Here is a 72089-nt window from a genome sequence, read left to right as displayed (position 1 = left end):
CATGTTCCAAATTATTATGCACAGCAGAGTTTTCAACCTTTTTTATTTAATTTTGAACAAAAAAATGGTCAATTGTGAAGTTATAAGTAAGATTGAGCGACTTTTACTTTTTTAGGGTCGAGTCGGGTTTCACGAAACCCGACTATCTCAAAAGTCGAGTCGAGTGAAATCGGCCGATTATCTCAAAAAGTCGGGGATCGACCGAAACACGAAACCTAATGCAAGTCAATGGGGAAGCATAGTCGGCAGTGAGTGGGGGCCAGGAAAACACCTACAGTGCCCATTTTAATGGCAAAAACATCCATTCTTGTTACCGAAGATTGTCAATCTTAATTTAAATTCTAATAATAGTTAGGCATTGGAAATTGGGGGTCATTTGGCTAAAGTTGTGGGGGGTAGGGCTGGTTCAAGTATTTAGTGGGCCCAGGAAATGTGGACCACGTCACGGCAGTGGAGTAGTGGAGCAGGGAGAGGTAAGCATTTCAACTTTGCAGGTGCTGTGATCCTGAGCAAGCAGGGGGGGGCCCACTCGTTGGCATTGGCACTGGCACAGGGCCCCTCAAAGTACGGCGGTGTGTTTGCACGGCGGGGGCGCCTCCCACCGGCAGCGACACTTTTGCGTACTATGAGGGGCCCTGTGCCAGTGACGTCGCCAACGAGTATACCCCCCACACCTGATGAAGGAAACTGCACTTTCATCTGCACCTTCCTCTTTGTCCCCGTGTAAGGTGATATGGTATGCGGGAAGGGGAACCTGACTTTCAGCAGGGTCACATTCTGGCTGCGTAGCGTGGACGGGGAATGTAGCGTTCTGGGTCAATGTACCAGCAGATTCATCTATCACTGGCTGGGCAATGGGCAGGATGAGGAGGAAACGCAGATATAGGCCCAAATAATAAAATGGGCTAAATGCATTTCAAAATTGGTAACAGGACTAACCAGGCGGCATTGCTTTGTTCAGTGGAGGACAACTGTAATGAGAGGCTGACACAGTGAGTAGGCCGAAATCAGTAAGTAGGCTAAATGCAGTTCAAAATTGGTAACAGTAGTAAACAGGCGGCACTGGTTTGTTCAGTGGAGAACAGCAAGGAGCGGCAGCCACCATTAGTAGGGCCAACAAAACAAGTAGGCCAAATGCATTGTTATATTAAAAACAATTTAACGAGAGCCTGAAGATTGAAGCTCAGGAAATGCAACCAGGAGAACAACTTGGAATGGCAGACACCATTTCTAGAACCCAACCCAACTTGTAGGCCTAATGCAGTGTTATATTAACAACTACTTAACGAGAGCCTGAAGATTGAAGCTAAGGAAAGGCAACCTGGAGAACACCTTGGAGCAGCAGACACCGTTTCTACAACCCAACCAAACTAGTAGCCCCACTGCAGTTGTTCAATTAAAAAACTCTTTAACGAGAGCCTGAAGATTGAAGCTCAGGAAATGCAACCTGGAGAACACCTTGGAGCTGCAGACACAGTTTGTAGACCCCAACCAAACTTGTTGCAGGGGTGCACAGGCAGCATTGGTGTGGTCAGCGGAGGACAATTTGAAGGATGGTCCAAAGACAGACTTAGTAGGCCTAAAATAAAATAATAGGCTCAATGCAGGTTCGATTATGTTGCAGGGGTGCACAGGCAGCATTGGTTTGGTCAGCTGAGGACAATTGGAAGGATGGACCGCAGACAGACTTAGTAGGCCTAAAATAAAAAAATAGGCTCAATGCAGGTTTGATTATGTTGCAGGGGTACACAGGCAGCATTGGTGTGGTCAGCGGAGGACAATTTGAAGGATGGGCCGCAGACATACTTAGTAGGCCTAAAATAACAAAATAGGCTCAATGCAGGTTCAATAATGTTGCAGGGGTACACAGGCAGCATTGGTGTGGTCAGCGGAGGACAATTTGAAGGATGGGCCGCAGACGGACTTAGTAGGCCTGAAATAAAAAAATAGGTTCAATGCAGGTTCGATTATGTTGCAGGGGTACACAGGCAGCATTGGTGTGGTCAGCGGAGGACAATTTGAAGGATGGGCCGCAGACAGACTAAGTAGGCCTAAAATAAAAAAATAGGCTCAATGCAGGTTTGATTATGTTGCAGGGGTACACAGGCAGCATTGGTGTGGTCAGCGGAGGACAATTTGAAGGATGGGCCGCAGACATACTTAGTAGGCCTAAAATAAAAGAATAGGCTCAATGCAGGTTCAATAATGTTGCAGGGGTGCACAGGCAGCATTGGTGTGGTCAGCTGAGGACAATTGGAAGGATGGGCCGCAGACAGACTTAGTAGGCCTGAAATAAAAAAATAGGTTCAATGCAGGTTCGATTATGTTGCAGGGGTACACAGGCAGTATTGGTGTGGTCAGCGGAGGACAATTTGAAGGATGGGCCGCAGACAGACTTAGTAGACCTAAAATAAAAAAATAGGCTCAATGCAGGTTTGATTATGTTGCAGGGGTACACAGGCAGCATTGGTGTGGTCAGCAGAGGACAATTTGAAGGATGGACTGCAGACAGACTTAGTAGGCCTAAAATAAAAAATAGGCTCAATGCAGGTTCAGCTGGTTGGTGTGGTCAGCTGAGGACAATTGGAAGAAGTGTCTGACACAGTTAGTACTCCAAAATAATAAATAGATGGTAATGTCTCGCAAAAAAAACAGAAAAAAAAAGGGTGGCATACTTTGGTTTGGTACAGGGGTGGGCTCCTTTGCTGACTTTCAGACATTGTTATTTAGCGCAAAGTATTTACTGGTGTAAATGTAGGACAGGGCCCCTGAATATTTTAACTAGCATCATACATGTCAACAATTTGGTATTGTCAGTGCCAGGCATTGAAGGATTTCACCGCATAGACTAAACAGTGGTGGAGCAGTGAGAGATAATTTTGCAAGTTGTAGAGCACTGTTTGAGCTGGGGGGGACACTCTTTCGTGGCCGGCGGTACTAGCCCAGGGCCCCTCATGTTACAATGGTGTGTCTGACGTTGGTTGCGCGCCACCACCGCCAGTAATATCAAAGAAGAGAAAAGATCATGTCCACAAAGATGGGAGCACCTCAAACAGATATCAAAAAATTATAAAGTTTTTATTGATAAATATAGCAACAATACATCACACAAAAACAAGGCTAAAAACATTTAAAAAATGCAATGTACACAAAACAACCGTACACAACAGTCATATCCTAATATGTGGAAAATGACTAACCACATCCCTAACCCCTCCCAAAAGCAGAGATATATATACACAGCGTAGTGGCCTATGACATGGTCATACGTTCATATACAATATAAACAATACAAAGAAAAAAAAGAGTATCTATATAGTACTCTCAAACCTCAACTGACAAAGTGCAGTGCATACATATATATAGACCTACTGATATCACAGTACCATATAGTCTTAGGAAAATTTAAGCCAAAAAAATTTAAGCCAAGGAAAAAATGATGACAGGCATGTAATAGTCCATGCCTGGGCGGCTGCTGAAAAAAGATTTATAACACAAATAGAGAAAACGCTAGACATGGTGATCCCATACGTGCCTAAATTCAGCATATACCTGCGCCTAAAAAGAGCCGCATACATGCGACAAATCAGGGTCATATGCAGACTAGATGAGGGAGAGAAACAGGAAAGGGAAAAAGGAGTGTGGGGTGCAAACCCACGCGTATCGCCGCAGCTATGGCGGCTTCCTCAGGGAAAGAAATAGCAGCACCACCACCGCCAGAGACACTTCATTGTACTATGAGGGACCCAGTGCCAGTGCTGTCGCCCAAAAGTGGGCACACCCACCTCTTCAGACAAATGGCACTCTCACGGGTGCTTACGCCAAGTGGCGACCACGGCCCCGTGCAAGGCATAATCCGCCATGTGGGCCAATGTTCCAGTTGTCAAATCACTGCTTGTGCTGGGTTGAGGAGCACTTTCGGGCCACTTGCAACGCCAGCAGTTTCTATTGTCCCTGAGAAGCTTCCTCATCCAAAAAATACTCATCCCCATCATCCTCCTCATCCTCCTCCTCCTCACCCGCCACCTCATCCAGTAGACTTCCAGGACCAGACAATGGCTGACTGTCATCAAGGCTTCCCCCTTCCTCGGCTGCAGACGCCTGCTCCATTATGTGCGTCAAACTTTGCATCAGCAGATGCATTAGGGGGATGCTCATGCTTATTATGGCGTTGTCTGCACTAACCAGCCGTGTGCATTCCTCAAAACACTGAAGGACTTGACACAGGTCTTGTAGCTTCGACCACTGCACACCTGACAACTCCATGTCTACCATCCAACTGCCTGCCTGTGTATGTGTATCCTCCCATAAATACATAACAGCACGCCTCTGTTCGCACAGTCTCTGAAGCATGTGTAGTGTGGAGTTCCACCTTGTTGCAACGTCGATGATTAGGCGATGCTGGGGAAGGTTCAAATATCGCTGATGGTTCTGCATACAGCTGGAATGTACGGGCGAATGGTGGATGTGCGAGCAAAGTCTGCGCACCTTGAGGAGCAGTTCGGGTAACCCCAGATAACATTTCAGGAAGCACTGCATCACCAGGTTTAAGGTGTGAGCCAGGCAAGAAATGTGTTTCAGTTGTGAAAGGGCTATGGCAGCCATAAAATTCCTTCCGTTATCACTCACTACCTTGCCTGCCTCAAGATGTAAAGTGCCCAGCCATGACTGAGTTTCTTGCTGCAAGAACTCGGACAGAACTTCCGCGGTGTGTCTGTTGTCGCCCAAACACTTCATTGCCAATATAGCCTGCTGACACTTGCCACTAGCTGTTCCATAATGGGACACCTCATGTGCAACAGTGGCAGCTGCGGATGGAGTGGTCGTGCGACTGCGGTCTGTGGACCAGCTCTCGCTTCTGCTGGAGGACGAGGAGGAGGAGGAGGGGGGGCGAACGCCTACAACCAACTGTTTCCTAGACCGTGAGCTAGGCAGAACTGTCCCACTATTGCTGTCCCCTGTGGACCCTGCATCCACCACATTAACCCAGTGTGCCGTGATGGAGACGTAACGCCCCTGGCCATGCCTACTGGTCAATGCATCTCTGTTGTCAGGTGCACCTTTCTACTCACAGATTGCCTGAGTGCATGGACAATGCGCTCTTTAACATGCTGGTGGAGGGCTGGGATGGCTTTTCTCAAAAAGAAGTGTCAACTGGGTCGCTCGTTGCGTGGTACAGCATAGTCCATCAGGGCTTTGAAAGCTCTGCTTTCAACTAACCGGTAGGGCTTCATCTCTAATGAGATTAGTCTAGCAATGTGGGCGTTCAAACCCTGTGTACGCGGATGAGAGGATGAGTACTTCCTTTTCCTAACGAAAGTCTCTTGTAGGGTGAGCTGGACTGGAGAGCTGCATATGGTGGAACTAGCGGGGGTGCCGGTGGACATGGCATACTGAGAGAGGGTTGGTGATGGTATTCTTGCTGTTGGCCTACATACAGTGTTTCCTACCAAGAACCTGGTGATTCCCTGACTGCTTTGGCCTTGCGACGAAACCTCCACATTTGCTGCAGGTGGTGTGGTAAATGGTGAGCTTACAGTGAGGGAAGGGATGTAGCATTGCTGACTAGCTTCATTGTGAGAGGGTGCTACAACGTTAAGGGACGTTTGGTAGTGAGTCCAGGCTTGCAAGTGCATGGTGGTTAAATGTCTACACATGCAACTTGTATTTAGATTTTTAACATTCTGACCTCTGCTGAAGGTCCTTGAGCATTTTTTACAGATGACTTTGCACTGATCATTTGGATCTTGGTTAAAAAAAATGCCAGACTGCACTCTTCCTACTATCGGATACCTTTTTAGGCATTGCACACTGAGCTACTTTAACCGGATGGCCACGCTGTCCTACAACTGGTTTTGGTTTTGCCACACGTTTTTGGCCAGATACGGGCCTGCCAGATGGAACCTGTTGTGATGTTGATGCCTGCTGCAGCTCCTCCTCCTCTGCTTCAGAGCTACTGCTGCCTGCACCCTGTTCCCCCAATGGCTGCCAATTGGGGTCAACAACTGGGTCATCTATGACCTCCTTTTCTATGTCCTGTGCACCTTCCTCTGTGTCACCGTGTAAGCCGGTGGTATAGCGTTCGTGACGGGGCTCCATAGTCTCATCAGGGTCAGATTGTGGATCAGTACACTGCGAGGGCAATGTTCTGATCTGAGTCAAAGGAACAGCATAATAATCTGGCTGTGGCTGTGCATCTGTGCACTCCATGTCCGATTCATCTTGCAATGGGCATGGCCTGTTAACAATATCCCTTTCTAACCCAGGAACGGTATGTGTAAAGAGCTCCATGGAGTAACCCGTTGTGTTGCCTGACGCATCCTTCTCTGTTGTTCTGGGTGAAAAACACAAGGAAGAGACTTGTCCCTGACCGGGAACATCCACTAACGACGCGCTGCTTTTACATTTACCAGTTTCAAAAGAGGAGGCAAAAGAGCTTGAGGCTGAGTCAGCAAGGTAAGCCAAAACTTGCTCTTGCTGCTCCGGCTTTAAAAGCGGTTTTCCTATTACCAGAAAAGGGAGCGTTCGAGGCCTTGTGTAGCCAGACGATGACGCTGGCTCAACAACTCGAGACTTAGGTGCTATATTGCTTTTCCCACGACCACCTGATACCCCACCACCACTACCATCATTAACAGCTGGCAATGACCACCCACGGCCACGACCTCTTCCACCAGACTTCCTCATTCTTTGAAAAATGTAACCAAACAAATGGTATTTGGTACTGTAAAACCAGTTACAAGGTGTACGCAAACTTGTGGTGAATTTAAATCTCCCTTTATAGGTGGGTGAGACTGCAGGGAAAATCAGGCCCACTGTATAACAGTACACAGCTTAAGTGGCAGACAGATATGCCACTAACAGGAATGACGCAGATGCACACACTGGCAATTAAAATCTCCCCCATTTTTTATATGGGAGACTAGTGAATAAATCAGGCCCACTGTAATACAGTAGATTTTCTGTGGCAGAAAATGAGTGACAGATACCACAGACAGGACTGGCACAGATGCAGATTTGCCAATTTAATCTCCCCTTTTTGATTTTTTCTGGCAGACTAGTGAATACATCTGGCCCACTGTTATACAGTATATTTTCTGTGGCAGAAAATTAGTGACAGATACCACAGACAGGAATGGCACAGATGCAGATTTGCCAATTTTAATCTCCCCCTTTTTTTATTTTTTTCTGGGAGACTAGTGAATAAATCAGGGCCACTGTATTAGAGTATATTTTCTGTGGCAGAAAATGACAGACAGATGCCACTGACAGGACTGGCACAGATGCAGATTTGTCAATCTTAATCTCCCCCTTTTTATTTTTTCTGAGAGACTAGTGAATAAATCAGGCCCACTGTAATACAGTATATTTTCTGTGGCAGAAAATGACAGACAGATGCCACTGACAGGACTGGCACAGATGCAGATTTGCCAATTTAATCTCCCCCTTTTTGATTTTTTCTGGCAGACTAGTGAATACATCCGGCCCACTGTTATACAGTATATTTTCTGTGGCAGAAAATTAGTGACAGATACCACAGACAGGAATGGCACAGATCCAGATTTGCCAATTTTAATCTCCACCTTTTTTATTTTTACTGGGAGACTAGTGAACAAATCAGGCCCATTGTAATACAGTATATTTTTTTGTGGCAGAAAATGAGTGACAGATACCACAGACAGGAGTGGCACAGATGCAGATTTGAAAATTTTACTCTCCCCCTTTTTTATTTTTTCTGGGAGACTAGTTAATATATCAGGGCCACTGTATTAGATTATATTTTCTGTGGCAGAAAATGACAGACAGATGCCACTGACAGGACTGGCACAGATGCAGATTTGTCAATCTTAATCTCCCCCTTTTTATTTTTTCTGAGAGACTAGTGAATAAATCAGGCCCACTGTAATACAGTATATTTTCTGTGGCAGAAAATGACAGACAGATGCCACTGACAGGACTGGCACAGATGAAGATTTGCCAATCTTAATCTCCCCCTTTTTTATTTTTTTCTGAGAGACTAGTGAATAAATCAGGCCCACTGTAATACAGTATATTTTCTGTCGCAGAAAATGAGTGACAGATACCACAGACAGGAGTGGCACAGATGCAGATTTGCCAATTTTAATCTCCCCCTTTTTTTGTTTTTTTCTGGGAGACTAGTGAATAAATCAGGGCCACTGTATTAGAGTATATTTTCTGTGGCAGAAAATGACAGACAGATGCCGCAGACAGGACTGCCACAGATGCAGATTTGCCAATCTTAATCTCCCCCTTTTTGATTTTTTCTGGGAGACTGGTAAATAAATCAGGCCCACTGTAATACAGTATATTTTCTGTGGCAGAAAATGAGTGACAGATACCACAGACAGGAGTGGCACAGATGCAGATTTGCCAATTTTAATCTCCCCCTTTTTTATTTTTTCTGGGTGACTAGTGAATAAATCAGGGCCACTGTATTAGAGTATATTTTCTGTGGCAGAACATGAAAGACACATGCCACAGACAGGACTGGCAGACATGCAGATTTGCCAATCTTAATCTCCCACTTTTTTATTTGTTATGGGAGAATAGTGAATGAATCAGGCCCACTGTAATACAGTATATTTTCTGTGGCAGAAAATGAGTGACAGATACCACAGATAGGACTGGCACAGATGCAGATTTGCCAATATTAATCTCCCCCTCTTTTTTTTTATATGGGAGACCAGTGAATAAATCAGGCCCACTATATTACAGTATAGTTTCTGTGGCAGAAAGTGGCTTGAAGATATATATATATATATATATATATATATATATATAAAAAAGGGACTGTACTACAATTACTATCTCCCTACAGTAATCTCAGAAAAGTATGGCAGGCAGCAATAAAAAGGACTGCTGCACACAAAAGTGTGGACAAACAAACAAGATAGCTGTGCAGAAAGGAAGGAGCAACAGGATTTGTGCTTTGAAAAAAGCAGTTGGTTTGCACAGCGGCGTACAAACAGCAATGCAGCTATCAGGGAGCCTTCTAGGGCAGCCCAGTAAGCTACAGAGCTGAGGAAGAAAAATCTAGCCTCCACTGTCCCTGCAAAGAAAAGGTGGTGTTGGACAGTGGAAAACGCTACAGCACAAGCGGTTTGGGGGTTAATATACCCTGCCTAACGCTATCCCTGCTTCTGACGAAGCGGCAGCAACCTCTCCCTATACTCAGCTCAGCAGCAGTAAGATGGCGGTCGGCGTGCATGCCCCTTTATAGCCCCTGTGACGCCGCAGAAAGCAAGCCAATAACTGCCATGCCCTTCTCTAAGATGGTGGGGACTAGGACCTATGTCATCACGCTGCCCACACTCTGCGTACACCTTCATTGGCTGAGAAATGGCGCTGAACGTGTCATATGAAACGCGACTTTGGCGTGAAGATTGCTTACCGCATGGCCAATCCCACACTGTGATCGGATCGGGTTTCATGAAACCCGAGTTTGCCAAAAGTCGGCGACTTATGAAAATGACCGATCCGTTTCGCTCAACCCTAGAATTAAAGCAAAGTGGAAGGGAAAAAATGAAATTAAGTTTTTTTGTGCAATTTTTCCTGAGTGTATCTATAACCCATATGTCCTGTAAAACTATGGTTTGGGCATATGGCAAGGCTCAGAAGGGTAGGCGCACCATTTGACTTTTGTAGTGCAAAACTGGATGGAATAAATAGCGTATGCCATGTCATTTGTAGAGCCCCTGATATGCCTAAACAGTGGAAACCCCCACAAGTGACAACATTTTGGAAACTACACCCCTCAAGGAATTTATATAGAGGTGTGGTGAGCACCTTTAACCCATGGTTGCTTCACAGAATTTGATAATGTTGAGCCATGAAAATGAAACTTTAGATTTTTCCACCAAAAATGTTGCTTTAGTCCCAAATTTTTAATTTTCTCAATGATAACAGGAGAAAATGGACCACCTAATTTGTTATTAATTTTCCCCTGAGTACACTGATATCCCATACGTGGTGGTAAATTACTATTTGGGCACAATGCTGAGCTCTGAAAGGAAAGAGCGACGTTTTTGAGTGCAGACTTTGATGGAATGGTCTGTGGGCGCTGTATTGAACCCTTCAATGAACTTATATAGTGTAGTGCAGCAGTAGCACACTTGTGCAGTGATGAGGCAGTGACCCACAAAAGTTCAAACACAAAACTACTTTAATGTGTTTCTTCACAGAATTAAATGTTCCTTTTCATACACACAAGTGCATATAATCTCAGTGCATATTATTAATGTTCACTTCACTGCACTACATACTCCACAGTATACTTCCATTTACAGTCAATAAATACGCTGACCTTCCCTTTGACCAGTAGCCATGGGCAACTGCACCGCCGTATCAATGTCTTTTACTCATAGCCTTACACAGTCCTTGATATCCTCTGGATTACAGCCAGGTATCATATCCACCTGTTTGCAGCCATTAAACACGCCAGTCCTCTTTCGGGCAGAGGACAGTCTAGCTTCGGTTCACCTACAGGCACAAGACAGTACACCACCGAGACCAGTTACCATGGATGGCAGCATTGGTGTGTAAGCTGCGGGTGCCAGGCCTCTTGGCTTCGCTCTGTCCTGTGTCTCTTCACACAGACAAACCTCTGCTCTCCACTCACTTACATCAACTGAATCTGGCCATAACACACCCATACCCTTTACTGGAGATCGTTTAACAAAGAAACCTGTGGCCATGGAAACCTGGGTCTGGAATGAAACTACCATCTTGCAGTCCGATTCACAACAGCTAACATAGAAAAAACTCAGAAAAAATACATACCACGAGATACGGCCTTCCCAAAACCCTGTCTGATGACAAATGCACACTTAGCAGGATGCAGCAGGCCTCCACTGATAAAGGCTAGGAGCGGCACAGGTGCAAACTACTTGATAAAAACAACCACCCCAACCAAACATTGCAGGGGTTGGCTGCCTAGCAGAAAAAATGCACATTGATATAACTCACATAGGACGCCAGTCACACTGATAGCACCTATCAGTGTGACTGGCGTCCTATGTGAGTTATATCAATGCACAGTGCACAGTGCACAGTGCACAGTGCACAGTGTCTGTATGCAACCTATTGATGACGCCCCTTGTATTAACAGGCGGGCTGCCCAGCACTATAAAATGCAGCACATGCAATAGGTTGCATACAGACACTGTGCACCGCACCTATCAGTGTGACTGGCGTCCTATGTGAGTTATATCAATGTGCATTTTTTCTGCTAGGCAGCCAACCCCTGCAATGTTTGGTTGGGGTGGTTGTTTTTATCAAGTAGTTTGCACCTGTGCCGCTCCAAGCCTTTATCAGTGGAGGCCTGCTGCATCCTGCTAAGTGTGCATTTGTCATCAGACAGGGTTTTGGGAAGGCCGTATCTCGTGGTATGTATTCAGTCCGATTCACAACACAACATCCCAGAGCATCTGCCTTCGACACTAGCATGTCCAAGATTAACACTTTTATTATTTCTAGTCTGCATTGCAGCCACTAGGGTTGAGCGAAACGGGTCGTTCATTTTCAAAAGTCGCCGACTTTTGGCAAAGTCGGGTTTCATGAAACCCGACCCCTGTGCGGGGTCGGCCATGCGGTACGCGACTTTCGCGCCAAAGTCGCGTTTCAATGACGCGAAAAGCGCCATTTCTCAGCCAATGAAGGTGAACGCAGAGTGTGGGGAGCGTGATGACATAGGTCCTGGTCCCCACCATCTTAGAGAACGGCATTGCAGTGATTGGCTTGCTGTCTGCGGCGTCACAGGGGCTATAAAGGGGCGTTCCCGCCGACCGCCATCTTACTGTTGCTGATCTGAGCTTAGGGAGAGGTTGCTGCCGCTTCGTCAGAAGCAGGGATAGCGTTAGGCAGGGTCCATTAACCCCCAAACCGCTTGTGCTGTAGCGATTTCCACTGTCCAACACCACCTTCGGTGTGCAGGGATAGTGGAAGCTACATTTTTTTTTCTCAGCGCTGTAGCTCATTGGGCTGCCCTAGAAGGCTCCCTGATAGCTGCATTGCTGTGTGTACGCCGCTGTGCAAACCAACTGCTTTTTTCAAAGCACAAATCCTCTTGTTCCTTACTTTCTGCACAGCTATCTTTTTTGTTTGTCCACACCTTTTATTTAATTTGTGCATCAGTCCACTCCTTATTGCTGCCTGCCATATCTGGCTGAGATTACTGCAGGGAGATAGTAATTGTAGGACAGTCCCTGTTTTTTTTTTTTTTGTGGGAGATTAAGATTGGCATTTCTGCTAGAGTGCCATCCCTGTGTGTGCCATCTCTCATTCAGTGGGCCATAGAAAGCCTATTTATTTTTTTGCTTGATTTGGGTTCTAAATTCTACCTGAAAAAATCACTAAATCAATCAGTGGGAGAAAAATATTGGCCTCTGGGCTTGTGTGCCACTCCTGACTCCTGTGTGTGCCATCTCTCACTCAGTGGGCCATAGAAAGCCTATTTATTTTTTTGCTTGATTTGGGTTCTAAATTCTACCTGAAAAAATCACTAAATCAATCAGTGGGAGATAAATATTGGCCTCTGGGCTTGTGTGCCACTCCTGACTCCTGTGTGTGCCATCTCTCACTCAGTGGGCCATAGAAAGCCTATTTTTTTTATTTGGTTTCTAAATTCTTCCTGAAAAAAATCATTTTATTTTATTTTGTTTCTAAAGTCTCCCTAAAAAAAAAAAAAAAATTAGTGGGAGATTAATATTGCCCTTTCTGCTTGTGTGCCAGTCTTGACTCCTGGGTGTGCCATCTCTCTCTCTCTCTCTCTCAAATAGTGGGCCATAGAAAGCCTATTTATTTTCTTGCTTGATTTGGGTTCTAAATTCTATCTGAAAAAATCACTAAATCAATCAGTGGGAGATAAATATTGGCCTCTGGGCTTGTGTGCCACTCCTGACTCCTGTGTGTGCCATCTCTCACTCAGTGGGCCATAGAAAGCCTATTTATTTTTTTGCTTGATTTGGGTTCTAAATTCTACCTGAAAAAATCACTAAATCAATCAGTGGGAGATAAATATTGGCCTCTGGGCTTGTGTGCCACTCCTGACTCCTGTGTGTGCCATCTCTCACTCAGTGGGCCATAGAAAGCCTATTTATTTTTTTGCTTGATTTGGGTTCTAAATTCTACCTGAAAAAATCACTAAATCAATCAGTGGGAGATAAATATTGGCCTCTGGGCTTGTGTGCCACTTCTGACTCCTGTGTGTGCCATCTCTCACTCAGTGGGCCATAGAAAGCCTATTTTTTTTATTTGGTTTCTAAATTCTCCCTGAAAAAAATCATTTTATTTTATTTGGTTTCTAAATTCTTCCTGAAAAAAATCATTTTATTTTATTTTGTTTCTAAAGTCTCCCTAAAAAAAAAAAAAAAAAAAATTAGTGGGAGATTAATATTGCCCTTTCTGCTTGTGTGCCAGTCTTGACTCCTGGGTGTGCCATCTCTCTCTCTCTCTCAAATAGTGGGCCATAGAAAGCCTATTTATTTTTTTGCTTGATTTGGGTTCTAAATTCTATCTGAAAAAATCACTAAATCAATCAGTGGGAGATAAATATTGGCCTCTGGGCTTGTGTGCCACTCCTGACTCCTGTGTGTGCCATCTCTCACTCAGTGGGCCATAGAAAGCCTATTTATTTTTTTGCTTGATTTGGGTTCTAAATTCTACCTGAAAAAATCACTAAATCAATCAGTGGGAGATAAATATTGGCCTCTGGGCATGTGTGCCACTTCTGACTCCTGTGTGTGCCATCTCTCACTCAGTGGGCCATAGAAAGCCTATTTTTTTTATTTGGTTTCTAAATTCTCCCTGAAAAAATCATTTTATTTTATTTGGTTTCTAAAGTCTCCCTGAAAAAAAAAATAAAAAATCAGTGGGAGATTAAAATTGCCCTTTCTGCTTGTGTGCCAGTCTTGACTCCTGGGTGTGCCATCTCTCTCTCTCTGTTATGAAAGGCAATTCAGTACCACAATGGACATAGCGGTCAGAGCACATACAGTGATCTGACAATAACCCAAAATCATAGAACGAGCTCTGAGACGTGGGAACTCTGCAGACCGCAATCCCTAATCCTCTCCAAACAACACTAGAGGCAGCCGTGGATTGCGCCTAACTCTGCCTATGCAACTCGGCACAGCCTGAGAAACTAACTAGCCTGAAGATAGAAAATAAGCCTACCTTGCCTCAGAGAAATACCCCAAAGGAAAAGGCAGCCCCCCACATATAATGACTGTGAGTTAAGATGAAAAGACAAATGTAGAGATGAAATAGATTCAGCAAAGTGAGGCCCGACTTTCTTAACAGAGCGAGGACAGAAAAGGTAACTTTGCGGTCTACACAAAACCCTAAAGAAAACCACGCAAAGGGGGCAAAAAGACCCTCCGTACCGAACTAACGGCACAGAGGTACACCCTTTACGTCCCAGAGCTTCCAGCAAAAAATTAGACAAGCTGGACAGAAAAAATAGCAAACAAATAGCAAAGAAGAACTTAGCTATGCAGAGCAGCAGGCCACAGGAATGATCCAGGGAAAAGCAAGTCCAACACTGGAACATTGACAGGAAGCCAGGATCAAAGCATTAGGTGGAGTTAAGTAGAGAAGCACCTAACGACCTCACCAGATCACCTGAGGGAGGAAACTCATAAGCCGCAGTACCACTTCCCTCCACCAACAGAAGCTCACAGAGAGAATCAGCCGAAGTACCACCAGTGACCACAGGAGGGAGCTCTGCCACAGAATTCACAACAGTACCCCCCCCTTGAGGAGGGGTCACCGAACCCTCACCAGAGCCCCCAGGCCGACCAGGATGAGCCACATGAAAGGCACGAACAAGATCGGGAGCATGGACATCAGAGGCAAAAACCCAGGAATTATCTTCCTGAGCATAACCCTTCCACTTAACCAGATACTGGAGTTTCCGTCTAGAAACACGAGAATCCAAAATCTTCTCCACAATATACTCCAATTCCCCCTCCACCAAAACCGGGGCAGGAGGATCAACAGATGGAACCATAGCTGCCACGTATCTCCGCAACAATGACCTATGGAATACGTTATGTATGGAAAAAGAATCTGGAAGGGTCAGACGAAAAGACACAGGATTAAGAACCTCAGAAATCCTATATGGACCAATGAAACGAGGTTTAAACTTAGGAGAGGAAACCTTCATAGGAATATGACGAGAAGATAACCAAACCAAATCCCCAACACGAAGTCGGGGACCCACACGGCGTCGGCGATTAGCGAAACGTTGAGCCTTCTCCTGGGACAAGGTCAAATTGTCCACTACATGAGTCCAAATCTGCTGCAACCTGTCCACCACAGTATCCACACCAGGACAGTCCGAAGACTCAACCTGTCCTGAAGAGAAACGAGGATGGAACCCAGAATTGCAGAAAAATGGCGAAACCAAGGTAGCCGAGCTGGCCCGATTATTAAGGGCGAACTCAGCCAAAGGCAAAAAGGACACCCAGTCATCCTGATCGGCAGAAACAAAGCATCTCAGATATGTTTCCAAGGTCTGATTGGTTCGTTCGGTCTGGCCATTAGTCTGAGGATGGAAAGCCGAGGAAGAAGACAAGTCAATGCCCATCCTACCACAAAAGGCTCGCCAAAACCTTGAAACAAACTGGGAACCTCTGTCAGAAACGATATTCTCTGGAATGCCATGTAAACGAACCACATGCTGGAAGAACTCTTCCCTCTCCTAGTGTATCCTCACCCACCCCCTGCAGACTGTGAGCCCTCGCGGGCAGGGTCCTCCCTCCTTATGTACTCGTGTGCCTTGTTATCTGCTCATGTTTAATGTAATTGTCCATATTTGCCCCGTATTCACATGTAAAGCGCCATGGAATAAATGGCGTTATAAAAATGTATAATAATAATAATAATAATAACAATGGCACCAAATCAGAGGAGGAAGGCAATTTAGACAAGGGTACCAAATGGACCATCTTAGAAAAGCGATCACAGACCACCCAAATGACTGACATCTTTTGAGAAACGGGAAGATCAGAAATAAAATCCATAGAGATATGTGTCCAAGGCCTCTTCGGGACCGGCAAGGGCAAAAGCAACCCACTGGCACGAGAACAGCAGGGCTTAGCCAGAGCACAAATCCCACAGGACTGCACAAAAGTACGCACATCCCGCGACAGAGACGGCCACCAAAAGGATCTAGCCACTAACTCTCTGGTACCAAAGATTCCAGGATGACCAGCCAACACCGAACAATGAACCTCAGAGATAACTTTATTGGTCCACTTATCAGGGACAAACAGTCTCTCCGCTGGACAACGATCAGGTTTATTAGCGTGAAATTTTTGCAGCACCCGCCGCAAATCAGGGGAGATGGCAGACACAATTACTCCTTCCTTGAGGATACCCGCCGGCTCAGACAAACCCGGAGAGTCGGGCACAAAACTCCTAGACAGAGCATCCGCCTTCACATTTTTAGAGCCCGGAAGGTACGAAATCACAAAGTCAAAACGGGCAAAAAACAGTGACCAACGAGCCTGTCTTGGATTCAACCGCTTAGCAGACTCAAGATAAGTCAAGTTCTTATGATCAGTCAATACCACCACGCGATGCTTAGCTCCTTCAAGCCAATGACGCCACTCCTCGAATGCCCACTTCATGGCCAGCAACTCTCGGTTGCCCACATCATAATTTCGCTCAGCAGGCGAAAACTTCCTGGAAAAAAAAGCGCATGGTTTCATCACTGAGCAATCAGAACCTCTCTGCGACAAAACAGCCCCTGCTCCAATCTCAGAAGCATCAACCTCGACCTGGAACGGAAGAGAAACATCTGGTTGACACAACACAGGGGCAGAAGAAAAACGACGCTTCAACTCTTGAAAAGCTTCCACAGCAGCAGAAGACCAATTGACCAAATCAGCACCCTTCTTGGTCAAATCGGTCAATGGTTTGGCAATACTAGAAAAATTGCAGATGAAGCGACGATAAAAATTAGCAAAGCCCAGGAACTTTTGCAGACTTTTCAGAGATGTCGGCTGAGTCCAATCATGGATGGCTTGGACCTTAACAGGGTCCATCTCGATAGTAGAAGGGGAAAAGATGAACCCCAAAAATGAAACCTTCTGCACACCAAAGAGACACTTTGATCCCTTCACAAACAAAGAATTAGCACGCAGGACCTGAAAAACTGTTCTGACCTGCTTCACATGAGACTCCCAATCATCCGAGAAGATCAAAATGTCATCCAAGTACACAATCAGGAATTTATCCAGGTACTCTCGGAAGATGTCATGCATAAAGGACTGAAACACCGATGGAGCATTGGCAAGTCCGAATGGCATCACCAGATACTCAAAATGACCCTCGGGCGTATTAAATGCAGTTTTCCGTTCATCTCCTCGCCTGATTCGCACCAGATTATACGCACCACGAAGATCTATCTTGGTGAACCAACTAGCCCCCTTAATCTGAGCAAACAAATCAGATAACAATGGCAAGGGGTACTGAAATTTAACCGTGATCTTATTTAGAAGGCGGTAATCTATACAAGGTCTCAGCAAACCATCCTTCTTGGCTACAAAAAAGAACCCTGCTCCTAATGGTGACGATGACGGGCGAATATGCCCCTTCTCCAGGGATTCCTTCACATAACTGCGCATAGCGGCGTGCTCAGGCACGGATAAATTAAACAGTCGACCTTTTGGGAATTTACTACCAGGAATCAAATTGATAGCACAATCACAATCCCTATGCGGAGGTAGGGCATCGGACTTGGGCTCATCAAATACATCCCGGTAATCAGACAAGAACTCTGGAACCTCAGAAGGGGTAGATGACGAAATTGACAGAAATGGAACATCACCATGTACCCCCTGACAACCCCAGCTGGACACCGACATGGATTTCCAATCTAATACTGGATTATGGGCTTGTAGCCATGGCAACCCCAACACGACCACATCATGCAGATTATGCAACACCAGAAAGCGAATAACCTCCTGATGTGCAGGAGCCATGCACATGGTCAGCTGGGTCCAGTATTGAGGCTTATTCTTGGCCAAAGGCGTGGCATCAATTCCTCTCAATGGAATTGGACACTGCAAGGGCTCTAAGAGAAACCCACAACGCTTAGCATACTTCAAGTCCATCAAATTCAGAGCAGCGCCTGAATCCACAAATGCCATGACAGAATACGATGACAAAGAGCAGATCAAGGTAACAGACAGAAGAAATTTTGACTGTACCGTACCAATGGTGGCAGACCTAGCGAACCGCTTAGTGCGCTTAGGACAATCAGAGATAACATGAGTGGAATCACCACAGTAGAAACACAGCCCATTCAGACGTCTGTGTTCTTGCCGTTCAACTCTGGTCAAAGTCCTATCGCACTGCATAGGCTCAGGTAATACCGCCAAATGGTGCACAGATTTACGCTCACGCAAGCGTCGACCAATCTGTATGGCCAAAGACATAGACTCATTCAAACCAGCAGGCATAGGAAATCCCACCATGACATCCTTAAGGGCTTCAGAGAGACCCTTTCTGAACATAGCTGCCAGCGCAGATTCATTCCATTGAGTGAGCACGGACCACTTTCTAAATTTCTGACAATATACCTCTATCTCATCCTGACCCTGACAAAGAGCCAGCAAATTTTTCTCTGCCTGATCCACTGAATTAGGTTCATCGTACAGCAATCCGAGCACCAGGAAAAACGCATCGATATTACTCAATGCAGGATCTCCTGGCGCAAGAGAAAATGCCCAGTCCTGAGGGTCGCCGCGCAAAAAAGAAATAACAATCAAAACCTGTTGAACTGGATCACCAGAGGAGCGAGGTTTCAAGGCCAGAAATAATTTACAATTATTTTTGAAACTCAGAAACTTAGTTCTATCTCCGAAAAACAAATCAGGAATAGGAATTCTTGGTTCTAACATAGATTTCTGATCAATAGTGTCTTGAATCTTTTGTACTCTTGCCGAGAGCTGATCCACAGATGAAGACAGACTTCTAATGTCCATCGCTACACCTGTGTACTGAACCACCCAAATGTCTAGGGGAAAAAAAAGGCAAAACACAGTGCAAAGAAAAAAAAATGGTCTCAGAACTTCTTTTTTCCCTCTATTGAGAATCATTAGTACTTTTGGCTTCCTGTACGGTTATGAAAGGCAATTCAGTACCACAATGGACATAGCGGTCAGAGCACATACAGTGATCTGACAATAACCCAAAATCATAGAACGAGCTCTGAGACGTGGGAACTCTGCAGACCGCAATCCCTAATCCTCTCCAAACAACACTAGAGACAGCCGTGGATTGCGCCTAACTCTGCCTATGCAACTCGGCACAGCCTGAGAAACTAACTAGCCTGAAGATAGAAAATAAGCCTACCTTGCCTCAGAGAAATACCCCAAAGGAAAAGGCAGCCCCCCACATATAATGACTGTGAGTTAAGATGAAAAGACAAATGTAGAGATGAAATAGATTCAGCAAAGTGAGGCCCGACTTTCTTAACAGAGCGAGGACAGAAAAGGTAACTTTGCGGTCTACACAAAACCCTAAAGAAAACCACGCAAAGGGGGCAAAAAGACCCTCCGTACCGAACTAACGGCACGGAGGTACACCCTTTGCGTCCCAGAGCTTCCAGCAAAAAATTAGACAAGCTGGACAGAAAAAATAGCAAACAAATAGCAAAGAAGAACTTAGCTATGCAGAGCAGCAGGCTACAGGAATGATCCAGGGAAAAGCAAGTCCAACACTGGAACATTGACAGGAAGCCAGGATCAAAGCATTAGGTGGAGTTAAGTAGAGAAGCACCTAACGACCTCACCAGATCACCTGAGGGTGGAAACTCAGAAGCCGCAGTACCACTTCCCTCCACCAACAGAAGCTCACAGAGAGAATCAGCCGAAGTACCACCCGTGACCACAGGAGGGAGCTCTGCCACAGAATTCATAACACTCTCTCTCAAATAGTGGGCCATAGAAAGCCAATTTATTTTTTTGCTTGATTTGGGTTCTAAATTCTACCTAAAAAAATCACTAAATCAATCAGTGGGAGAAAAATATTGGCCTCTGGGCTTGTGTGCCACTACTGACTCCTGTGTGTGCCATCTCACTCAGTGGGCCATATAAAGCCTATTTATTTTTTTGCTTGATTTGGGTTCTAAATTCTACCTGAAAAAATCACTAAATCAATCAGTGGGAGATAAATATTGGCCTCTGGGCTTGTGTGCCACTCCTGACTCCTGTGTGTGCCATCTCTCACTCAGTGGGCCATAGAAAGCCTATTTTTTTTTCTTATTTGGTTTCTAAATTCTCCCTGAAAAAAATTATTTTATTTTATTTGGTTTCTAAATTCTTCCTGAAAAAATCATTTTATTTTATTTTGTTTCTAAAGTCTCCCTGAAAAAAAAAAAAAATCAGTGGGAGATTAATATTGCCCTTTCTGCTTGTGTGCCAGTCTTGACTCCTGGGTGTGCCATCTCTCTCTCTCTCTCAAATAGTGGGCCATAGAAAGCCTATTTATTTTTTTGCTTGATTTGGGTTCTAAATTCTACCTGAATAAATCAATATATCAATCAGTGGGAGAAAAATATTGGCCTCTGGGCTTGTGTGCCACTCCTGACTCCTGTGTGTGCCATCTCTCACTCAGTGGGCCATAGAAAGCCTATTTATTTTTTTGCTTTATTTGGGTTCTAAATTCTACCTGAAAAAATCACAAAATCAATCAGTGGGAGATAAATATTGGCCTCTGGGCTTGTGTGCCACTCCTGACTCCTGTGTGTGCCATCTCTCACTCAGTGGGCCATAGAAAACCTATTTATTTTTTTTGCTTGATTTGGGTTCTAAATTCTACCTGAAAAAATCAATAAATCAATCAGTGGGAGAAAAATATTGGCCTCTAGGCTTGTGTGCCACTCCTGACTCCTCTGTGTGCCATCTCTCTCTCTCAAATAGTGGGCCATAGAAAGCCTATTTATTTTTTTGCTTGATTTGGGTTCTAAATTCTACCTGAAAAAAATCACTAAATCAATCAGTGGGAGAAAAATATTGGCCTCTGGGCTTGTGTGCCACTCCTGACTCCTGTGTGTGCCATCTCTCACTCAGTGGGCCATAGAAAGCCTATTTTTTTTTTAATTTGGTTTCTAAATTCTCCCTGAAAAAATCATTTTATTTTATTTGGTTTCTAAATTCTTCCTAAAAAAATCATTTTATTTTATTTTTTTTCTAAAGCCTCCCTGAAAAAAAAAATAAAAAAAAATGGGAGATTAATATTGACATTTGTGCTTGAGTGACAGTCCTGCGTGTGTGGCATCTCTGTGATTTAGTGCCACAGAAAACAGAGTGTGTAACATTGTGCCTGATTTTCCTTGCGGTCTCACCAACCTCTAAAGGGATATCGAAATCATACTGAAGTTATAGCTCACCGTGTAAGTTGTTTGACAGCAACAAATAAAGTTACTTTGGTTAAGTTTTTAAAACAATGAGGAAGTCTGGTGCAAGAGGTCGTGGCCGTGGGCGTTCATTGTCAGATGGTAATGATGGTAGTGGTAGTGGAGCATCAGGTGGTCGTGGGAAAAAAAATATTCCACCTAAGTCTGGAGCTGTGGAGCCAGGTTCGTCGTCTGGCTACACAAGGCCTCGAACGCTCTCTTTTCTGGGAGTAGGAAAACTGCTTTTAAAGCCGGAGCAGCAACAGCAAGTTTTGGCTTACCTTGCAGACTCAGCCTCTAGCTCTTTTGCCTCCTCTTCTGAAACTGGTAAATGTAAAAGCAGCGCGTCGTTTGTGGATGTTCACGGTCAGGGACAAGTCGCTTCCTTGTTCTCTTCAGCAAAAACAACAACAAGAGAGAAGGATGCAGCAGGCGACACAACGGGTTACTCCATGGAGCTCTTTACACATACCGTCCCTGGCTTAGAAAGTGAAACAGTTAACAGGCCATGCTCATTACAAGTAGATTCTGACATGGAGTGCACTGATGCACAGTTACAGCCAGACTATTATGCTGGTCCTTTGACTCAGACCACAACATTGCCCTCTCAGGGTACTGATCCACAATCAGACCCTGATGAGACTATGTTGCCCCGTCACGAACGCTATACCACCGACCGACACGGTGACACAGACGAAGTTGCACACGAGCTAGAAGAGGAGGTAATAGATGACCCAGTTGTTGACCCCGATTGGCAGCCATTGGGGGAACAGGGTGCAGGCGGCAGTAGTTCTGAAGCGGAGGTGGAGGAGGGGCCGCAGCAGGCATCAACATCGCAACAGGTTCCATCTGCCGGGCCCGTATCTGGCCCAAAACGCGTGGCAAAGCCAAAACCTGTTGGAGGACAGCGTGGCCATCCGGTTAAAGCTCAGTCTGCAATCCCTGAAAAGGGATCTGATGCTAGGAATAGTGCAGTCTGGCATTTTTTTAAACAACATCCAATTGATCAGCGCAAAGTCATCTGTCAAAAATGTTCAACTAGCTTAAGCAGAGGTCAGAATCTGAAAAGTCTCAATACAAGTTGCATGCATAGACATTTAACCACCATGCATTTTCAAGCCTGGACTAACTACCAAACGTCCCTTAAGGTTGCAACACCCTCGGCCAATGAAGCTAGTCAGCAACGCAACATCCCTTCCGTCACTGTAAGGCCACCATTTTCCGCACCACCGGCAGTATCTGTGCAGGTTTCTTTGCCAGCCAAAAGCAGTCAGGGACAGGGAATCACCAGTTTTGTAGGAGGAAATATTGCATCTAGGGCACCGGCGGAAACAATACCGTCTCCAACCGTCTCTCAGTCTGCCATGTCCACCGGCACACCCGCTAGTTCCACGATCTCCAGCTCTCCAGTCCAGCTCACCCTACATGAGACTCTGGTTAGAAAAAGGAAGTACTTTTCCTCGCATCTGCGTACACAGGGTTTTAACGCCCACATAGCTAGACTAATCTCGTTAGAGATGATGCCCTACCGGTTAGTTGAAAGCGAAGCTTTCAAAGCCCTGATGGAGTACGCTGAACCACGCTACAAGCTACCCAGTCGACACTTTTTTTCCAGAAAAGCCATCCCAGCCCTGCACCAGCATGTTAAACAGCGCATTGTCCATGCACTCAGGCAATCTGTGAGTACAAAGGTGCACCTGACAACAGATGCATGGACCAGTAGGCATGGCCAGGGACGTTACGTGTCCATCATGGCACACTGGGTGAATGTGGTGGATGCAGGGTCCACAGGGGACATCAATTTCGGGACAGTTGTGCCTAGCCCACAGTCTAGGAAACAGTTGGCTGTAGGCGTTCGCACCCCCTCCTCCTCGTCCTCCTGCAGAAGCGAGAGCTCTTCCACAGACCGCAGTCGCACAACCACTCCATCGGCAGCTGACACTGTTGCACACCAGTTGTCCCATTATGGGCCAGCTACTGGCAAGCGTCAGCAGGCTGTATTGGCTATGAAGTGTTTGGGCGACAACAGACACACCGCGGAAGTTCTGTCCGAGTTCTTGCAGCAAGAAACGCAGTCGTGGCTTGGCACAGTAGATCTTGAGGCAGGCAAGGTAGTGATTGATAACGGAAGGAATTTCATGGCTGCCATCTCCCTTTCCCAACTGAAACACATTCCTTGCCTGGCTCACACCTTAAACCTGGTGGTGCAGTGCTTATTGAAAACTTATCCTGGGTTCTCCGACCTGCTCCTCAAAGTGCGTGGACTTTGCTCACATATCCGCCGTTCGCCTGTACACTCCAGCCGTATGCAGACCTATCAGCGGTCTTTGAACCTTCCCCAGCATCGCCTAATCATAGACGTTGCAACAAGGTGGAACTCAACACTGCACATGCTTCAGAGACTGTGCGAACAGAGGCGGGCTGTTATGTTTTTGTGGGAGGATACACATACACGGGCAGGCAGTAGGATGGCAGACATGGAGTTGTCAGGTGTGCAGTGGTCGAAGATACAAGACATGTGTCAAGTCCTTCAGTGTTTTGAGGAATGCACACGGCTGGTTAGTGCAGACAACGCCATAATAAGCATGAGCATCCCCCTAATGTGTCTGCTGATGCAAAGTTTGACGCACATAAAGGATCAGGCGTCTGCACCAGAGGAAGAGGAAAGCCTTGATGACAGTCAGCCATTGTCTGGTCAGGGCAGTGTACAGGACGAGGTAGCGGGCGAAGAGGAGGTGGAGGACGAGGAGGATGATGGGGATGAGTATATTTTTAATGAGGAAGCTTTCCCGGGGGCACTGGAAATTGGTTGCGTGGCAAGGCCGGGTTCTGGTTTTTGAGGGACACAAGTGACGTAGATTTGCCTGAAACTGCCCCTCAATCAATCACAACCGCAGATTTGACAACTGGAACTTTGGCCCACATGGCGGATTATGCCTTACGTATCCTCAAAAGGGACACACGCATTACGAAAATGATGAACGATGACGATTACTGGTTGGCCTGCCTCCTTGATCCTCGCTATAAAGGCAAATTGCAAAATATTATGCCACATGAGAACTTGGAACTAATATTAGCAACCAAACAATCAACTCTTGTTGACCGTTTGCTTCAGGTATTCCCAGCACACAGCGCTCGTGATCGTTCTCACACGAGCTCCAGGGGGCAGCAGACCAGGAGTGTTAGGGGTGCACACATCAGAAGTGGCGTTGGACAGAGGGGTTTTCTGACCAGGTTGTGGAGTGATTTTGCTATGACCGCAGACAGGACAGGTACTGCTGCATCAATTGAAAGTGACAGGAGACAACATTTGTCCAGTATGGTTACAAACTATTTTTCATCCCTTATCGATGTTCTCCCTCAACCGTCATTCCCATTTGATTACTGGGCATCCAAATTAGACATCTGGCCAGAATTGGCTGAATATGCATTGCAGGAGCTTGCTTGCCCGGCAGCTAGTGTCCTATCAGAAAGAGTATTCAGTGCTGCAGGTTCAATATTAACCGAAAAAAGGACTCGTCTGGCTACCCAAAATGTTGATGATCTAACATTCATTAAAATGAACCACAACTGGATTTCGAATTCTTTTGCCCCACCTTGCCCGGCCGACACCTAGCTTTCCTATGAAAAGCTCTTGCCTGTGGACTACTGTGAATTACTTTTCTAATGTCTTAATTTGCTGCAGCTGATTGTCCATCATACGACATGTTTACACCTCACTAAATGGCCAAACTCCCCACACGGGGCCGTGGTATCGTGACTTGGCGCAAGCACCCGTGAGAGTGCGGTTTGTCTGAAGAGGTGGGTGTGCCCGCTTTTGGTCGACAGCACTGCCACTGGGTCCCTCATAGTACAATAAAGTGTCTCTGGCGGTGGTGGTGAGCACCCAACGTCAGACACACTGTTGTAACATGAGGGGCCCTGGGCCTGCACCGCCGGCCACAAGAGAGTTCACCCACCCCCAGGTCAAACATTGCTCTACCACTTCCACAGTTATCTCTCACACTTCCACCAATGTTTAGTCTATGCGCTGACATCCTTCCATTCCTGCCACTGACAATACCATTGTGTTGACATGTATGATGGTACTTAACATAGTCAGGGGCAGTGTCCTCTATTTACCACAGTAAATACTTTGCGCTAAATTAGTAGGTCTGAAACTACGCAGAGGATTCCACCCCTGTACCTAATGATTGCACCCTTTAGTGTTTTCGTTTTGTTTTAATGCGAGACATTCACATTTATTTATTGTTTTGGACTACTAACTGGCAGACACTCATTACAATCGGCCTCCGCTGACCAGACCACTGCTGCCCGTGTACCCCTGGAACCAATTTTAAATTGCCTACAGCCAGCCCAATTTTATTATGTTAGGCCTTCGAAGCCTGTCTGCGGTCCCTCCTTCCACTAGGCCTCCACTGACCAGACCACTGCTGCCCGTGTACCCCTGGAACTAATTATAAAGTGCCTACAGCCTGTCCAATTTTATTATGTTAGGCCTTTGAAGCCTGTCTGCGGTCCCTCCTTCCACTTGGCCTCCACTGACCTGTGTACTGCTGCCCGTGTACCCCTGGAACCAATGTTACAGTGCCTACAGCCCAATATTTTTTTATGTTATGCCTTCGAAGCCTGTCTGCGGTCCCTCCTTCCACTAGGCCTCCACTGACCAGACCATTGCTGCCCGTGTACCCCTGGAACCAATTTTAAATTGCCTACAGGCAGCCCAATTTATTATGTTAGGCCTTCGAAGCCTGTCTGCGGTCCCTCCTTCCACTAGGCCTCCACTGACCTGTCTACTGCTGCCCGTGTACCCCTGGAACCAATTTTAAATTGCCTACAGCCAGCCCAATTTATTATGTTAGGCCTTCGAAGCCTGTCTGCGGTCCCTCCTTCCACTAGGCCTCCACTGACCAGACCACTGCTGCCCGTGTACCCCTGGAACCAATTTTAAATTGCCTACAGCCAGCCCAATTTATTATGTTAGGCCTTCGAAGCCTGTCTGCGGTCCCTCCTTCCACTAGGCCTCCACTGACCTGTCTACTGCTGCCCGTGTACCCCTGGAACCAATTTTAAATTGCCTACAGCCAGCCCAATTTATTATGTTAGGCCTTCAAAGCCTGTCTGCGGTCCCTCCTTCCATTAGGCCTCCACTGACCAGACCACTGCTGCCCGTGTACCCCAGGAACCAATTTTAAATTGCCTACAGCCAGCCCAATTTATTATGTTAGGCCTTCGAAGCCTGTCTGCGGTCCCTCCTTCCACTAGGCCTCCACTGACCTGTCTACTGCTGCCCGTGTACCCCTGGAACCAATTTTAAAGTGCCTACAGCCCAATATTTTTTTATCTTAGGCCTTCGAAGCCTGTCTGCGGCCCGTTCTTTCTACTACTACTACACTGACCAGTCTACTGCTGCCCGTGTACCCCTGGAACCAATGTTAAAGTACCTATAGCCCAATATTTTTTTATGTTAGGCCTTCGAAGCCTGTCTGCGGTCCCTCCTTCCACTAGGCCTCCACTGACCAGACCACTGCCACCCGTGTACCCCTGGAACCAATTTTAAATTGCCTACAGCCAGCCCAATTTATTATGTTAGGCCTTCGAAGACTGTCTGCGGTCCCTCCTTCCACTAGGCCTCCACTGACCTGTCTACTGCTGCCCATGTAACCCTGGAACCAATTTTAAATTGCCTACAGCCAGTCCAATTTATTATGTTAGGCCTTCGAAGCCTGTCTGCGGTCCCTCCTTCCACTAGGCCTCCACTGACCTGTCTACTGCTGCCCGTGTACCCCTGGAACCAATTTTAAATTGCCTACAGCCAGCCCAATTTATTATGTTAGGCCTTCGAAGCCTGTCTGCGGTCCCTCCTTCCACTAGGCCTCCACTGACCTGTCTACTGCTGCCCGTGTACCCCTGGAACCAATTTTAAATTGCCTACAGCCAGCCCAATTTATTATGTTAGGCCTTCAAAGCCTGTCTGCGGTCCCTCCTTCCACTAGGCCTCCACTGACCTGTCTACTGCTACCCGTGTATCCCTGGAACCATTTTTAAATTGCCTACAGCCAGCCCAATTTATTATGTTAGGCCTTCGAAGCCTGTCTGCGGTCCCTCCTTCCACTAGGCCTCCACTGACCTGTCTACTGCTGCCCGTGTATCCCTGGAACCAATTTGAAATTGCCTACAGCCAGCCCAATTTATTATGTTAGGCCTTCGAAGCCTGTCTGCGGTCCCTCCTTCCACTAGGCCTCCACTGAACTGTCTACTGCTGCCCGTGTACCCCTGGAACCAATTTTAAATTGCCTACAGCCAGCCCAATTTATTATGTTAGGCCTTCGAAGCCTGTCTGCGGTCCCTCCTTCCACTAGGCCTCCACTGACCAGACCACTGCTGCCCGTGTACCCCTGGAACAAATTTTAAATTGCCTACAGCCAGCCCAATTTATTACGTTAGGCCTTGGAAGCCTGTCTGCGGTCCCTCCTTCCACTAGGCCTCCACTGACCTGTCTACTGCTGCCCGTGTACCCCTGGAACCAATGTTACAGTGCCTACAGCCCAATATTTTTTTATGTTAGGCCTTCGAAGCCTGTCTGCGGCCCGTTCTTTCTACTACTACTACACTGACCAGTCTACTGCTGCCCGCGTACCCCTGGAACCAATGTTAAAGTGCCTACAGCCCAATATTTTTTTATGTTAGGCCTTCGAAGCCTGTCTGCGGTCTCTCCTTCCACTAGGCCTCCACTGACCTGTCTACTGCTGCCCGTGTACCCCTGGAACCAATTTTAAATTGCCTACAGCCAGCCCAATTTATTATGTTAGGCCTTCGAAGCCTGTCTGCGGTCCCTCCTTCCACTAGGCCTCCACTGACCTGTCTACTGCTGCCCGTGTACCCCTGGAACCAATTTTAAATTGCCTACAGCCAGCCCAATTTATTATGTTAGGCCTTCGAAGCCTGTCTGCGGTCCCTCCTTCCACTAGGCCTCCACTGACCAGACCACTGCTGCCCTTGTACCCCTGGAACCAATTTTAAATTGCCTACAGCCAGCCCAATTTATTATGTTAGGCCTTCGAAGCCTGTCTGCGGCCCGTTCTATCTACTACTACTACACTGACCAGTCTACTGCTGCCCGTGTACCCCTTGGAACCAATGTTAAAGTGCCTACAGCCCAATATTTTTTTATGTTAGGCCTTCGAAGCCTGTCTGCGGTCCCTCCTTCCACTTGGCCTCCACTGACCTGTCTACTGCTGCCTGTGTCCCCCTGGAACCAATTATAAAGTGCCTACAGCCTGTCCAATTTTTTTATGTTAGGCCTTCGAAGCCTGTCTGCGTCCCGTTCTTTCTACTACTACTACACTGACCAGTCTACTGCTGCCCGTGTACCCCTGGAACCTATTTAAAAGTGCCTACAGCCCAATATTTTTTTATGTTAGGCCTTCGAAGCCTGTCTGCGGCCCGTTCTTTCTACTACTACTACACTGACCAGTCTACTGCTGCCCGTGTACCCCTGGAACCAATGTTAAAGTGCCTACAGCCCAATATTTTTTTATGTTAGGCCTTCGAAGCCTGTCTGCGGCCCGTTCTTTCTACTACTCCTACACTGACCAGACCACTGCTGCCCGTGTACCCCTGGAACCAATGTTAAAGTGCCTACAGCCCAATATCTTTTTATGTTAGGCCTTCGAAGCCTGTCTGTGGCCCGTTCTTTCTACTACTACTGCACTGACCAGTCTACTGCTGCCCGTGTACCCCTGGAAACAATGTTAAAGTGCCTACAGCCTGTCCAATTTTATTATGTTAGGCCTTTGAAGCCTGTCTGCGGTCCCTCCTTCCACTAGGCCTCCACTGACCTGTGTACTGCTGCCCGTGTACCCCTGGAACCAATTATAAAGTGCCTACAGCCTGTCCAATTTTATTATGTTAGGCCTTCGAAGCCTGTCTGCGGCCCGTTCTTTCTACTACTACTACACTGACCAGACCACTGCTGCCTGTGTACCCCTGGAACCTATTTAAAAGTGCCTACAGCCCAATATTTTTTTATGTTAGGCCTTCGAAGCCTGTCTGCGGCCCGTTCTTTCTACTACTACTACACTGACCAGTCTACTGCTGCCCGTGTACCCCTGGAATCAATGTTAAAGTGCCTACAGCCCAATATTTTTTTATGTTAGGCCTTCGAAGCCTGTCTGCGGTCCCTCCTTCCACTAGGCCTCCACTGACCAGACCACTGCTGCCCGTGTACCCCTGGAACTAATTTTAAATTGCCTACAGCCAGCCCAATTTATTATGTTAGGCCTTCGAAGCCTGTCTGCGGTCCCTCCTTCCACTAGGCCTCCACTGACCTGTCTACTGCTGCCCGTGTACCCCTGGAACCAATTTTAAATTGCCTACAGCCAGCCCAATTTATTATGTTAGGCCTTCGAGGCCTGTCTGCGGTCCTCCCTTCCACTAGGCCTCCACTGACCTGTCTACTGCTGCCCGTGTACCCCTGGAACCAATTATAAAGTGCCTACAGCCTGTCCAATTTTATTATGTTAGGCCTTCGAAGCCTGTCTGCGGTCCCTCCTTCCACTAGGCCTCCACTGACCAGTCTACTGCTGCCCGTGTACCCCTGGAACCAATGTTAAAGTGCCTACAGCCCAATATTTTTTTATGTTAGGCCTTCGAAGCCTGTCTGCGGCCCTTTCTTTCTACTACTACTACACTGACCAGTCTACTGCTGCCCGTGTACCCCTGGAACCTATTTAAAAGTGCTTACAGCCCAATATTTTTTTATGTTAGGCCTTCGAAGCCTGTCTGCGGCCCGTTCTTTCTACTACTACTACACTGACCAGACCTCTGCTGCCCGTGTACCCCTGGAACCTATTTTTAATTGCATAGAGCATCCTTTTTTTAATAGTAGGCGTACAAAGTCTGTCTGCGGTCCACTATTGAAATTGTCCTCCACTGCCCAGAGCAATGCTGCCTGTGTACCCCTGTAACCTTTTTTAAGCTGCAGTGAGCCACATTATTGGTTTAAGGCCTACTACCTGTGTCTGTCTGCGCCACTCAATGCAGCTGTGTTCCTTTGAAAAAAGCTGAGCGTCAATAGTCTTGTTTTCAGCCTCTAGGAATTTTAAAACTGCATTGGGGCTACAACTTTGGTAGGGCCTACTAACGGTGTCTGCCGCCCCAAGGTGTGCCCCAGGTTTCGTCCACATTGCTTCAATCTTCCTACTCTCGTTTAGTAGTTGTTGGAAACTACACTGCATTAGGCCTACAAATTTGGTATGGGGTGTAGAGACGGTGTGTTCCACTCCAAGGTGTTCCCAAGGTTTCCTCTCCATTGCTTCAATCTTAATGCTCTCGTTTAGTAGTTGTTGGAAACTACACTGCATTAGGCCTACAAATTGGGTATGGGGTGTAGAGAGACGGTGTGTTCCACTCCAAGGTGTTCCCCAGGTTTCCTCTCCATTGCTTCAATCTTAATGCTCTCGTTTAGTAGTTGTTGGAAACTACACTGCATTAGGCCTACAAATTTGGTATGGGGTGTAGAGACGCTGTGTTCCACTCCAAGGTGTTCCCCAGGTTTCCTCTCCATTGCTTCAATCTTAATGCTCTCGTTTAGTAGTTGTTGGAAACTACACTGCATTAGGCCTACAAATTTGGTATGGGGTGTAGAGACGGTGTGTTCCACTCCAAGGTGTTCCCCATGTTTCCTCTCCATTGCTTCAATCTTAATGCTCTCGTTTAGTAGTTGTTGGAAACTACACTGCATTAGGCTTACAAATTGGGTATGGGGTGTGGAGACGGTGTCTTCCACTCTAAGGTGTTCTCCAGGTTGCCTTTCCTGAGCTTCTATCTTCAGGCTCTTGTTAAATAGTGGTTAAATGGAACAACTGCATTTGGCGTACTAGTTGGTTTGGGGCCTACTAACAGTGTCTGCCGCTACTTGCTGTTCTCCTGGTTTCCTGTCCTGAAATTCCATTTTCAGGCTCTCGTTAAGTAGTTGTTAATGTTAGACTGCATTTGGCCTACTAGTTGGGTTGGGGCCTACTATCGGTGTCTGCCACTCCTTGCTGTTCTCCTCCACTGAACAAAGCTGTGCCGCCTGTTTACTACGGTTGCCAATTTTGAACTGCATTTCGACTACTTACTGATTTGGGCCTACTCTCTGTGTCAGCCTCTCATTCCAGTTGTCCTCCACTGCAATGCCCCCTGGTTACTGCTGTGTTACCAATTTTGAACTGCATTTAGCCAACTTTATTCTTTGGGCCTATATCTGTGTTTCCTCCTCATCCTGCCCATTGCCCAGCCAGTGATAGATGAGTCTGCTGGTACATTGACCCATAACGCAACATTCCCCGTGCACGCTACACAACAAGATTGTGACCCTGCTGAAAGTCAGGTTCCTCTTCCCGCATACCATACCACCTTACACGGGGACAAAGAGGAAGGTGCAGATGAAAGTGCAGGTTCCTTCATCAGGTAGGGGGAGGAATACTAGTTGGCGACGTCACTGGCACAGGGCCTCTCATAGTACGCAAAAGTGTTGCTGCCGGTGGGAGGCGCCCCCGCCGTGCAAACACACCGCTGTACTTTGAGGGGCCCTGTGCCAGTGCCAATGCCAACGAGTGGGCCCCCCCTGCTTGCTCAGGATCACAGCACTTGCAAAGTTGAAATACTTACCTCTCCCTGCTCCACTGCCGTGACGTGGTCCAGATTTCCTGGGCCCACTAATTACTTGAACCAGCCCTACCCCCCACAACTTTAGCCAAATGACCCCCAATTTCAAATGCCTTCCAATTATTATAAGGTAAATTACGATTGACAAGCTTCTGTAACAAGAATGGATGTTTTTGCCATTAAAATGGGCAGTGTAGGTGTTTTCCTGGCCTCCACTCACTGCCGACTATGCTCCCCCATTGACTTGCATTGGGTTTCGTGTTTCGGTCGATACCCGACTTTTCGCGATAATCGGCCGATTCCACTCGACTCGACTTCTAAGATAGTCGGGTTTCGCGAAACACGGCTCGACTCTAAAAAGGTCAAGGTCGCTCAACCCTAGCAGCCACCGCTACGCCCGTGACTGCCATGCACTCCTATGGCCTTCATACGCTTCAATGCACAACCTGGGGAGAACAAACAGCACATCCTACCTGTGACACCGGGCACTGCCTCACAATAGTGATGTAATAAGCACCTTGAATCAACAGGTGCACATATGATGTCTATACAGTACTGCTTAGCTACCCTGCAAGAATCAGGAGGAAAGGAGCTCTATGTTACTCTTGTAACTTGTTACACAGATTTTCCTAGAATATCTTGCGGACTCCATGTATAGCACTCCTAAGTTGCAAAACAGCAGAATAACCCCTCAAATTACCCTATTTTAAAAATTTTAACAATATGGGAATTTATCTACAGGCGTAATGATTATTTTGACTTGATATATGCTTTCCAGAAACAAACACCAATAGATGTTGCTGAAGAGAAATTGCATATCTCATATTTTAGTGTCCATACATTGTGTCCAGCATGTGCTTTTTGAGACATGAAACATGAACCCCATAAATTAAGTGTGCTCTGATAGCAACAGTACTGACAAACATATGGATGCTAAATGTGGTTTAGGCACATCATGTTGCTTTGAAGGAGGGGGCAATTTGGATTTGGGAGCTCAAAATTAGCTGGATTTATTTTGAAGGCGAGGAGCCATAGCACTTTTCCAGAGCCTTTGCACTACCAGTAATGTTGAAGCCCTCTATATTTCCATTGACAGATGGAAACTTGCTTTTTTTGTGGATCGAGTTTATTTTGCAAACATTTTTCATAACATTTTGGATCACATTTATCCTTCATTCTACAGTGAGCACTTACATCGGTATTTCCATCTAAATCTCCAAATTAAATGGTTCAGCTGAAACTCATGATGGATCCAATAAGGTAGCAGCATTACTAGGGACTCCGTCTGGCCTCTGTTCAGTGGTGTCCTTCTTTTCAGAGGTATACAAAGCATTGCATAACTGTGCTTTTAAAACTGAATCACAGGCAAGACAAATTCCAAAGTGTATCCATCTGCTTCATTATAAGGAAGTGATTGGGGTTTCTGTCTGAATCACGTATTTCACAGATTTAAATGGCGTGATAAAGTCACTGGTAGAGTGCTGGAGGGGAGATATGTGTCCCTACTCTTATTGGCGTCAGTGATGTACCACCCAGAGTATTTCCCTTCAGCACACTACGTGCTTTGAGGTTTAAGCTAAGTTCTGTAATGCAGAGCCGGAACCGCCTTGTGCTGACAGGACCTGTGTGATGTCACAGTCATGTGTTCAGTCACATGGGGGAGGGGTCACCTAGTCTGGGGCTTAAATGGCTTAGCTCCAGAGGCAGTCTTTGGTCAGCAAGACTTGAGATAAGATTCTCCAGTGGTTTGTGTCTTGTGGAGAAAAGACTAAACCTGTGTTGCTTCAAAGTAGGATGTTACCCGCAATGTATGGACTATATTACATCATTTTGTTTTCCTTGTTTTTTTCCTGTGTTTTCCGGAAGGGCTATGTTTACTTTCCCATTCTTGTTGGTTTATCTTTCCATATAATGAACCAAATGAAGACTTAAAGAGTTCCTGGTGTTCGTGTTTTCTACCTCTGTGTACTGCCAAGTGAGTTAAACTACCACAAGTGGTACTTTGAATGCTGGCAATGTTCTCGAGAACACCAGTAGTAGCCATGATCAAACCGCATGTCCTGGCCCTGGGTAAAAGAGGCCATAAGCCAGTGGATGACATCAGGCAAAATGGAGGACTTGCTCAAGTATTTGGTGAACGCGCAGCAACAGCCAGCACGTCAAGAGAAGAATAAGTTGCTTATCCAGCATATGCATCAGCAGCTGCTCCAACAAAAGCAGCAATATCAACAGGACCAGTTCAGACAACAGCAGTAGCAGATTGAGTTGCTTACCGAGGTGGTTCGTGGGAAACCGGATGCCCATTCCACAAGGCCAGGTGACGACATGTACATCTGGAAGGCTGTAATATGAGCAAGGCAGAAAATTTCCCCAGGTGATGATGTTGAGGTACTTCTGTCTGTTTTTGAGTGAGTAGCAGAGCGGTAGAGACTGCTACCAGACCACTGAGTAGAGGTGCAGGCCCCTATCTAACCGGTGAGCCCTAGAAAGCTTATTAAGACCTGGCCTCAAAAGATGCCCAGTAACATGCCAAATTAAAAACTGATATACTGACACACTCAGGGGTGACTATGTCTGTCCGAGCGCAAAGGGTTCATCACTTGGTGTATTGCAGTGATAAACCTCCTTACTCTCAAATATTCAACTTGCTGCATCTGGTGCAGAAATGGTTGCAGCTGGAGTTCTCCACCCCAGCCCAGATGGTAGATTGTAATGGACAGATTTATCCACTCCCTTCCAAGGCCAGTACAGAAATGGGTTGCCCAGGTAGTTCCTGGAATGCGGATGACCTAGTCAGACTAGTAAAGAAGATACCAGCTAGTTGAGAAGTCCCTAAGGAAGCCGGGGTGGTGTATCAACATAATGGGATACCCAGCAGGAGCCCGAGTCCCAAAAGAGGGATAGTAGAGCCACCAGTGGGGGAAGTCCGAGGTCCCAAGGAGCCATTGAGGGGTTGAAAAAGGCTACTGGTGTCACAGTCCGGGACACATAGCATCCCATTGTCCTTTGTCTTCTGAGCAGATGGATTGCAGCCCAGGCAGGCGCTGCTCTTATTATGCTTATCCCACATGCAGTGCAAACTATCAGCCTGGAGATGGGCCTCAGTCATGTCTCGTGTACATAAATGGGGTGCTGTTGTCAGATCTATTGAACTCAGGGAGTTTGGTGACCCTGATTAAGGCCACACTCCCCCATCAGTTCATCTCAGGGAAACATGTGGGCGTCCGCTGTGTCAACGGCGATTCCAAGGACTACCCCATCGCCAAAGTGTCTGTAAAAACAAGCTGTGGTACTGAGTCCCATGAGGTCAGGGTTGTGGGAGACTAACTACACCCTGTGATTACCAAGTGGAATTTCAGCCTGTTTTGGGACATGTCGGGAAAGGCGAAGATGCTAAGTGACTCAGACCAAAGCCAACTCAACCCTGATAAATCCACGTCGCAGCCAGAGATGGAAGAATTCCCCTTGTGTGTCCTGGTGGGTGACAAGGACGAGACAGTGGCCAGTGAGGCCATGGTTCCTGATCTAGGGGTTTCTGGGGAAAATTTTGGCTCTACTCAAATGTGAGATCTTACCCTAAAAGGGGCATTTGAAATGTGTCTTTGATATATGGGTTTGCTGAACAGCCGAGGGCTGACACCATGTTCCCACACTTTGCAGTTAATGGTGAGTTACTGTATCGGGTGACCACACTGAGGGGAGGGGAGATAGTGGAGCAGCTGTTAGTTCCAGGTCTCTACCGGCGGAAGGTTTTAGATATGGCCAATTCACGTGTTTTGGGGGGACATCTGGGGGTAGAGAAAATGCAGGAGAGAATGATGTGGAGGTTCTATTTGTTGGGGTGTTACTGTGAGATCCTAAGTTATTGGAGGTCCTGCACCACCTGCCAGATAACCGCTCCATCTACTCACTTCCGAAGTCCCCTAGTTCCATTACCTATAATAGAGGTCCCATTTGAAAGGATTTCCATGGATCTAGTGCGTTCTCTAGTTAAATCTGCACGAGGGCTCCAATACATCTTAGTGGTCATGGACTATGCAACCCGGTATCCAGAAGCAGTACCACTAAGAAACTCCTAGGCCAAGAGTATCGCCAGGGAACTTGTTCATATTTTTGCATGGATGGATCTGCCAAAGGAGACTTTGACAGACCATGGAACCCATTTCCTGAGCAAGGTAATGAGGGAGTTTTGTAAAGGCTGTATTTACTTTCCCATTCTTGTTGGTTTTATGGAAAAATTATGGTTTTCATGTTAGGCCTGGTTCACGGTCCATATACAGTACATGAAGTGGGGTACAGGGCCGGTTGCTGCGGGCCGGAACTAACAGTTCTTGCCTCCATTCTGTCCGACCTGCCCCCAACTCAACAGCATCTGTTGGTACTGGGGAATCACTGTCGGCAACCCGGCTTTTCTGAGGTTCAAGAAGAAAACTTAGTTCCAGCTCCAAATTCTTTAAAATTCCAACTTGATGCTTTATTAATTAAACGTAAAAACAGTGGCTGTAATGCTCTCCAAAGCACATCAGGAAACGAGCAACGCGTTTCGATCTTTGCAGATCTTTATCAAAGCTACAAGTACATAGACCGATCTACTTCATATAGCCACCAGTGACTAATAAACAGTTCAGAATAAGTCACATGATGTGTGGAAGGTCCTTTCAGCGTATCACTGAAAAATGAACATACGCTGACAAAAACCAAAGAGCAGAAAAAAAACATAAATACATAATGCAAAAATATAAACAATAACTTTAAATATTGCTATAAAAACACTAAACTATTTTTTTTACTTTGATGTTAATAATGATTAGTGTTGAGCATTCCGATACTGCAAGTATCGGGTATCGGCCGATATTTGCTCTATCGGAATTCCGATACCGAGTTCCAATATTTTCGCGATATCGGAAATCGGAATCGGTGTGTGCGGTACGTATGGTTCTAAGGGTCTGGAGGAGAGGAAACTCTCCTTCAGGCCCTGGGATCCATATTCATGTAAAAAATAAAGAATAAAAATAAAAAATATGGATATACTCACCCCTCCGGCGAACCCTGGCTGTCACCGCTGCGAGTGTCTGCCTCCGTTCCTAAGAATGCAGAGAGTGAAGGACCTTCGATGATGTCACGGTCACGTGAGCGATCAGGTGACCGGTAGTGTTGAGCATTCCGATACCGCAAGTATCGGGTATCGGCCGATATTTGCGGTATCGGAATTCTGATACCGAATTCCAATACTTCCCGCGTATCGGATACCGGAATCGGAAGTTCCCAGAATTCAAACTGAACGCAGCAGCCAATGAGGAATGATTGGAAGTGTGGGCACATCCTGTTTAGCATGGTGGGCATGTAAGTACTGGCAAGGCTGTGATTGGCTGCTGAAATGATGTCACTCTGCACTATAAAAAACGCTGCCGCCATTTTACGCTCACTCTGCTGTGATTTCAGTTAGGGACAGGACGCTGTGTTCTAACTGAGGGCCAGTTGAGATAGCTAATTGCTTTATTTTCCTTTCCAAAGGCTAATTTAGCAAAACGCTGTGTGTTCTTCACTGTTCACCTTGCTCTTGCCTTGCAGCGCTGTTTTAACAGCGTTCTGCAAGGTCTCTGTGTGTGTGTGTGTGTGTGTGCAGCTCACTCTGTAGTCTGTGTGCAGCCATATACCCGGTTGTATTCAGCTCAGGGGGGGTTCACACTGCCTCACACAGTTGTCCTTTTTTGCTCATAGTGCAGCCTGCTGCACATTTTTTCTCAAATTTCCTATTAGTGTTTTTCCACCCGTCTCCAGCTAAATTGTGGAAAAACACTACATAGGATAACCTAGAGGGGGTTTTTTGGGCCTTGCAGCGTCATTTACGGCTGTCTGCACGGTCTCCGTGTGAGCCCAGCTCGCCCTGTAGTCTGTGTGCAGCCATAGCCGGTTGGATTCAGCTCAGGGTTCGTTACTGGCTCATACCTTGAGAAAAATTTTCCTTTTTTTCAAATAGTGCAGCCTGTTTAAAAATTTTAAAAAAATTCCCTATTAGTGTTTTTCCACCCGTCTCCAGCTAAATTGTGGAAAAACACTACATAGGATAACCTAGAGGGGGTTTATTGGGCCTTGCAGCGCCGTTTACGGCTGTCTGCACGGTCTCCGTGTGAGCCCAGCTCGCCCTGTAGTCTGTGTGCAGCCATAGCCAGTTGGATTCAGCTCAGGGTTCGTTACTGGCTCATACCTTGAGAAAAATTTTCTTTTTTTTCAAATAGTGCAGCCTGTTTAAAATTAAAAAAAAAAAATTCCTATTAGTGTTTTTCCACCCGTCTCCAGCTAAATAGTGGAAAAACACTACATAGGATAACCTAGAGGGGGTTTATTGGGCCTTGCAGCGCCGTTTACGGCTGTCTGCACGGTCTCTGTGTGAGCGCAGCTCGCCCTGTAGTCTGTGTGCAGCTATAGCCGGTTGGATTCAGCTCAGGGTGCGTTACTGCCTCATACCTTGAAAAACAATTTCCTTTTTTTCAAATAGTGCAGCCTGTTTAAAATTTAAAAAAAAAATTCCTATTAGTGTCTTTCCACCCGTCTCCAGCTAAATAGTGGAAAAACACTACATAGGATAACCTAGAGGAAGGTTTTTTGGCCTTGCAGCGCCGTTTACGGCTGTCTGCACGGTCTCCGTGTGATTTAAACTAGCTCTGTAGCCCGATCTGCACAAAAAAAAAGTAAAGTTCACCAAACACAACTTAACACTTGTGTAGGCCACATTTGAAAAATAATAAAGTTTAGTCCACACTTTACAACATTAGTGTTTCTTACACCTGTTAGGAGGAGCATTTCAGGAATAAGCACACTAAGGCCTTAGTACTTTTCTGCTTATCTTTATTTGTCAACCAAGATGAAGAGGGCAGGGAGTACAAGTGCTGCACAAGATGGCTCTTTCAGCTACAAACGTCTTGGGGGGGGGGGTTAAAGGTTCCCTTTCAACTTGCTCCAATCAGGCTTCGGCCTACACTCTGTTCCTCTGCTCCTCCTGCTGACCCTGGGCTCTAACACCGCCAGTTGGTGCCTGGAAGTGCTGTGTGCACAGTTAACAGTCGCTCCTCTGTTATTGGGGTTCAGTAACGTCAGCTGATCCCCAGCTGTGTGTGCGGCAATACCTCCAATCTGCTCCTCCTGCTGTCCCTGGGCTCTAACACCGCCAGTTGGTGTCTGGAAGTGCTGTGTGCACAGTTAACAGTCGCTCCTCTGTTATTGGGGTTCAGTAACGTCAGCTGATCCCCAGCTGTGTGTGCGGCAATACCTCCAATCTGCTCCTCCTGCTGTCCCTGGGCTCTAACACCGCCAGTTGGTGCCTGGAAGTGCTGTCTGCACAGTCAACAGTCGCTCCTCTGTTATTGGGGTTCAGTAACGTCAGCTGATCCCCAGCTGTGTATCCGGCAACGTGTCATGTGACCGCCACGCTGGCACACCTAAAATGTAAGGGGACCTGTCCCCCCCCCCTAGGCGTTTGTTACTGAAAGAGCCACCATGTGCAGCACTAATACTGCACAAGGGAAAGGTCGCTCTTGAAATTATGCTCCTTGCAAACGCTGAACTACACACTCATGTAATGTGTCCCCTCACACCGTCCAACCGTCCCGGAGGTTGGACTTTCCTTTGTAATGTGACGCAGCACAGCTGTCATTGCTACCGCCTTGCCACCGTGCGCTGGCTCCTTAGCGTTGTTTGATTCCGTCATGGACCCTGCGCTGTTATGTTATCCCTTGGCCATGCACAGTTTGCGCTGCCCGTCCTCTGACATCATTTGTTGTCGTCCTGGCTGCGCCTGTGCGTCCACGCTGCCCGAAATCCCACCTCGCAGTGTCGTCTAATGTGATCCCACAGTGGGCCTGGTATCCATGGCCATGCGCAGTGCATATACTAGCCTCTCACTCCCCTTCTTCACGCTTCTTCAGACTAGGCGGCGTCAGCTGATCCCTAATAGCATGCCACGGCCGTGACGCCGCACAGTCTGAAGAAGCAGGAAGGAGGTGAGTGAGAGGCGATGATATGCACTGCGCATGCCCATGGATCCCTGGCCCGCAGTGGGACTACATTAGATGACACTGCAAGGTTGGATCTCGGGCAGCTTGGACGCACAGGCACTGCCAGCCTGACACCTACATGATGTCAGAAGACGGGCACCGCTAACTGTGCATGGCCAAGGGATAACATTACAGCGCGGGCTCCGTGACAGAACCAAACAACGTTGAGGAGGTGGCGCACGGCACCAAGGGGGTTGGAATGACGGCTTTGCTGTGTCACATTACAAAGGAAAGTCCCACTTCCGGGACGGTTTAACAGTGTGAGGGGACACATTATATGAGTGTGTACTTCAGCGTTTGCAAGGAGCATAATTTTCGGAGCCACCATTTTCCATGTGCAGTATTACTGCTGTACAAGATGGCTCTTTCAGCAACAAATGCCTGGGGGGGGTTAAAGGTTCCCTTTCAACTTGCTCCACTGCAGGCTTCGACCTACACTCTGCTCCTCTTTGATTCCCTGGGTTTCAACACTGTCAGTTGCCACCTGGAAGTGTTGTCTACACAGAAAAAACACTAGGTGATGTGTCAGTGGGGTTCAGCACCGCCAGCTGTTCCCCTGCTGTGTAGTCGGCAACGTGTCCAGCACAAGCCACGCTGGCACAACAGAACAAAAGCTGCCACCAGTGCAGGCTTCGGCCTACACTCTGCTCCTCTCCTCCTCCTGCTGACCCTGGGCTCTAACACCGCTAGTTTTTGCCCGGAAATGCGAGCTTCACAGAGAAAAACACCAGCCAATGTGTTAGTGGGGTTCAGCACCGCCAGCTGTTCCCCTGCTGTGTAGCTGGCAACGTGTCTTGCAAACGCCACGCAGGCACATGAACTGAAATTGAAGGAAGCCTGTGCCCCACCCCCAGGTGTTTCTATGTATAACAGCCACCTTGTACAGCAGTACTGCTGCATTTGTACAAGGTGGCTGACTTTTTCTCCTTGCCCACGTGGAACTCAACACGTACAAAATGTGTCTCATTGAGACCATTCAACTGTCCCTGAGGTGTGACTTTCCTTTCTAATGATACGCAGCACCACCCTTGGTAGCGCTGCCCGTCTTCTGACATCATTGGTTGGCTGCCTGTGCCTGTGCGTCCGCCCTGCCCAACACAACGCCCCTCGTTGTCTCATATATTTTGGCTGCGAGGGTGTTATTGATGGGCATGTGCAGTGCATATGTTCGCCTGTCTTAACTCATCTCCTTCCGCCTTCTTCAGACTGTGCGGCCTCATGGCCGCGGCATGCGATAAGGGATCAGATGAGGCCGCCCAGTCTGAAGTAGGTGTAAGGACATGTGTGAGCGGCAAACATATTAACTGCACAAGGGCACGAATCCCAGCCACGCAGTGTGATTTTTTCCAAACACACTGTGGGTCTGGGATTCATGTCCACCGCTAACCGCATTGGCCAACATGAAATGAGGTCAGAAGACAGGAAGCGCTCACAGCGCATGGCCAAGGGATAACAAGAGCGCAGACTCCTGTACAGCAAATAACAACGCTCAGGAAGCTGCGCCCATGCACCAAGGTGTTATTTTCGACACCTGTGCTGCTTTTCTTTAAAAAGACAAGTCACGCCTCCACTACTGTTTTACAGTAGAATGGGCTAAATAGTGTACCTGTTTTATTCAGCGTGTGCAAGGAGCAAACTAAATAGAGCAACCTTTTACTTGTGCAGCATTAATGCTGCACAAGGTGTGGCTCTTGTACCTTGCAACACCTGAGGGGGGGTTAAAGGTTACCTTTGAAATTGGTTCAACTAGGCTTCGGCCTACACTCTGCTCCTCTCCTCCTCCTGCTGACCCTGGGCTCATAACACTGCCAGTTTTAGCCTGGAAGTGCTAGCTGCACAGAGAAAAACACCAGCCAATGTGTCAGTGGGGTTCAGCACCGCCAGCTGTTCCCCAGCTGTGTAGCCGGCAACGTGCCCTGCAAACGCCATGCAGGCACATGAACTGAAATTGAAGGGAGCCTGCCCCCCACCCCCAGGTGTTTCTATGTATAACAGCCACCTTGTTCAGCAGTACTGCTGCATTTGTACAAGGTGGCTGACTTTCTCCTTGCCCACGTGGAACTCAACACGTACAAAATGTGTATCATTGAGACCATTCCACTGTCCCTGAGGTGTGACTTTCCTTTGTAATGATACGCAGCACCCCCCTTGGTAGCGATTCCCGTCTTTTGACATCATGGTTAGCTGGCTGCGCCTGTGCATCCGCCCTGCGTGAAACAACGCCCCTCGTTGTCTTATTTATTTTGTCAGCGAGGGTGTGGTTTATGGGCACGAGCAGTGCATATGTTCGCCTGTCGTCACTCATCTCCTTCCGCCTTCTTCAGACTGTGCGGCCTCCTGGCCGCGGCATGCGAAAAGGGATCAGCAGAGGCCGCCCAGTCTGAAGCAGGTGTAAGGACGTGTGTGAGCGTCGAAAATATTTACTGCTCAAGGCCACGAATCCCAGCACCGCAGTGTGACTTTATGAAAAGGCAGTGTGGGTCTGGGATTTATGGCCATCGTTAACCGCAGCGGCCAACATGAAATGAGGTCATAAGACGGGCAGCGCTAACAGGGCATTGCCAAGGGATAACACAAGAGCGCAGACTCCTGTACAGCAAATAACAACGCTCAGGAAGCTGCGCCAAGCACAAAGGCGTTATTTGGGACACCTATGCTGCGTCTCCTTAAAAATACAAGTCACGCCTCAACTACAGTTTGACTGTAGAATGGGCTAAATTGTGTACGTTTTGCATTCAGCGTGTGCAAGTAGACAAATTAATAGAGCAACCTTTTCTTGTGCAGCATTAATGCTGCACAAGGTGTGGCTCTTGTACTTTGTAACACCTGAGGGGAGGTTAAAGGTTACCTTTGAAATTGGTTCAACTAGGCTTCGGCCTACACTCTGCTCCTCTCCTCCTCCTGCTGACCCTGGGCTTAAACACCGCTAGTTTTTGCCCTGAAGTGCTAGCTGCACAGAGAAAAACACCAGCCAATGTGTTAGTGGGGTTCAGCACCGCCTGCTGTTCCCCCACTGTGTAGCCGGCAAAGTGTCCTGCAAACGCAACGCAGACACAAAGCTGACTCCAGTGCAGGCTTCGGCCTACACTCTGCTCCCCCTGCTTACCCTTTGCTCCAACACCGCTAGTTGGGGCTGTAGGAAGACAATGTTTGATAGGCAAAGCATCCGGGTTCCAGCACCGCAAGCTGGTTCTCGGCAGTGTTCTTGTCACAGGTACTCCCTCGTTCCAAACCTGGTTTCAGCACCGTCAGCTGTTTCCGGGTTGTGTCAACTTCACTGAGACGCCTATGCTTGCCCCGTCGTGGTGCGGTCGGGTTAGCCAACTCCAGGGTGCCTCCAGTTTAGGAGCTTCCTATGTGAGCTGCGTGAACTGGTAGTCAAGGCTGGTTCTGTAGTGCCAGTAGGCCCAGCTCCCCCTGTAGGACTGTTGGGGTTCGGTAACTGCGGCTGCCTCGCGGCCTAGCTGTTCTCTCCTCTCCTGTGGGCCTTGGGGTCCACCACCTGGTTCCAGCACCGTCAGCTGGTTCCGGGCCGAGCCTTTGGCTTAGGTGCCTCCTCCTGGGTATCCGAGTTCCGCCAACGCCAGGCGGTCCTTGGTAGTGCTTTTAAGCGCGGGCACCTACAGCTTAGTAACCGGGTTCCAGCACCGTCAGCTGGTCCTCGGTGCCATTGGCTCTTGCACACTGGGGCAACGCATCCGGGTTCCAGCACTGCCAGCTGGTTCTCGGCAGTGTTCTTGTCACAGGTACTCCCTCGTGCCAAGCCTGGTTTCAGCACCGTCAGCTGTTTCCGGGTTGTGTCAAGCTCACTGAGACGCCTATGCTTGCCCCGTCGTGGTGCGGTCGGGTTAGCCAACTCCAGGGTGCCTCCAGTTTAGGAGCTTCCTATGTGGGCTGCGTGAACTGGTAGTCAAGGCTGGTTCTGTAGTGCCAGTAGGCCCAGCTCCCCCTGTAGGACTGTTGGGGTTCGGTAACTGCGGCTGCCTCGCGGCCTAGCTGTTCTCTCCTCTCCTGTGGGCCTTGGGGTCCACCACCTGGTTCCAGCACCGTCAGCTGGTTCCGGGCCGAGCCTTTGGCTTAGGTGCCTCCTCCTGGGTATCCGAGTTCCGCCAACGCCAGGCGGTCCTTGGTAGTGCTTTTAAGCGCGGGCACCTACAGCTTAGTAACCGGGTTCCAGCACCGTCAGCTGGTCCTCGGTGCCATTGGCTCTTGCACACTGGGGCAACGCATCCGGGTTCCAGCACCGCCAGCTGGTTCTCGGCAGTGTTCTTGTCACAGGTACTCCCTCGTGCCAAGCCTGGTTTCAGCACCGTCAGCTGTTTCCGGGTTGTGTCAAGCTCACTGAGACGCCTATGCTTGACCCGTCGTGGTGCGGTCGGGTTAGCCAACTCCAGGGTGCCTCCAGTTTAGGAGCTTCCTATGTGGGCTGCGTGAACTGGTAGGCAAGGCTGGTTCTGTAGTGCCAGTAGGCCCAGCTCCCCCTGTAGGACTGTTGGGGTTCGGTAACTGCGGCTGCCTCGCGGCCTAGCTGTTCTCTCCTCTCCTGTGGGCCTTCGGGTCCACCACCTGGTTCCAGCACCGTCAGCTGGTTCCGGGCCGAGCCTTTGGCTTAGGTGCCTCCTCCTGGGTATCCGAGTTCCGCCAACGCCAGGCGGTCCTTGGTAGTGCTTTTAAGCGCGGGCACCTACAGCTTAGTAACCGGGTTCCAGCACCGTCAGCTGGTCCTCGGTGCCATTGGCTCTTGCACACTGGGGCAACGCATTCGGGTTCCAGCACCACCAGCTGGTTCTCGGCAGTGTTCTTGTCACAGGTACTCCCTCGTGCCAAGCCTGGTTTCAGCACCGTCAGCTTTTTCCGGGTTGTGTCAAGCTCACTGAGACGCCTATGCTTGCCCCGTCGTGGTGCGGTCGGGTTAGCCAACTCCAGGGTGCCTCCAGTTTAGGAGCTTCCTATGTGGGCTGCATGAACTGGTAGGCAAGGCTGGTTCTGTAGTGCCAGTAGGCCCAGCTTCCCCTGTAGGACTGTTGGGGTTTGGTAACTGCGGCTGCCTCGCGGCCTAGCTGTTCTCTCCTCTCCTGTGGGCCTTCGGGTCCACCACCTGGTTCCAGCACCGTCAGCTGGTTCCGGGCCGAGCCTTTGGCTTAGGTGCCTCCTCCTGGGTATCCGAGTTCCGCCAACGCCAGGCGGTCCTTGGTAGTGCTTTTAATCGCGGGCACCTACAGCTTAGTAACCGGGTTCCAGCACCGTCAGCTGGTCCTCGGTGCCATTGGCTCTTGCACACTGGGGCAACGCATCCGGGTTCCAGCACCGCCAGCTGGTTCTCGGCAGTGATCTTGTCACAGGTACTCCCTCGTGCCAAGCCTGGTTTCAGCACCGTCAGCTGTTTCCGGGTTGTGTCAAGCTCACTGAGACGCCTATGTTTGCCCCGTCGTGGTGCGGTCGGGTTAGCCAACTCCAGGGTGCCTCCAGTTTAGGAGCTTCCTATGTGGGCTGCGTGAACTGGTAGTCAAGGCTGGTTCTGTAGTGCCAGTAGGCCCAGCTCCCCCTGTAGGACTGTTGGGGTTCGGTAACTGCGGCTGCCTCGCGGCCTAGCTGTTCTCTCCTCTCCTGTGGGCCTTGGGGTCCACCACCTGGTTCCAGCACCGTCAGCTGGTTCCGGGCCGAGCCTTTGGCTTAGGTGCCTCCTCCTGGGTATCCGAGTTCCGCCAACGCCAGGCGGTCCTTGGTAGTGCTTTTAAGCGCGGGCACCTACAGCTTAGTAACCGGGTTCCAGCACCGTCAGCTGGTCCTCGGTGCCATTGGCTCTTGCACACTGGGGCAACGCATCCGGGTTCCAGCACCGCCAGCTGGTTCTCGGCAGTGTTCTTGTCACAGGTACTCCCTCGTGCCAAGCCTGGTTTCAGCACCGTCAGCTGTTTCCGGGTTGTGTCAAGCTCACTGAGACGCCTATACTTGCCCCATCATGGTGCGGTCGGGTTAGCCAACTCCAGGGTGCCTCCAGTTTAGGAGCTTCCTATGTGGGCTGCGTGAACTGGTAGTCAAGGCTGGTTCTTAAGTGCCAGTAGGCCCAGCTCCCCCTGTAGGACTGTTGGGGTTCGGTAACTGCGGCTGCCTCGCGGCCTAGCTGTTCTCTCCTCTCCTGTGGGCCTTCGGGTCCACCACCTGGTTCCAGCACCATCAGCTGGTTCTCGGCAGTGTCTTTTGCTCTTGTACCTTCTGCTCCCCATCCTGGTTCCAGTACCGTCAGCTGGTTCCGGGCAGAGCCTTTGGCTTAGGTGCCTCCTTCTGGGTATCCAAGTTCCACCAACGTCAGGTGGTCCTTGGTAGTGCTTTCAGGCACGGGTACCTCCTGCTTAGTAACCGGGTTCCAGTAACGTCAGCTGGTCCTCGGTAGTTCCATTGGCTCTTGGACCTTCGGCTACCCATCTGGGTTCCAGTACCGTCAGCTGGTTCTCGGCAGTGTCTTTTGCTCTTGTACCTTCTGCTCCCCATCCTGGTTCCAGTAACGTCAGCTGGTTCTGGGCAGAGCCTTTGGCTTAGGTGCCTCCTTCTGGGTATCCGAGTTCCGCCAACGTCAGGCGGTCCTTGGTAGTGCTTTTTAGCATGGGTACCTCCTGCTTAGTAACGGGGTTCCAGTAACGTCAGCTGGTCCTCGGTAGTTCCATAGGCTCTTGAACCTTCGGGTAGCCATCCGAGTTCCAGTTCCATCAGCTGGTTCTTGGCATTTTCTCAGCCTTCTTGTACCTTCTGCTACATTTCCAAGTTGAAGACCCTAAAGTCGACGACCCGGAAGACCACCCCGATGACGACGACGACCCGGAAGACCACCCCGATGACGACGACGACGGCGGAGACGACGACGACGGCTGAGACGACGACGGCGGAGATGACGACACTGGAGACGACGACCCTGGAGACGACGACATGGAAGACCGAGAAGCAGAAGAACAAGAGGCTGCAGAACAAAGAGCAGAAGAACATTAAGCATAAGACTTAATATCAGAGCAAAAGATATTATCTAAATTATATGCAGAAGAAGACTAAGCAGTGTATGGGGGTGAGTCCGTTCCTCCTCGTGGTGCCCCTGGATAAAGCCTGATGCTGCAGGCCAAACTGAACGCGGACAAATGTAACTTTTGTGACTGGCAGAACGGAAGGTGTAATCTTCAAACTTTTATAGATAACAACTACGGGAATGCCTGTCACAAATGAGAATATGATGAAGAAGTAGAATAGGAAGAATAATAACAGTGGAATAAAAAGAATATGTAGAATAGGAAGAATAATAATAGTTGAATAAAATGAATATGAAGAATGCAATCAAAAAAAAAAAAAAAGGTAAAGGATGAAGAAGAAGATGAATAAGGTGAAGAAGAAGTTGATGTCAAAGATGCTGATGATGATGATGAAGATGAAAGTGTGGGAAAGGTAAAAAAAAAAAAAGAAAAAAAAGAAGGGGAAGGGCGTGGAATAGTGAAACATCAATATCTGACAAAATAAAAAAAAAAATTTACATAGTCAATATCTTTGTCACTCCGAACGTCTTAAAAAAAAACAAAAAACATGCTATTCTATTTGATTGGGATAAACCTCTATGACTTTAATGTCTCCGCCACCTCCCCAAATACATCCGGCATTATTCTTAGTTGTTTTCCTTCATGTAGAATGAACCTACAAGGCAAGAAAGGGTTTATTTTAATTCCGATATTTTGGTCCCATTGACTTGCATTGGGATCGGGTATCGGTATCAGCGATATCCGATATTTTTTGAATATCGGCCGATCCTATCCGATACCGATACTTTCCGATATCGGAAGGTATCGCTCAACACTAGTGACCGGTCATCTGACCGCGACGTCATCGAAGGTCCTTCACTCACTGCATTCTTAGGGACGGAGGCAGACGCTCGCAGCGGTGACAGCCAGGGTCCTTCGGAGGGGTGAGTATATCCATATTTTTTATTTTTATTCTTTATTTTTTACATGAATATGGATCCCAGGGCCAGAAGGAGAGTTTCCTCTCCTTCAGACCCTGAGAACCATCCAGGATACCTTCCGATATTTGTGTCCCATTGACTTGCATTGGTATAGGTTATCGGTATCGGCGATATCCGATATTTTTGCGATATCGGCCGATATCATCTGATACCGATACCTTTGAATATCGGAAGGTATCGCTCAACACTAGGGTTGTGCGACTTTTGTCTTTTTAGGGTCGGGTTTCACGAAACTCGACTTTCTCAAAAGTTGGGTCGAGTGAAATCGGCCGATCCTATTAAAAATTCGGGGTCGGGGTCGGCCGAAACACAAAACCCAATGCAGTGCAATGGGATACTAATGGTTCCCAGGGTCTGAAGGAGAGGAAACTCTTCTTCAGGCCCTGGGATCCATATTTATGTGTAAAATAAAGAATAAAAATAAAAAATAGGGATATACTCACCCTCCGACGTGCCCTGGTACTAACCGGCAGCCTTCCTTCCTTCCTAAGAATGAGCGCGTGAAGGACCTTCGATGACGTTGCGGCTTGTGATTGGTCGCGTGACAGCTCATGTGACCACTCACGCGACCAATCACAAGCCGCGACGTCATCGAAGGTCCTTCACGCGCTCATTCTTAGGAATGGAAGCTGCCGGTTACAGCGGTTAGTACCAGGGCGCGTCCGAGGGTGAGTATATCCCTATTTTTTTTTTTTATTCTTTATTTTACACATAAATATGGATTCCGATACCGCAAATATCGTCCGATATCCGATACTTGCGGTATCGGAATGAAACGCGACTTTTGCGCGAAGATCGCCGGCCTCATGGACGACCCCACACAGGGATCAGGTCGGGTTTCATGAAACCCGACTTTGCCAAAGGTCGGCGACTTCTGAAAATGGCCGACCCATTTCGCTCAACCCTACTCAACACTAATAATGATACATTAATTCATTGCATTTATTAAGACTGGCTGGAAACCGGGTATTCAAGTAATAGATCCTAAAGGCTTCATGTGTGAGAAGACACAGTCAGGTGTCCCCACCTCGTAGTGGTTTGTTCACACGTTCTATACCATATATACAAAAGTGCTTAGTGCTTCGAGCATGTTGGGTAATAAACTGCTTGGAAGCTGCTGAGACTGCACGATTAGAATCCCCCATATTACCTATATCATACAGGTGGTCAGAGATGCTTGTCTTCAATTTGCAGGATGTACACCCAATGTAAGATAAGTGACATTCAGTGCAATCGATTTTGTAAACCACAAAAGTGGTATTGCAATTAATATACTGCCTTATATTAAAGTTGGTGGAGTTATCAGAACTGCTGAAAGTCTTGGTGACAGACGCATGAGCACATGTTCTACATTTATTTGCACCACACTTATAAAAGCCGGTGCAGTCTAACCATGTCTTGTTCCTATTTGTATTTGCATGAAACATGCTTGGTGAAATTCTATTACCAGGCGGCACGGTGATGCAGTGGTTAGCACAGCAGCCTTGCAGCGCTGGAGTCCTGGGTTCAAACCCCACCAAGGACAACATCTGCAAAGAATTTGTATGTTCTCGCCGTGTTTGCGTGGGTTTCCTCCCACATTCCAAAAAAATACTGATAGGGAATTTAGATTGTGAGCCCCATCGGGGACAGTGATGATAATGTGTGCAAAATTTAAAGCGCTGCAGAATATGTTAGCGCTATATAAAAATCATTATTATTATTACCAATAGTTACAGCTCTTCTTGATACCACATTAACACCCGTACTTAAAATTTGAGCTAAACTGTCATCCTCATATAAAATGAGCAGAAATTTATTAATAATCCCCTTGATCTTATTAAACTGGGGGCTAAATTGGAGACAAACAAAAGGTTTTTTATTTACATCCCCTGTGACAGATGAAGATGTTGCTGCCTCTTTTGATGTGATAAGACTTTCACGTTCTTTCTGATTTACAATTTACGTGCTCTGTGTAGTGTCCACAGCTGATAATTGCGGCGTTTTAATTTGCCGGATACCATGTCAATTTCATTTTTCAAATCATTGTCATTGCTGCAATTGCATTTAACCCGGGTAAATTCGCCCACAGGAACAGATTGAATTGTATGTTTCGGGTGGCCACTATTCGCATGTAAGATAGCGTTACCACTCAATGATTTGTGAAACGTTTTTGTTTCAATCATTTGATCCACAGTTCCACTCAAACTCAAATCCCAAAAATTGATTTGGTTTTTGTCTAGTCTATGTGTAAAACGAATATTGTAATCATTGGAATCCAAATAATCAACAAAATCTGGTATGGCAGATACATCGGCACCCCAAATAATGAATAAACTGTCGATGTATCTGCCATACCACACCACCTGGGACAAAAAAGGATTGGAAACAGAAAAAATATAATCATATTCCCAAAATGCCATGACCAAGTTGGCCAAAGATGGTGACAACTTAGCCCTCATGGCCACACCAGACCTCTGTAAACAATAATGACAATCAAAAGTAAAAAAAATTGTGTGTCATGAGAAAAAAAGTAACCTGCAAGATATAATTTTTCAAGACCACTGAATAATCACTGAATTTGTCCAAATTAAATTGAAGAACTTGCATTGCCATGCCATGTGAAATGCATGTATACAGCGAAATTACGTCACAACAAAGCCATGTATAATTAGCTGACAATTTCTTATCTGGAAAAACTTCCAACACCTACCTGGTAACTTTGATATATCCTGGAATTCTACCTACAAGTGGTTGCAACAAAGAGTCTATCTATTCACAAAGATGTTCGTTGGCTGAGCCTATCCCAGACACTATTGGCCTCATGGGTGGAATAGTTTCATTTTTGTGCACTTTTGGCAGTCCGTGTAAAATGGGGCAAACCGGATCTTTCACAACCAGATATTCTAATTGTTTTTTTTTTCAGAACTCCCAATTTATAACCTTCCTCAATAATGTTGTCTGCTGTATTTTTAAATTCATCTGACGGATTTGTCTTGAGCTTGATGTATGTAGATGAATCAGACAACAATTCCATAATTTTAAAATGATAATCTGCGGTATTTAAAACAACTACAATTCCTCCTTTGTCGGACATTTTTATTATTATATCTTTCATATCCTGTAGTTGTTGTAATGCCTCCCATTGTTTGCGTGAGAAACTATTTTCAAACTTCATTTTATTAAATATTATGTCATTGTGTAGAGATCTCAATTCCCTCTCTACTACTTCTTGGAATCTATACACACCGGTACATTTGGATCTGGTTTGAATTGGGTAGAAATAAGGATTTTTAGTTACAAAATTATGAGATTGATCAATGGTGGCTCTGTTGGAATTGTCTTCTTCACTTAAAGATTGCAGCGCAACCAATGACACCTGTTCCATGAAGTCCATTCCACGGCATTCGTTAGTATACATGGTGCTTCTATGTTTCTGGCCACACTCATAAGCATTTTCTAAGTTATTTAAAAAATGTTTTTTGATAGTTAAACTTCGAACAAATTTATTTATGTCAAAGATAGTAGTGAATAAATCAAATCTCTGATTAGGAACAAAATTCAAGCCTAGAGACAAAACTGCAAGTTGATCATAAGTCAAAACTCTGGAAGATAAATTCAAAACGTTATCATTGATGTTTACTTGAATAGGCATTTCCTGTGGCATGTTATAACTCCTTGATTTTCTGTGGTGTTTCCTACCACCACGCCTTTGGCGTTAATTGAATGGCGAAAAAACTTTTTTCTTCCAGTACTAACTGTATCACTAATAGATATGTCGGACATACTGCGATTGTTGTCCAACGACTCAGGATCAGAAGATGTAAAATTTACATGTGATTTCACTGCCGTTTGCCTATGGTGAGCTTGGCTGCGTTTTAAAATAGATCTGGGGGTTCTGTAACGTTTTCCCACTGCCCCCATTCATACACCTTATTCATGGAATAATCATTCAAATCTCTGGTAAATTTCCTCTTTTTTCTTTCCATGATGTCATCTTCTAAGGCAGAGATATTTTCATGCATCTTATTTATAAGAGAATCAAATTGTGCCAGCGTTTTAAAATGTATTAAAGGGGAATTTGCTTCTTCCATTTGTTTCTGTATTTCGCTGAGTTCTGAGTCTTCATACTTGACAATAAGTTTCATCAAATTTAGCGAACACGGCTAAATAAACAGTGGTAGGTAGGGTTGAGCGAAACGGGTCGTTCATTTTCAAAAGTCGCCGACTTTTGGCAAAGTCGGGTTTCATGAAACCCGATCCGACCCCTGTGCGGGGTCGGCCATGCGGTACGCGACTTTCGCGCCAAAGTCGCGTTTCAATGACGCGAAAAGCACCATTTCTCAGCCAATGAAGGTAAACGCAGAGTGTGGGCAGCGTGATGACATAGGTCCTGGTCCCCACCATCTTAGAGAAGGGCATTGCAGTGATTGGCTTGCTGTCTGCGGCGTCACAGGGGCTATAAAGGGGAGTTCCCGCCGACCGCCATGTTACTGCTGCTGATCTGAGCTTAGGGAGAGGTTGCTGCCGCTTCGTCAGAAGCAGGGATAGCGTTAGGCAGGGTCCATTAACCACCAAAACGCTTGTGCTGTAGCGATTTCCACTGCCCAACACCACCTTCGGTGTGCAGGGACAGTGGAAGCTACATTTTTTTTTTTTCCCCCTCAGCGCTGTAGCTCATTGGGCTGCCCTAGAAGGCTCCCTGATAGCTGCATTGCTGTGTGTACGCCGCTGTGCAAACCAACTGCTTTTTTCAAAGCACAAATCCAATTGTTCCTTCCTTTCTGCACAGCTATCTTTTTTGTTTGTACACACTTTTTATTTAATTTGTGCATCAGTCCACTCCTTATTGCTGCCTGCCATACCTGGCTGAGATTACTGCAGGGAGATAGTAATTGAAGGACACTCCCTGTTTTTTTTTTTTTTATTGTGGGAGATTAAGATTGACATTTCTGCTAGAGTGCCATCCCTGTCTGTGTCATCTCTCACTCAGTGGGCCATAGAAAGCCTATTTATTTTTTTGCTTGATTTGGGTTATAAAATCTACCTGAAAAAATCACTACATCAATCAGTGGGAGAAAAATATTGGCCTCAGGGCTTGTGTGCCACTCTTGACTCCTGTGTGTGCCATCTCTCAGTCAGTGGGCCATAGAAAGCCTATTTATTTTTTTGCTTGATTTTGGTTCTAAAATCTACCTGAAAAAATCACTACATCAATCAGTGGGAGAAAAATATCGGCCTCAGGGCTTGTGTGCCACTCCTGACTCCTGTGTGCATCATCACTCACTCAGTGGGCCATAGAAAGCCCATTTTTTTTTTTTTGCTTTATTTGGGTTCTAAATTCTACCTGAAAAAATCAATAAATCAATCAGTGGGAGATTAATATTGGCCTTTGGGCTTGTGTGCCAGTCCTAAGCGTGCCATCTCTCTCTCTCAGATAGTGGGCCATAGAAAGCCTATTTATTTTTTTTTATTGGGTTTATAAATTTTCCCTGGAACCAAAAAAAAAAAAAGTGGGAGATTAATATTGGCCTCTGGGCTTGTGTGCCAGTCCTGAGCGTGCCATCTCTCTCACAAATAGTGGGCCATAGAAAGCCTATTTATTTTTTTGCTTGATTTGGGTTCTAAAATGTACCTGAAAAAAATCACTACATCAATCAGTGGGAGAAAAATATTGGCCTCAGGGCTTGTGTGCCACTCCTGACTCCTGTGTGCATCATCACTCACTCAGTGGGCCATAGAAAGCCCATTTTTTTTTTTTGCTTTATTTGGGTTCTAAATTCTACCTGAAAAAATCAATAAATCAATCAGTGGGAGAATAATATTGGCCTTTGGGCTTGTGTGCCAGTCCTAAGCGTGCCATCTCTCTCTCTCAGATAGTGGGCCATAGAAAGCCTATTTATTTTTTTTTATTGGGTTTATAAATTTTCCCTGGAACCAAAAAAAAAAAAAGTGGGAGATTAATATTGGCCTCTGGGCTTGTGTGCCAGTCCTGAGCGTGCCATCTCTCTCACAAATAGTGGGCCATAGAAAGCCTATTTATTTTTTTGCTTGATTTGGGTTCTAAAATGTACCTGAAAAAAATCACTACATCAATCAGTGGGAGAAAAATATTGGCCTCAGGGCTTGTGTGCCACTCCTGACTCCTGTGTGCATCATCACTCACTCAGTGGGCCATAGAAAGCCCATTTTTTTTTTTTGCTTTATTTGGGTTCTAAATTCTACCTGAAAAAATCAATAAATCAATCAGTGGGAGAATAATATTGGCCTTTGGGCTTGTGTGCCAGTCCTAAGCGTGCCATCTCTCTCTCTCAGATAGTGGGCCATAGAAAGCCTATTTATTTATTTTTTTTTTTATTGGGTTTATAAATTTTCCCTGGAAAAAAAAAAAAAAAGTGGGAGATTAATATTGGCCTCTGGGCTTGTGTGCCAGTCCTGAGCGTGCCATCTCTCTCACAAATAGTGGGCCATAGAAAGCCTATTTATTTTTTTTTTTTTGGTTTTATAAATTCTCCCTTAAAAAAAAAAGGGAGATTAATATTGGCCTTTGAGCTTGTGTGCCACTCCTGACTCCTGTGTGCGTCATCTCTCACTCAGTGGGCCATAGAAAGCCTTTTTTTGTTTTATTTGTTTTCTAAATTCTCCCTGAAAAAATCATTTTATTTTATTTGGTTTCTAAATTCTTCCTGAAAAAATCATTTTATTCTATTTTTTTTTTCCTAAAGTCTCCCTGAAAGAAAAAAAAAAAAAAAAATCAGTGGGAGATTAACATTGCCCTTTCTGCTTGTGTGCCAGTCTTGACTCCTGGGTGTGCCATCTCTCTCTCTCTCTCCAATTGTGGGCCATAGAAAGCCTATTATTTTTTTAGCTTGATTTGGGTTCCAAAATCTACCTGAAAAAATCACTACATCAATCAGTGGGAGATAAATATTGGCCTCTGGGCTTGTGTGCCACTCCTGACTCCTGTGTGCGTCATCTCTCACTCAGTGGGCCATAGAAAGCCTTTTTTTGCTTTATTTATTTTCTAAATTCTCCCTGAAAAAATAATTTTATTTTATTTGGTTTCTAAATTCTTCCTGAAAAAATCATTTTATTCTATTATTTTTTTTCCTAAAGTCTCCCTGAAAAAACAAACAAACAAACAAATCAGTGGGAGATTAATATTGCCCTTTCTGCTTGTGTGCCAGTCTTGACTCCTGGGTGTGCCATCTCTCTCTCTCTCTCCAATTGTGGGCCATAGAAAGCCTATTATTTTTTTAGCTTGATTTGGGTTCCAAAATCTACCTGAAAAAATCACTACATCAATCAGTGGGAGATAAATATTGGCCTCTGGGCTTGTGTGCCACTCCTGACTCCTGTGTGCGTCATCTCTCACTCAGTGGGCCATAGAAAGCCTTTTTTTGTTTTATTTGTTTTCTAAATTCTCCCTGAAAAAATCATTTTATTTTATTTGGTTTCTAAATTCTTCCTGAAAAAATCATTTTATTCTATTATTTTTTTTTCCTAAAGTCTCCCTGAAAAAAAAAAAAAAAAAACAAATCAGTGGGAGATTAATATTGCCCTTTCTGCTTGTGTGCCAGTCTTGACTCCTGGGTGTGCCATCTCTCTCTCTCTCTCCAATTGTGGGCCATAGAAAGCCTATTATTTTTTTAGCTTGATTTGGGTTCCAAAATCTACCTGAAAAAATCACTACATCAATCAGTGGGAGATAAATATTGGCCTCTGGGCTTCTGTGCCACTCCTGACTCCTGTGTGCGTCATCTCTCACTCAGTGGGCCATAGAAAGCCTTTTTTTGTTTTATTTGTTTTCTAAATTCTCCCTGAAAAAATCATTTTATTTTATTTGGTTTCTAAATTCTTCCTGAAAAAATCATTTTATTCTATTATTTTTTTTCCTAAAGTCTCCCTGAAAAAAAAAAAAAAAATCAAATCAGTGGGAGATTAATATTTACATTTGTGCTTCAGTGACAGTCCTGCGTGTGTGGCATCTTTCTCATTTGTTGCCACCAACAACAGAGTGTGTAACATTGTGCCTGATTTTCGTTGTGGTATCACTCACCTGCAAAGGGGTAGCTAAATCATACTGAAGTTATAGCTCACCGTGTAATTTGTGTGACAGCAACAAATACCGTTAGCTTGTTTACGTTTTTAAAACAATGAGGAAGTATGGTGGAAGAGGTCGTGGCCGGGGGCGTTCATTGTCAGCTGGTAATGAGGGTAGTGGTAGTGGTGGAGCATCAGCTGGTCGTGGGAAAAAAATATTGCACCTAAGTCTGGAGCTGTGGAGCCAGGTTCGTCGTCAGGCTACACAAGGCCTCGAACGCTCCCTTTTCTGGGAGTAGGAAAACCGCTTTTAAAGCCGGAGCAGCAAGAGCAAGTTTTGGCTTATCTTGCTGACTCAGCCTCTAGCTCGTTTGCCTCCTCTCGTGAAACTGGTAAATGTCAAAGCAGCGCGTCGTTAGTGGATGTTCACGGTCAGGGACAAGTTGCTTCCTTGTCCTTTTCAGCAAAAACAACAACAGAGAAGAATGCAGCAGGCGACACAACGGGTTACTCCATGGAGCTCTTTACACATACCGTCCCTGGCTTAGAAAGTGAAGCAGTTAACAGTCCATGCCCATTACAAGTTGAATCTGACATGGAGTGCACTGATGCACAGCCACAGCCAGACTACTATGCTGGTCCTTTGACTCAGACCACACCATTGCCCTCGCAGGGTAATGATCAAGAATCAGACCCTGATGAGACTATGTTGCCCGATCACGAACGCTATACCACCGACCGACACGGTGACACAGACGAAGTTGCACACGAGCTACAAGAAGAGGTAATAGATGACCCAGTTCTTGACCCCGATTGGCAGCCATTGGGGGAACAGGGTGCAGGCGGCAGCAGTTCTGAAGCGGAGGAGGAGGGTCCGCAGCAGGCATCAACATCGCAACAGGTTCCATCTGCCGGGCCCGTATCTTGCCCAAAACGCGTGGCAAAGCCAAAACCTGTTGGAGGACAGCGTGGCCATCCGGTTAAAGCTCAGTCTGCAATGCCTGAAAAGGTATCCGATGCTAGAAAGAGTGCAGTCTGGCATTTTTTTAAACAACATCCAATTGATCAGCGCAAAGTCATCTGTCAAAAATGTTAAACTACCTTAAGCAGAGGACAGAATCTGAAAAGTCTCAATACAAGTTGCATGCATAGACATTTAACCACCATGCATTTGCAAGCCTGGACTAACTACCAAACGTCCCTTAAGGTTGTAGCACCCTCGGCCAATGAAGCTAGTCAGCAACGCAACATCCCTTCCGGCAGTGTAGGGCCACCATTTTCCGCACCACCTGCAGTATCTGTGCAGGTTTCTTTGCCAGGCCAAAGCCGTCAGGGTCAGGGAATCACCAGTTTCGTAGTAGGAAACACTGCATCTAGGGCACCGGTGGCAACAATACCATCTCCCACCGTCTCTCAGTCTGCCATGTCCACCGGCACCCCCGCTAGTTCCACGATCTCCAGCTCTCCAGTCCAGCTCACCCTACATGACACTATGGTTAGAAAAAGGAAGTACTTAGCCTCGCATCCGCGTACACAGGGTTTGAATGCACACATAGCTAGACTAATCTCGTTAGAGATGATGCCCTACCGGTTAGTTGAAAGCGAAGCTTTCAAAGCCCTGATGGACTACGCTGTACCACGCTACGAGCTACCCAGTCGACACTTTTTTTCCAGAAAAGCCATCCCAGCCCTCCACCAGCATGTTAAAGAGCGCATCGTCCATGCACTCAGGCAATCTGTGAGCACAAAGGTGCACCTGACAACAGATGCATGGACCAGTAGGCATGGCCAGGGACGTTACGTGTCCATCACGGCACACTGGGTAAATGTGGTGGATGCAGGGTCCACAGGGGACAGCAAGTTTGGGACAGTTCTGCCTAGCCCACGGTCTAGGAAACAATTGGCTATAGCCGTTCGCACCCCCTCCTCCTCCTCTTCGTCCTCCTGCAGAAGCGAGAGCTCGTCCACAGACCGCAGTCGCACAACCACTCCATCCGCAGCTGCCACTGTTGCACACCAGGTCTCCCATTATGGGGCAGCTACTGGCAAACGTCAGCAGGCTGTATTGGCTATGAAGTGTTTGGGCGACAACAGACACACCGCGGAAGTTCTGTCCGAGTTCTTGCAGAAAGAAACGCAGTCGTGGCTGGGCACTGTAGATCTTGAGGCAGGCAAGGTAGTGAGTGATAACGGAAGGAATTTCATGGCTGCCATCTCCCTTTCCCAACTGAAACACATTCCTTGCCTGGCTCACACCTTAAACCTGGTGGTGCAGTGCTTCCTGAAAAGTTATCCGGGGTTATCCGACCTGCTCCTCAAAGTGCGTGGACTTTGCTCACATATCCGCCGTTCGCCCGTACACTCCAGCCGTATGCAGACCTATCAGCGTTCTTTGAACCTTCCCCAGCATCGCCTAATCATAGACGTTGCAACAAGGTGGAACTCAACACTGCACATGCTTCAGAGACTGTGCGAACAGAGGCGGGCTGTTATGTTTTTGTGGGAGGATACACATACACGGGCAGGCAGTAGGATGGCAGACATGGAGTTGTCAGGTGTGCAGTGGTCGAAGATTCAAGACATGTGTCAAGTCCTTCAGTGTTTTGAGGAATGCACACGGCTGGTTAGTGCAGACAACGCCATAATAAGCATGAGCATCCCCCTAATGCGTCTGCTGATGCAAAGTTTGACGCACATAAAGGATCAGGCGTCTGCAGCTGAGGAAGAGGAAAGCCTTGATGACAGTCAGCCATTGTCTGGCCAGGGCAGTGTACAGGACGAGTTAGCGGGCGAAGAGGAGGAGGAGGACGAGGAGGATGATGGGGATGATTATATTTTTAATGAGGAAGCTTTTCCGGGGCCACTGGAAATTGGTGGCGCGGCAAGGCCGGGTTCTGGTTTTTGGAGGGACACAAGTGAAGTGGATTTGCCTGAAACTGCCCCTCAACCAAGCACAACCGCAGATTTGAGAACTGGAACTTTGGCCCACATGGCGGATTATGCCTTACGTATCCTCAAAAGGGACACACGCATAACTAAAATGATGAATGATGACGATTACTGGTTGGCCTGCCTTCTTGATCCTCGCTATAAAGGCAAATTGCAAAATATAATGCCACATGAGAACTTGGAACTAATATTAGCAACCAAACAATCAACTCTTGTTGACCGTTTGCTTCTGGCATTCCCTGCACACAGCGCCCGTGATCGTTCTCACACGAGCTGCAGGGGCCAGCAGACCAGAGGAGTTAGAGGGGCAGAAATCAGAAGTGGAGTTGGCCAGAGGGGTTTTCTGACCAGGTTGTGGAGTGATTTTGCTATGACCGCAGACAGGACAGGTACTGCAGCATCAATTCAAAGTGACAGGAGACAACATTTGTCCAGTATGGTTACAAACTATTTTTCATCCCTTATCGATGTTCTCCCTCAACCGTCATTCCCATTTGATTACTGGTCATCAAAATTAGACACCTGGCCAGAATTGGCAGAATATGCATTGCAGGAGCTTGCTTGCCCGGCAGCTAGTGTCCTATCAGAAAGAGTATTCAGTGCTGCAGGTTCAATACTAACAGAAAAAAGGACTCGTCTGGCTACCCAAAATGTAGATGATCTAACCTTCATTAAAATGAACCACAACTGGATTTCGAAATCTTTTGCCCCACCTTGCCCGGCTGACACCTAGCTTTCCTATGAAAAGGTCTTGCCTGTGGACTATTCTGAATGCCTTTTCCAATCTCGTAATTTTCTGCACCTGATTGTCCAGCATACGACATGTTTACACCTCACTAAATGGCCAAACTCCCCACACGGGGCCGTGGTATCGACACTTGGCGACAGCACCCGTGAGAGTGCAGTTTGTCTGAAGAGGTGGGTGTGCCCGCTTTTGGTCGACGGCACTGCCACTGGGTCCCTCCTAGTACAATAAAGTGTCTCTGGCGGTGGTGGTGCGCACCCAACGTCAGACACACCGTTGTAATATGAGGGGCCCTGGGCCTGTACCGCCGGCCACAAGACAGTTCCCCCCCCCAGCTCAAACAGTGCTCTACCACTTGCAAAATTATCTCACAGCTCCACCAATGTTTAGTCTATGCGCTGACATCCTTCAATGCCTGCCACTGACAATACCATTGTATTGACATTTTTGTTATGTTAGGCCTTCGATGCCCGTCTGTGGTCACTCCTTCCACTAGGCCTCCACTGACCACACCACTGCTGCCCGTGTACCCCTGTAACCAATTTAAAATTGCCTACAGCCATGTGTTATTATTTTAGGCCTTCGATGCCTGTCTGCGGTCACTCCTTCCACTAGGCCTCCACTGACCACACCACTGCTGCCCGTGTACCCCTAGAACCAATTTAAAATTGCCTACAGCCATGTATTATTATTTTAGGCCTTCGATGCCTGTCTGCGGCCACTCCTTCCACTAGGCCTCCACTGACCACACCGCTGCTGCCCGTGTACCCCTGGAACCAACATCAGAAAATATAAAAATAAGTATTTTGCTTATAAAAAAGAAAATACTGGAGAGATATCAAATGCAGACTTTTTAACATTAAAAACAAACACACAACTAAAATCTGGTACAGTACTAAAAATGGCCACCAGCTACAATAACTTTCTCCTGCAAGTAGTTAACTGAAAGGTTTTTTCAATTTTAAACACAGATATGGCATCCACCGAGTGTTGTCCTGTCGCGTCTTCTTTATATTATTGCCAAGAAGATGCAAAACAATGAAAATAATAAAATCATTATTTACCAAAAAAATAGAGTAAGTCAAAACCACATTGCAAATAAACATTCATTACAAATAAAGAAGCAGGGCGCGTCCGAGGGTGAGTATATACCTAATAAGAATATAATCACCCTCGGACGCGCCCTGCTTCTTTACGACAGCCTTCCTTCCTAAGAATCAGCCCTTCCGTGGTGTAGAGAGAGGGTTTGTTACACTCCAAGGTGTTCCGCAGGTTGCCTTTCCTGAGCTTCGATCTTCCGGCTCTCGTTTAGTAGTTGTTGGAAACTATGCTGCATTAGGCCTACAAATTGGGTATGGGGTGTAGAGAGATGGTGTGTTCCACTCCAAGGTGTTCTCCAGGTTGCCTTTCCTGAGCTTCGATCTTCCGGCTCTCGTTTAGTAGTTGTTGGAAACTACGCTGCATTAGGCCTACAAATTGGGTATGGGGTGTAGAGAGATGGTGTGTTCCACTGTAGAGAGATGGTGTGTTCCACTCCAAGGTGTTCCCCAGGTTTCCTCGCCAATGCTTCGATCATCATGCTCTCGTTTAGTAGTTGTAGGAAACTACGCTGCATTAGGCCTACAAATTGGGTATGGGGTGTAGAGAGATGGTGTGTTCCACTCCAAGGTGTTCCCCAGGTTTCCTCGCCAATGCTTCGATCATCATGCTCTCGTTTAGTAGTTGTTGAAAACTACGCTGCATTGGGCCTACAAATTGGGTATGGGGTGTAGAGAGATGGTGTGTTCCACTCCAAGGTGTTCCCCAGGTTGCCTTTCCTGAGCTTCGATCTTCCGGCTCTCGTTTAGTAGTTGTTGGAAACTACGCTGCATTAGGCCTACAAATTGGGTATGGGGTGTAGAGAGATGGTGTGTTCCACTCCAAGGTGTTCCCCAGGTTTCCTCTCCAATGCTTCAATCATGCTCTCGTTTAGTAGTTGTTGGAAACTACGCTGCATTGGGCCTACAAATTGGGTATGGGGTGTAGAGAGATGGTGTGTTCCACTCCAAGGTGTTCCCCAGGTTGCCTTTCCTGAGCTTCGATCTTCCGGCTCTCGTTTAGTAGTTGTTGGAAACTACGCTGCATTAGGCCTACAAATTGGGTATGGGGTGTAGAGAGATGGTGTGTTCCACTCCAAGGTGTTCTCCAGGTTGCCTTTCCTGAGCTTCGATCTTCCGGCTCTCGTTTAGTAGTTGTTGGAAACTACGCTGCATTAGGCCTACAAATTGGGTATGGGGTGTAGAGAGATGGTGTGTTCCACTGTAGAGAGATGGTGTGTTCCACTCCAAGGTGTTCCCCAGGTTTCCTCGCCAATGCTTCGATCATCATGCTCTCGTTTAGTAGTTGTTGGAAACTACGCTGCATTGGGCCTACAAATTGGGTATGGGGTGTAGAGAGATGGTGTGTTCCACTCCAAGGTGTTCTCCAGGTTGCCTTTCCTGAGCTTCGATCTTCCGGCTCTCGTTTAGTAGTTGTTGGAAACTACGCTGCATTAGGCCTACAAATTGGGTATGGGGTGTAGAGAGATGGTGTGTTCCACTGTAGAGAGATGGTGTGTTCCACTCCAAGGTGTTCCCCAGGTTTCCTCGCCAATGCTTCGATCATCATGCTCTCGTTTAGTAGTTGTTGGAAACTACGCTGCATTAGGCCTACAAATTGGGTATGGGGTGTAGAGAGATGGTGTGTTCCACTCCAAGGTGTTCCCCAGGTTTCCTCGCCAATGCTTCGATCATCATGCTCTCGTTTAATAGTTGTTGGAAACTACGCTGCATTAGGCCTACAAATTGGGTATGGGGTGTAGAGAGATGGTGTGTTCCACTCCAAGGTGTTCCCCAGGTTTCCTCGCCAATGCTTCGATCATCATGCTCTCGTTTAGTAGTTGTTGGAAACTACGCTGCATTGGGCCTACAAATTGGGTATGGGGTGTAGAGAGATGGTGTGTTCCACTCCAAGGTGTTCCCCAGGTTGCCTTTCCTGAGCTTCGATCTTCCGGCTCTCGTTTAGTAGTTGTTGGAAACTACGCTGCATTAGGCCTACAAATTGGGTATGGGGTGTAGAGAGATGGTGTGTTCCACTGTAGAGAGATGGTGTGTTCCACTCCAAGGTGTTCCCCAGGTTTCCTCGCCAATGCTTCGATCATCATGCTCTCGTTTAGTAGTTGTTGGAAACTACGCTGCATTAGGCCTACAAATTGGGTATGGGGTGTAGAGAGATGGTGTGTTCCACTCCAAGGTGTTCCCCAGGTTTCCTCACCAATGCTTCGATCATCATGCTCTCGTTTAGTAGTTGTTGGAAACTACGCTGCATTAGGCCTACAAATTGGGTATGGGGTGTAGAGAGATGGTGTGTTCCACTCCAAGGTGTTCCCCAGGTTTCCTCGCCAATGCTTCGATCATCATGCTCTCGTTTAGTAGTTGTTGGAAACTACGCTGCATTGGGCCTACAAATTGGGTATGGGGTGTAGAGAGATGGTGTGTTCCACTCCAAGGTGTTCCCCAGGTTGCCTTTCCTGAGCTTCGATCTTCCGGCTCTCGTTTAGTAGTTGTTGGAAACTACGCTGCATTAGGCCTACAAATTGGGTATGGGGTGTAGAGAGATGGTGTGTTCCACTGTAGAGAGATGGTGTGTTCCACTCCAAGGTGTTCCCCAGGTTTCCTCGCCAATGCTTCGATCATCATGCTCTCGTTTAGTAGTTGTTGGAAACTACGCTGCATTAGGCCTACAAATTGGGTATGGGGTGTAGAGAGATGGTGTGTTCCACTCCAAGGTGTTCCCCAGGTTTCCTCGCCAATGCTTCGATCATCATGCTCTCGTTTAGTAGTTGTTGGAAACTATGCTGCATTGGGCCTACAAATTGGGTATGGGGTGTAGAGAGATGGTGTGTTCCACTCCAAGGTGTTCTCCAGGTTGCCTTTCCTGAGCTTCGATCTTCCGGCTCTCGTTTAGTAGTTGTTGGAAACTACGCTGCATTAGGCCTACAAATTGGGTATGGGGTGTAGAGAGATGGTGTGTTCCACTGTAGAGAGATGGTGTGTTCCACTCCAAGGTGTTCCCCAGGTTTCCTCGCCAATGCTTCGATCATCATGCTCTCGTTTAGTAGTTGTTGGAAACTACGCTGCATTAGGCCTACAAATTGGGTATGGGGTGTAGAGAGATGGTGTGTTCCACTCCAAGGTGTTCCCCAGGTTTCCTCGCCAATGCTTCGATCATCATGCTCTCGTTTAGTAGTTGTTGGAAACTATGCTGCATTGGGCCTACAAATTGGGTATGGGGTGTAGAGAGATGGTGTGTTCCACTCCAAGGTGTTCTCCAGGTTGCCTTTCCTGAGCTTCGATCTTCCGGCTCTCGTTTAGTAGTTCTTGGAAACTACACTGCATTAGGCCTACAAATTGGGTATGGGGTGTAGAGAGATGGTGTGTTCCACTCCAAGGTGTTCTCCAGGTTGCCTTTCCTGAGCTTCAATCTTCCGGCTCTCGTTAAATTGTGGTTAAACGGAACAACTGCATTTGGCGTACTAGTTGGTTTGGGGCCTACTATCGGTGTCTGCCACTCCTTGCTGTTCTCCTCCACTGAACAAAGCTGTGCCGCCTGTTTACTACGGTTGCCAATTTTGAACTGCATTTCGACTACTTACTGATTTGGGCCTACTCTCTGTGTCAGCCTCTCATTCCAGTTGTCCTCCACTGCAATGCCCCCTGATTAGTCCTGTGTTACCAATTTTGAACTGCATTTAGCCCACTTTATTCTTTGGGCCTATATCTGTGTTTCCTCCTCATCCTGCCCATTGCCCAGCCAGTGATAGATGAGTCTGCTGGTACATTGACCCATATCGCAACATTTCCCGTGCACGCTACACTGCAAGATTGTGACCCTGCTGAAAGTCAGGTCCCCCTTCCCGCATACCATACCACCTTACACGGGGATAAACAGGAAGGTGCAGATGAAAGTGCAGGTTCCTTCATCAGGTGGGGGGAGGAATACTAGTTGGCGACGTCACTGGCACAGGGCCTCTCATAGTACGCAAAAGTGTTGCTGCCGGTGGGAGGCGCCCCCGCCGTGCAAACACACCGCTGTACTTTGAGGGGCCCTGTGCCAGTGCCAATGCCAACGAGTGGGCCCCCCCTGCTTGCTCAGGTTCACAGCACTTGCAAAGTTGAAATACTTACCTCTCCCTGCTCCACTGCCGTGACGTGGTCCAGATTTCCTGGGCCCACTAATTACTTGAACCAGCCCTACCCACCACAACTTTAGCCAAATGAACCCCAATTTCAAATGCCTTCCAATTATTATAAGGTAAATTACGCTTGACAAGCTTCATTAAGAAGAATGGATGGTTTTGACATTAAAATGGGCACTCTAGGTGTTTTCCTGGCCCCCACTCACTGCCGACTATGCTGCCCCATTGACTTGCATTGGGTTTCGTGTTTTGGTTGATCCCGACTTTACGTCATAATCGGCCGATTTCACTCGACCCGACTTTTGAGATAGTCGGGTTTCGCGAAACCCGGCTCGACTCTAAAAAGGTCAAGGTCGCTCAACTCTAGTGGTAGGTAATTTTTAATGCGTAAGCCATGGGGGACCATATCTTTAGCTAAATAGTTATTGAGAGTGGTCTGATCCCATTAGACTCTCGTCTCTTGCAATAAAAGTTTTTCAAGATTTTTCACACCATCCTGCAAATCTGGCATAACATTAGAGTCTTCCACCTCATTAGAAAACACATGTGCCGCCTTTTGAGATCTATCTCTGGATAAGATGGTAGCCATAATGAAAAAATGTTGAATAAAAAGAATCCTGTACATGTGCTTAAGTTCAAGGTGGTATGAATATTCAATAGGGAGCAACCCCGGGAGCAACAGCAATCAAGATCATGAAAACATAGAAAAAAACACAAAGCCAGCTCAACAGGCAGCCACAGCAGGTGCACGGAACTCCATGTTGATCCACATGGTTACACGTAGGGAAAAGAAGAAAACTTAGTTCTAGCTCCAAATTCTTTAAAATTCCAACTTGATGCTTTATTAATTAAACGTAAAAACAGTGGCTGTAACGCTCTCCAAAGCACCTCAGGAAACGAGCAACGCGTTTCGAACTTTGCAGATCTTTATCAAAGCTACAAGTACATAGACAGATCTACTTCATATAGCCATCAGTGACCAATAAACAGTTCAGAATAGGTCACATGATGTGTGGAACATCCTTTCAGCGTATCCCTGAATAATGAAAATACGCCGACAAAAAACAAACAGCAGAAAAAAAAACATAAATACATAATGCAAAAATATAAACAATAACTTTAAATATTGCTATAAAAACAATAAGCAAATTTTTTTTTACTTTGATGTTAATAATGATACATTAATTCATTGCGTTTATTAAGGCTGGTTTCACACTTGCGTTTCAAAACGCATGCGTATTTAAAAAAAACGCTGCCTAGTGAGCTGGCTTTGTGTTTTTTTCTATGTTTTCTGAGGCTCGCCACTGTTTACCCTGGCTGTTCCATGACTGGCCCCATCTTCTTAGGAGAGAACAAGACATGCATTTCAATGCCTTTTCTGAGCCATAGGCTCCAGACTGTCCTGGCATATACACTAGACTCTTGATGCGCCCTCTTGCTGGATGTAAGTGTGGTACTAGTAGAAGAAGCAAAATAATTTTCCTCACTACTGAGTGCCAAGTTTTTTCTATTATTGTAAGTGTGGTACTGTTAAGGCCCATCCCAACTCGAACCGTCATATTATCTAAGGCTCTCACTGACTGAATCTGACTGAACTCCCTCACATTCATCCTGAACTAGGAAATACTTTCCCTTTGTATCTCATCTAACCCCTCCCCATATGTGGGCTAATAACAAAATGATAACTAAATACTACCCTGAATGCTGAATACTATTATCCCTAAGCCTTTTAATGGTTTCCCTAGTGGAACCATTAAAACCTATAGGAAAACCAAGACATACACCGGCCATAAGGTTAAAATGCAAATACTTTAGAAAAACAGATTGTTAGTAGTCGAGTTTCCTCTGCTGCACAGGGGGAATCTCGATCCGTGTCTGCTGCGGTCTCCCATTCTGCATTGGCCGCAGTGGAGCCTGCTCAGCGGAGACGTCGCTTGCAGCGTCTCGCTGAGACTGGTACTGTGCAAAGGGTTACTACTGCCTCTCCAGGCTCTGCTATTGTACCCTGCACTGTTCTGCGGTGAGCAGGCTTTTCTGGGACTAAATCCTACTTTGCACACACTGAGCATGCCCAGGGCAGGATCTCTCAGTGGAGATCTAGGGTCACATGCTCAGGTACTGCAGCGACTTCCATTGGTCCTTCTTGGAAGGTCCTGAAGGTGCTAGGACTAAGTTCTGCTTTGCACACACTGAGCATGCCCAGGGCAAGATCTCTCAGTGGAGATCTAGGGTCACATGCTCAGGTACTGCAGCAACTCCATTGGTCCTTCTTTGAAAGGTCCTGAACGTGCTGCAACTATTTAAGGCTCGCATGGCCGCATGGCCATGCGCTAGTATCTTCATATGTTATGTGCTTTGCGCCAGTATGGTCAATGTGTTTGCATGTGTTCAGGAACCCGGCTGAAATAAGCCCCTAGAATGCTGGCACCTCCGGCAAGGAGTTTGTGTTTATGTGTGTTCAGGGACCCGGCTGAAATAAGCCCCTGGAATGCTGGCATCTCCGGAAAGGAGTTTTGTGTGCATGCATGACCACTGACTGCTCTCATTGGGTGGTTAGTCTGTGCCTCTGTGAAAGTCTAACAGGGCACAGAGCTTTGCCTTCTCGGCTGCTCTGTGAAGCTAACAGAGCTGGTTCATACCACCATATAGTGCCGCCATTTACTTAGTAGCAGGTTCTTTCCTGCATGGTGGATCCCGGGTTGCCAACGCACCAATCTCACTTTATAAATATATTCGGTGCGTTCCGCCAACCCTAACAGTATACTAGCGTCAGGATAGGGCTAAGTAATGGTGGACGAACAGCGATTGCAGGGTACATCCAGCTGCTGGAGGGCCGGTTGGCGTCTCTTGAGCGTGCAACCTTTGCGGTGGATGTTACCGCAATAGCTGTTCAGGCTGCTAGTGTGGCTGCAGCAGCTTTACCCACTGCCACCTCTGTTCCGACCCTATCTCACCTCCCTTTGCCTGAGAAATACTCTGGGGACAGTAAGCCCTGTAGGGGGTTTCGTGAGCCAGTGTGGTATACACTTCGAGCTCCTGGCTGCACGTTTTCCCACAGAGCGGGCAAAGGTGTAATTCATAATATCTCTCTTTTCTGACAGGGCGTTGGAGTGGGCTACGCCGCTGTGGGAGCGCAACGATCATGTGGTGCGGAGTGTTCCTTGGTTTTTGGACACTCTGAAACAGGTCTTTGTAGGACCTCAAGTCACCCATGATACAGTGCTCCAACTGCTGGCTTTGACTCAGGGTTCAACCATGGTCAGCCATTTTGCTGTTCTCTCCCGGACATTAGCGTCTGAGTTGGAATGGCCAGATAAAACCCTCATTCCCGTATTTTGGAGGGGGCTGGCTGACCATGTGAAGGACGCTTTGGCTACTAGGGAGGTTCCCACCACACTGGAGGAGCTCATAGCTGTATCTACTCGCATAGACCTTCGTTTTCACGAGCGAAGGTTGGAGCGAGCCCAGTGTAGGCAGAGGTTTCGGCTGGCTCCCACCTTCGCCAAACCTTTGGAATCTCCAGTCCAGGCGTCCGAGTCACATGAGGCCATAGAGGTGACACGAGCAGGATCCAAGTCCCAGTCCACTCATGCACATAAGCTCTGTCATGTTTGCCGGCAGTCAGGACATCTTGCCTCCAAGTGTCCTCAGCGGTCGGGGAAATGTCAGCGTCTAGTGGCATTTGGAGGAGGTACACTAGACACGGCAACGTTTGCCTCAAAGTTTCCTTCAAGGGGACAATTACCATAGGCCCATCCACTCTTATGGTAGAGCTATGCGTGGACTCTGGGGCAGAGGGTAATTTTATGTCATCTGCTTTCACCCAGCGTCACGCAATACCCCTGGTGATGCTCGCCAAACCAGTAACCGTTCGAATGGTAAATGGGTCGACACTACCCTCACAGATTACCCACCAAAACCATTCCTATCATGCTTTCTGATTCTCCATCACATCAGGAGACTATCTCCCTAATAGTCATTCCTGTGGGAATTGATGAGGTCCTGTTGGGGATACCTTGGCTACGCTATCATTCTCCTCATATAGAGTGGTCCTCAGGGAGAATTTTGGGATGGAGTAAATCCTGCGAGGGTAGATGTCCGAGGGAGTGCGTTCAGGTTGCTACAACACAGGTACCCGCAGATCTTTCCTCTCTCCCTAAGCACTATTGGCCCTATGCTGACGTGTTCTCCAAAAGGGCTGCGGAGACCCTTCCACCTCACCGCCCCTATGACTGTCCTATTGACCTCTTGCCTGGTGCTGAGCCTCGAGTCTATCCGTTATCTCTCCCTGAGACAGAGGCAATGTCTCAGTACATCCAAGAGAATCTGGCAAGAGGATTAATTAGTAAGTCAGTGTCACCTGCAGGGGCTGGGTTCTTCTTCGTACAGAAGAAGACTGGAGACTTACGTCCATGCATAGACTATAGGGGTCTTAATGCCATCACCGTTGAGAACAAGTACCCATTACCCCTGATATCTGAGCTTTTTGATAGGCTACGGGGAGCAAGGGTATTTACAAAATTAGATCTGCGTGGTGCTTACAACCTGATTCACATCCGTGAGGGGGACGAATGGAAGACGGCTTTTAACACCATGGATGGGCACTATGAATATCTGGTGATGCCCTTCGGGCTCTGTAATGCCCCAGCCATTTTCCAAGACTTTGTGAACGACATTTTCCAGGATATTCTCACCACCTCGGTCGTAGTTTATCTGGATGATATTCTCATCTACTCTCCAGATATTGACTCCTATCAGAGAGATGTTCGCAAAGTCTTCGACCTCTTACGGGCAAACTCCCTCTACGCCAAGTTGGAGAAGTGTGTGTTTGAGCAGGAGTCCTTGCCTTTCCTTGGTTATATTATCTCTGCCCAGGGTTTGGCTATGGATCCTGCCAAGCTACAGGCTGTGATGGACTGGCAGGAACCCCATTCACTTAAAGCGGTGCATCACTTTATGGGGTTCATTAACTACTATTGTCAGTTCATTCCACACTTCTCAACTTTGGTAGCTCCCTTGGTTGCCCTCACCAAGAAGGGAGCAAATCCCAAGTTGTGGTCAGAGGAGGTCTCCAAGTCCTTTCTCTCGATTAAGTCACACTTCGCTAGCGCTCCCATCCTACATTGCCCCGATGTAGATAAACCATTTATCATGGAGGTGGATGCCTCATCCGTTGGTGCTGGAGCAGTCCTTTTCCAAAAGGATGCTCAAGGTCGGAAAAATCCTTGCTTCTTCTTTCTCCAAGACCTTCACACCAGCGGAGAGGAATTATTCCATCGGGGACAGGGAGTTGCTAGCCATGAAGTTGGCTTTTTCAGAGTGGAGACACCTCTTGGAGGGAGCTCGCTTTCCCTTCCAAGTGTTCACTGACCACAAGAACTTGGTATATATACAGATGGCCCAGCGGCTGAATTCTCGTCAGGCTAGATGGTCCCTGTTCTTCTCCCGGTTCCATTTTACTCTCCATTTTCTCTCCGGGGAGAAGAACATTCGTGCCGACGCTCTCTCTTGCTCCGTAGTGTCATCTGAGGAGGAGGAGGAGGAGGAGCCTCAGCTTATTGTTCCTTCTGAGAGCCTAAGAACTGTCGCTCCGGTTTCGCTAGAGTCTGTGCCCCCGGGCAAGACTTTCATGCCAGCGAATTTGTGAACAGAGGTTCTCACTTGGGCTCACTCGTCCAGAGTGGGTGGGCATTTTGGGACCAAAAGGACATCCGAGCTTTTGGCGAGAACGTACTGGTGGCCGCATATGGCTCGTGATGTTGGAGACTATATTCGGGCATGCATTTCCTGCGCCCAGAATCGGTCTCCTCGGCAACGGCCTGCTGGGTTGCTTTACCCTCTACCTGTGGCAGACAGGCCCTGGGAGATGGTTGGGATGGACTTCGTGGTGGGCTTGCCCAAGTCACGTAGCTGCACCGTTATCTGGGTTGTCACCGACCATTACTCTAAGATGGTGCACTTGGTGCCACTTCCACGGTTACCTTCTGCACGGGCCTTGGCGGCGTTGTTCATTAAGCACGTTTTCCGATTACATGGTATGCCTGATAAAATTGTCAGCGATCGGGGTCCCCAGTTCGCGTCTCGGTTTTGGAGAGAGCTCTGCCATTTACTCAGCATAGAGTTGAACCTCTCTTCTGCATACCATCCCGAGACGAATGGGTTGGTGGAGAGGACCAACCAGACTCTGGTGACATATTTGCGACATTTTGTCTCTGCTAGGCAGGATGACTGGGCATCTTTGCTACCTTGGGCGGAATTTGTCTTTAACAACGCCGTAGCCGATTCCACTGGCCAGGTTCCTTTTCTTCTTAATTACAGCCAGCATCTGCATGTCCCTGTGCCCATGCCCGTGTCATCCACCGATTCTAGGGTGGCAGACTGGGTGGGGGAGGCACGTGACATCTGGGACTGCACACAAGTTGCCATCCAGGCCTCCAAGGAGAGAATGAGGGTTTCGGCTGATACAAACCGGCGTCCCGCTCCGACCTTTGCTCCTGGTGACTTAGTGTGGCTCTCCACCCGTAACATCAGGCTGCGAGTTGAGTCCACTAAGTTTGCTCCTTTCTACATTGGCCCGTTCAAGGTTCTGGTACAGGTCAACCCTGTGGTCTACCGTTTGGCTATTCCTCCACGCCTTGGTATCACCGATACTTTTCACATTTCCCTCTTAAAGCCCGTTCATTTGTCCTGGTTTTCTGAGTCATCTGCCTGGACATCGGGTTCATCCACGGATGAGTTTGAGGTGAATGCTATCGTGGGGTGCAAGGTGGTACGTGGCAAGAAATTTTATCTGGTGGACTGGAAGGGTCACGGTCCAGAGGATAGAACCTGGGAGCCTGTGGAACACATTCGGGCTCGGCTGCTCATTGCAGCTTTTGAGCATAGCGAGGCTCAAGGAGGGGGGCCCTAGGAGGGGGGTAATGTTAGGAGTCGAGTTTCCTCTGCTGCACAGGGGGAAATCTTGATCCGTGTCTGCTGCGGTCTCCCATTCTGCATCGGCTGCAGTGGAGCCTGCTCAGCGGAGACGT

The sequence above is a fragment of the Ranitomeya imitator genome, chromosome 1 (genome assembly GCF_032444005.1).
Source record: "Ranitomeya imitator isolate aRanImi1 chromosome 1, aRanImi1.pri, whole genome shotgun sequence".
NCBI classification, from domain to species: Eukaryota; Metazoa; Chordata; class Amphibia; order Anura; family Dendrobatidae; genus Ranitomeya; species Ranitomeya imitator.
Note: the sequence above shows the minus strand (reverse complement) of the source record.